This window comes from Lampetra fluviatilis, chromosome 25, assembly GCF_964198595.1.
Source record: "Lampetra fluviatilis chromosome 25, kcLamFluv1.1, whole genome shotgun sequence".
Classification (NCBI taxonomy): Eukaryota; Metazoa; Chordata; class Hyperoartia; order Petromyzontiformes; family Petromyzontidae; genus Lampetra; species Lampetra fluviatilis.
In genome coordinates, this window is record NC_136299.1 from 13,509,479 (window position 1) to 13,581,567 (window position 72,089).

The 72,089-nt window shown below is 43.6% G+C and overlaps 2 protein-coding genes and 1 long non-coding RNA gene across 8 annotated transcripts; 2 read left to right on the forward strand and 1 right to left on the reverse strand.

The window, feature by feature from the left end:
• Positions 1–3,455: 3,455 nt before the first annotated feature.
• LOC144941627 (uncharacterized) lies at positions 3,456–15,517 on the forward strand. Its single transcript, XM_078867946.1, has 5 exons — positions 3,456–7,069; positions 10,333–10,390; positions 10,631–10,702; positions 10,993–11,059; positions 11,926–15,517. Exons 1-5 carry the CDS (start codon positions 5,495–5,497, stop codon positions 12,740–12,742), a joined length of 2,589 nt encoding a protein of 862 aa, XP_078724072.1. The 5' UTR covers positions 3,456–5,494; the 3' UTR covers positions 12,743–15,517.
• A 753-nt stretch (positions 15,518–16,270) lies between these two features.
• Positions 16,271–21,125, reverse strand: LOC144941845 (uncharacterized). 3 transcript variants are annotated; one of them, XR_013639276.1, is made up of 3 exons: positions 20,927–21,125; positions 20,332–20,444; positions 16,271–18,376 (listed from the first exon to the last, which is right to left on the reverse strand). It is a non-coding gene; the product is annotated as an uncharacterized LOC144941845 (long non-coding RNA). The 3 variants fall into 3 exon arrangements; XR_013639274.1 differs by having other exon boundaries at positions 17,391–18,376; positions 20,332–20,484; positions 20,927–21,123; XR_013639275.1 differs by lacking the exon at positions 20,927–21,125 and having other exon boundaries at positions 17,390–18,376; positions 20,332–20,920.
• A 4,800-nt stretch (positions 21,126–25,925) lies between these two features.
• Positions 25,926–58,172, forward strand: LOC144941846 (protein transport protein Sec23A). 4 transcript variants are annotated; one of them, XM_078868336.1, is made up of 22 exons: positions 25,926–26,219; positions 27,618–27,874; positions 29,107–29,164; positions 30,723–30,809; positions 32,272–32,427; positions 33,304–33,384; positions 34,419–34,504; positions 35,598–35,742; positions 40,969–41,127; positions 42,126–42,241; positions 43,272–43,395; positions 44,641–44,721; positions 45,484–45,573; positions 45,924–46,030; positions 47,592–47,745; positions 48,777–48,854; positions 49,462–49,623; positions 54,199–54,285; positions 54,956–55,111; positions 56,588–56,653; positions 56,917–56,940; positions 57,400–58,172. In XM_078868336.1, exons 2-22 carry the CDS (start codon positions 27,654–27,656, stop codon positions 57,487–57,489), a joined length of 2,328 nt encoding a protein of 775 aa, XP_078724462.1. In that variant the 5' UTR covers positions 25,926–26,219; positions 27,618–27,653; the 3' UTR covers positions 57,490–58,172. The 4 variants fall into 4 exon arrangements, with proteins under 4 accessions (XP_078724462.1, XP_078724463.1, XP_078724464.1 ...); XM_078868337.1 differs by having other exon boundaries at positions 25,926–26,201; XM_078868338.1 differs by lacking the exon at positions 56,917–56,940.
• Positions 58,173–72,089: the final 13,917 nt, after the last annotated feature.

The window sequence follows — 72,089 nt, forward strand, 5'->3', positions numbered from 1 at the left end:
GTTATCTCGAAGCCAGACACCCTTCAAACGTATTTGTAATGGGTTCCCGAGACACTTGTAGAGGTAACTTCTTTATTACAATACAACACCTCAACAGTCCTGATACTCTGTTACAGCCTAGGTACACAGCCTAGGTAGACAGCCTACTCTTAGCGTACCTGACTCTAGCTACGCTCTGTCGTCCTCCGGCTACAATTATCCTAGGGGAGGCTACCTGACCCGTGTTGTATATGTTGGTTATCAAAATTTGTAATGTTGTATGCGTGCGTGGGTGAAATTATTATGTTGTATACGTGGGTTATGAATATTCAGTGAAAATAATAATAATCAAATGAAATTTGGCCAAATGTGTAATTATCCGGAAATATGTTAATTTATGTAATTATGCACATTTAATTATGCCAATTCGAGAGGTAATCGTAGTAATTATGCGAGTGGGTGTAATTATGATGCCAGTCGTTATGATAACCAGACCCCGCCTCGGTGACGAGGGTGGGTTATCGATCGGAATAAGGCAATTAATCGTATGCAGTTATGCAGGTGTGGTGTAAGTATGCAAGATTAACTTAGATTAACTCGGCATCGTTGTCTAGGTTCGTCTCATTCTCGCTTATATTTTAGATCCCCGGTTCACCCCGTTATCGCTTTAACATTTACTGAGTATGTATTAGTGTGTTTATTAAGGTCACCAAGTTCAGATCTCAACGCAGAAGCAGATCTTATGCATAGATTTCAGGAAAGAATCACACAACCACTTCTGTATTAATCAATTTATTACTAATTCAACCTCAACTATGATATAGTATGCGAACTCTCAATCCCGGAACGTCAACACGGCATCAATACAGCATCATCAACGATTGTCTGATTTCACTTTGACAACGGCACATGGATCCCGCATAACGCGATGGTTGTTAGTGAGAGAGAGAGTCGTTAAAATATGCAAATACTATGCTAAGAAAAACCTTAACGTTAATGAATGATTATACTCAATATTGTTCACGCAGTACCGCACTCCTTATTGATCATACGCAACCCTTATCACGTTGTTAGCACCTTGGGTCACGGGACAGTTGAATATTCTGTAGAGGATGCGAGTACGTGCGGCGATTATGACTGAAAGATACTTGAAAGATTATACGGCGATAAAAAAAAAACACAATCAAAAACAGTTATTATTCTTAAAGGCACCAATCTCAACAGATACATCGGCAGGTTATCTGACAACAGAATGGCTTGGAGTAAGGGCCTGCGACGGTGCTCCTTTTCCGAAGATCGTTATCTTATACCAAGTTTACTAATTGGGGACCAGATCACCTGATAAGGATCTGGTGGGCCACCACTCCCCACGTGAGCGTGGCTCGGCGGAAGGAGGTGCCAAGAATCAATTCGTATTGATGGATCTGTTGGGAATTTATGCGATTAAGAGTACAGCCCACTAAATATTAAAGATAAAAATCACGAATACACTTATAAACGACGGATGGCCATCACTCGGTCTCGTTGTGATGCCTTCACAGCCACGGATGGCTTATGGGTTCGAGTGTGTTTGAGTGGTAAGAGTTGTCTTGAATAGTCAGTGTTCGGAGTCGGTTCTTTATGTCAAACAGACGCCTGGTGGTCGTGTGGTGAGGGGGCGGTGCGCGTCATACGTATCAGTCGCTCCCCTGTCACCGTGGTGAACTGGTGGATGCCCGTTGATACGCTGTCGCAGTTCGGAACCCGGTCGGTAGGTGGCGCCCACAGCTCGCTCGCAGCGTGCAGTGTTGGGTCGTCGACCAGGGTGAGCACGAGCCTCGTCGCCAAACCGCGATCCTCACCACTCCGGCGGCAGCAGAGACCTCCGACTCGGCAGAGGTTGACCCACGCAGGCCGGGTTGAGCTGTCAAGCGGGTCTTGCCCGCCTGCAGAGGAGATGGGGAGCCGCTTGAGTCGAGCCCCGAGAGCCAGCTCCGGTGAGCCGATCGAACTCGGCTGAGTCCCAGACGAGCTGAAGAGTCGAGCCGACCCGCTGGTCGCAGCTCGCTCCTGAGTCGACCCTCCCGGTCGAGCTCCTGAGTCGACCCTCCCGGTCGAGCTGAAGATGAGCCCGAGCCGACCCGCTGGTCGCAGCTCGCTCCTGAGTCGACCCTCCCGGTCGAGCTCCTGAGTCGACCCTCCCGGTCGAGCTCCTGAGTCGACCCTCCCGGTCGAGCTGGTTTCCAATGCTCAGGGTCCTTTCTTTTATGCCGAAAAATCCCCTTGGACCCTGCCCACAAGGCGGGGTTTCTTTCGATTTTTGCTGTGTCAGGATCTGTCCGTAGGCAGGTGTGTCCATGTGTGTGTCCGTACGTCCGTATGTCCTTGTGTGCATCACCCACGGTATATTCCGTTGTCATACTCCCTCCATAAAATCCACGAGCAAACAATCAGATGTTACAAATTGCCTCGAAGTCGTCTCTCTGTCTGGGTGCAATATTATCTCTTGTCTGGCCTTCTTCATGAACCAAAACACAGACGTTACAAATCGTCCCATAGGCGTCTTTGTCCGTGTTGCACGACCTGGAGGGAGGGGCAACACTCCCTCCGACCCCCACCGACGCACAAAGAAATGGTTAAAAAGTTTTAACATTTGTCCCTTACCATTTCACAGTTATGATTCGGTATGTAACCCAAGGTCTGTCGTTTCCCATCGTGGTGCTTGACTCAAGTGGAGGTGTCTCCCCGAGCGTATACACACTCCTATCCCGCGCTGCGGGGATACAAAGACGGCCGGGATCTCCCTTTCTCTCCGACCCTGGGTTTAACATCGCTCTTTTATTATGTATTTTATATTCGACCTGGTGGTGATTCATCCCGCTATCCGGCCTTTCCATAAGTTTTACTTTTGTTTTTTCATGCATATGCTTATTACCATTAATTTATTTCCGATATCTTAGGTCAAGGGGTAAGTTTCTTGATCCTAGGAATTCGTATTCCTTGGTGTCTGCATGGTTATATAAGCGGAATATAGTTTACGGTGAATAGCGTTAACATTGATGTTATGTACGATATTATGTATTGTGATGTCTTTAACTTAACTTGTTTGTCAGGCTTTACTGACATGAAGTTGCATTCCATAGCCCCGCAGTCTTTGCCCCACTCTATCTCTGCTCGCCGTTGTTGTTGCTGTCCAGCTGACGCCGTTAACTCAAGGCCTCATTAATTTCCGTCACTCCTTGTAGGTGAGGGCGGTTGAACCTTGGAGTCAGTTCTGGTTTTTGTCTGCCTGCTTCTTCTTGTGTCCCCTGACCCCGGGAGTTATTATTTCTACTTTTATGGCCTGTCGAAGCCCGACTCGCTGTTGCTGGGCTGGTGGGTCGCTGGGTCGTTCCTGGCTTTTTGCTTACGTTTGCAGTTCGCCGTGCTCTTAATTTCCTTCCCTCTTCAACCTTATATCGACTATTCGCTCCTGTCTGGGTGCGATTCAATTTTGACTTAGGAAGGTTCTGATTGTCATATGCTTCGGGTCGAGTTGTATAAAAAGTATTAAAGTATGGAAATAACATTTCATATTGACTTAATGATGGTGATGGTTCAGTAGGCGTAACTTGTGGCCTGGTTTAATTGGAGTGGGTGTGAATATCAATAACTTTAGCCTACCCTGTTGTTAAATTCCGACTTTAACGTTACTTTAATAGCAATACAGAATAATTGAGCTTTTTGTCTTAACTAGGCGAACGCGAACTTCTGGTGACCCCCGCAGCCTTGTTGTTGCTGAGTCTGCATCCTTGAGAGATATACAACACTCTTATTCGTCTCACTGTGGCCACCCAACCTTCTGCTCTGGGAGTGTTATTCTTAATTTCAGGTCAAAGGCCCCCTCACGTTCAGACGTGCAGGGTTGTTTAAATCAGCTCCCTCCCCTGTGCACACAGCCTTGAGCTGACCCACTTATTTAATAATTTAATTCCTTGGCCTTTTTGGGTATCTTTGCTCCCTCCAGTTCATTACTTAACAACCCCTGGTGTTTTGCAGTTTGCTGCGCTTTGGTGTGTTTTCATTCATTATATATCAATTTTGGAAGAAGGGATAGTATACAACACCCGACCCAGCCAAGGTGCGGGTCTAGACTCTGGCTTCCTCGGAACTCGCCCTTACAAGGACGTAGAGCCTGGAGTCCCAGAGTCCCACCACTGGCCCGCACAGCGTCCCGGCCCTTACAAGGACAAGCGGGACGAGGGGGTCCAGGGTCCTAAGCTGGCTGGTCTTGGAGCTTGAGCTGCGACTGGCCCCGATCGGCCAGTGAGCGGCCCTTTTATGCCTCTCGCCCATCGAGGGGTGGGGTTGTGTGTACCCCCAGATAGCCCACAGAGCACACACAGCCCCCCGTTGGTTGCGCCAAGGGGCTTAGCTGTCTGGGTTGCCTGGAATCCTAGGGCCTGGTGCCGAGGGCTTAGCTGTCTAGGATCCTAGAGCCCCCGCAGCCACTCCCTTCTTGGGCTGGCACAGTGGCCCCTCCCCTGGGGGTCCGAGCTACCTGCTGGTAAGTGTGGCTCATCTATGGCACTACATATTTATGGCTACCATGTGTTTGTATCAAATTGTTGGAAGACAAAAGTGGCCGGGGGAGGCTTTGATTCCATGGAATACATATGATCTGGTCTTGTGTGTGTTGGACCTATTTCTTGTATTTCTTATGAGTTACCCCCGGTCTAATACTCGTGGTTATTATTTGGTTCATGTTTAACCAAGATTCGTAATGCCCCTCGTTGTTACCATTATTCCGAGGGTTTTGCCAAGCTTTGTTATAAGTCTGTGTCACCAGGGATCGGTGTTTTATTTAGAGTTATATTTTGATATCCCGAGGCTGGAGATATAACCAAGCCCTCACTTTCTTGACTGCCAGAATTCACATTCCTTGCTTCTCTTGGTGAAGTTTCATGGATAGAAAGATACAATACAAAATGATATATGAGTTGAATAAGGGTGAAATAAAATAAGTAATAATAAAGCCACAAATATAGACTGCAGTCTATAACGTCGATTTGTTCTTTTTGCTGAGTTTCAAACTTTTACCGTTAAAGAAAATGCGAGTTCATCTTCTTGGTTCTTTCGGTAAAGTCACGTAGAAGGGAAGTAATAAAATAATAAAAATAAAACATAATAAAATAATTCTCACGACGTTTCGGCCACAACGCAAGCAGCCGTCTTCAGGTGAAAACCAGATGCTGTCGCCTCGACAGACCTCTAATTTGCGATTGAACATGAATTTATGCATTTCTGCATAACACAAATAGTATTATTTTCAACACCTTTTGCTATGTCAACTGAATTTAGCTTTCATAAATATGCCTTTTGTAGCCAAACAGCTGAAATTTGTGACCATTTGCCCTCTCATTGTGTGCCATAACAGCCCTTGTGATGAATTTGGGAAACTTTTTCACTATATCATGAATATATAAATAAGTATAGACTTGTAAGTCATGTGTGACTGTGTATATGCATTCCTCTGTGCCTCGATACTGACGTGTAGATGGTGTGGATATTTTTTTTTTCTGTCTGTAGCTGTCGCTTCCTCTGCAGAATTGGTCTGATGGAGCAAAGGCACTCGGCGCAGCTCGGTGCGACAAGGCAACAATGCGACCAGTGTGCATACAGCACGGATCGTCCTGGACATTTGAAACAGCACCAGAGAACTCACATGCGAGAGAAACCCTTCAAGTGCAGTGTGTGTGGGAAGGCGTTTGCACTTTCATCTACTCTTGTAGAACACCAGAGAACCCACACGGGAGATAAACCCTTCAAGTGCAGAGTGTGTGGGAAGGCGTTTGCACAGTCATCTACTCTTGTAGCACACCAGAGAACACACACGGGAGAGAAACCCTTCAAGTGCAGTGTGTGTGGGATGGCGTTTGCACAGTCATGTGCTCTTGTAATACACCAGAGAACACACACGGGAGATAAACCTTTTAAGTGCAGTGTGTGTGGGAAGGCATTTGCACAGTCATCTGCTCTTGTAATACACCAGAGAACACACACGGGAGAGAAACCCTTCAAGTGCAGTGTGTGTGGGAAGGCGTTTGCACATTCATCTACTCTTGTAGAACACCAGAGAACACACACGGGAGAGAAACCCTTCAAGTGCAGTGTGTGTGGGAAGGCGTTTGCACTTTCATCTACTCTTGTAATACACCAGAGAACACACACGGGAGAGAAAGCCTTCAAGTGCAGTGTGTGTGGGAAGGCGTTTGCACAGTCATCTCCTCTTGTAAAACACCAGAGAACACACACGGGGGAGAAACCCTTCAAGTGCAGTGTGTGTGGGAAGGCATTTGCACAGTCATCTCCTCTTGTAGCACACCAGAGAACACACACGGGAGAGAAACCCTTCAAGTGCAGTGTGTGTGGGAAGGCGTTTGCACATTCATCTACTCTTGTAACACACCAGAGAACACACACGGGAGAGAAACCCTTCAAGTGCAGTGTGTGTGAGGAGGCGTTTGCACAGTTATATGCTCTTGTAATACACCAGAGAACCCACACGGGAGAGAAACCCTTTAAGTGCAGTGTGTGTGGGAAGGCGTTTGCACAGTCATCTGCTCTTGTAGAACACCAGAGAACACACACGGGAGAGAAACCCTTCAAGTGCAGTGTGTGTGGGAAGGCCTTTGCAAAGTCATCTACTCTTGTAGAACACCAGAGAACACACACGGGAGAGAAACCCTTCAAGTGCCGTATGTGTGGGAAGGCGTTTGCACAGTCATCTACTCTTGTAACACATCAGAGAACACACACGTGTGGGAAGGCGTTTACACTTTCACCAAATCTTCAAAGACATCAGAGAACACATAAGCATCAGAAGATCCACAAGGTGTGGCATCTGAAATCGGCTTGTGAAAGTCAAAGTGCTGCAATGTGCCCATCCCTCATCAAACAAGAACCGGAAGAAAATCCCAGCTTGGACACTTTTAAATGTATCGAGGTGAAATATGAAGAGGTGATGGTGAAGAGCGAAGAAGTGAAGATAAAATGTGAAGATGAAGATTCAACTCCAAAATCGGACTTTCGCATTGATGGAGGCAACGTGAAGCAGGAGGAGAATTCTGACTGAGCAGAGCGAGGCAACTTCCAGCAGTTTGTGGAAGTGGAGGTGTGGGTGGACTTCCTCCGAGACAATACAAAGTCAAATGGAGACCCGGTAGATGTGTAAGAGTGGCCAGTCTTTGTGAACCTGTAGGCTGCGTATATCTCTAACCAGGAGCGAGAGTCAATAAGCTCCCAAGCATTTGCTATGTTATCATAATTGCATTTATATGGTGTTTGCTTAATCGCCTGGGCAATTCGGAGTTTTGTATCGTATCTCGTCTCAAACACTCGAAAAGCATCCCCAAGTAGCAGCTGCCCCTGTGTGGCACAAGGTGTTGGCTCTGCACTGGCCTGCATGAGGACAAGAGCCTGTCGGTAGGGGGCGATGGTTGATGTGGCATCTTAGTTGTGGAGTTTGTAGGTAATGTTTAGAATTTGATCAATTTTGACCCCAACGTCAACATGCAATGGCCTACTCGTTTTGAATGGCGCAATAGTATGTTGTACATACACTGTTAAGCAGACAGTATTTTTTTTATATCTTAATACGATGTAACCTGATGCAGCATATTTCAGTGCTGTAATTTAACTTAGTTAAAATGATTGTCAATAATTTAGAATGAATACTTGTAAGATTGTGTGCGTACATGTAACATTTTGTCTATGAGGGTCAAACATTGAATAAGTGATGTTAGGACAAAGTGTGTTTTGGAAGTAACCTGTACAGATAACTCGGGTGAGACTCATTGTTCTTGTGATACAGGTCAAAGGGTATTTTTGTGTTTTCAGGAAGCATCTCCCTCTAGAGCAACTCATTGTCTTTTAAATAGGGAGCACACTCGGATCATTCATCAGTTACAAGGCATACCACTCAAAAGTTACACGTGTAGAGGAGTAAAATGGGGACGTGACGTCAGGTGTGCCGTTCAGTGCGATGACGTCACGTCTCCTAGGGTATTTAAGGGATACCCCGTGATGTAAGCGGGGTCACTATAGGAACGGGGATAGTAAACAGGGTGAAGAGGGAACCAGGGATAGTGAGAGGGATCGAATAGGGAGTCTGGGGAGAAGCCGGTGGTAGCCGTAGAGGTGCTTCTCTCTCCGGTCGGTGGAGTCGGTAGACTCCACGATCCGACACGAGAGAGAGAGACCGGAGCTAGCCGGCAGGGACCCGGACTCAGAGTTGGACCCCTAGCCCCTGGGAGTTGTGTACCCTGTGTAGGATTGATAAGTGTTAATAAACCCTGGCGGAAGCCCCTAACTTACCTCCGTCTCCGAGTACGTCCGTCGGAACTTCTCTACACACGTATAGGAGGTACATTCTCTACAACACGAATTATAATTTTGTATTACGTGTTGACGTAGATTTTGTCGACCTAGGACTAGGAATACTCCTTGTTGATTAACGTCTGGATGTTTGTAACCATCGGTTGAAGCAAGCCCGGCTGCTGTTGAGACGCTATGTACCTGTAATAAAGGTCGTGGAACCGACTTCTGGAATCCGGTCTTTATTTGTCTTTCGTTCACAACACTCCTATCTTACTCCTTCATGCTGCTGACAGACAGCATGAGAGAGAGACACGCGCGGCCACGTGGCAGCCTGGACCCCGCTCCAGCGTGGCCTCACCCTCCGTTCGTTCCAGATCTGACCACGTGTTGTCCATCTCCACCCCTTTTAATACCCGGGTCACGTGGTACCTTTCCACCAATCCTGCACCAATCCTGGTTAACCTCTATGGAATCTTCTAGACTCCATCGTACGTTCCCAGGACCGCGCCCCTGACTCGTCCCCCTATTGGCTGTGGCTAAAGCCAGCAGATCCAATCCTCTACTTACAGATGTCACCTTCCTATTACGTGAGGGCCACGCCCCTAGACTCCCCCCCCCCATTGGCTATGGGCCAGGACCGGTAGAGCCAATCGTAACGAGGTGTGATCCATCAGCAACCCGGATATATCCTCACATTACACACCAATAAGGGTCCACAGGTGGCTTGCACTGAATCAATGATGCTCTCCCAGAAGGCTGTGCTAGTTATAGTGTGTTAAACATTCCTTTGTGTCGTGGAGAGATCGATAAATGAAAGCCGTATTGTCTGCTGATCTTATTCATATCTGTGTACATCGATATCCCACATTGCTTACACGTACACACCACACACAATGAAATAAATAGAAACTAGAACGACTTCCAGGGATAGGCAAAGATTTGAGGAATCTCTTTCAATGGAGCGAGTTCAGTGTGTTCGATTCAACATCTCTCTGTCCGTCTGTGTCTCTGTTTGCATCTGTGTTTCTCTCTGCCTGTCTCTATGTCTGTCGTCTCTGTCTCTGTGTTCCTCTTGTCTGTCTGTCCGCCTGTCTTGTCTGTCTGTCTGCCTATCAGCGTCTGTCCAACGGTAGTCAACGACTGTCAGTAGCAGCAGGCGCCCGTTCAACTCCCACGACTACACGCCACTCAAACTTGCTCCCAACACAAAGACAAAGATCCCCCGTATAGCCTGGACAGACTGTAGGGGCAAGTGCTGTTAGCGAGCACCTATTAAGGGTGGGACGGCACACGAGGGGATGTGTGGCCAGCATCACGCCCGGCCGCCTTTGTCTCCCTAGTGGCGATGTTGACACACCGCACCGGGTACTCGTTTGAGGCTGAGTCGACGTAGGGGAGGCTCAGGACCGGTTCAGAAAATCGTCACTGGCGGTGTTGGCCACGAGCGGGAATGGAACTCGGCTGGACGGGTGCGGAGCGCAGCGCTCACCACGACCCTGCCGCTCCCCTTCTGCCCTGCTGTCGTGGAGTGACTCATGTAGCCAGCTATGGCTGCAGGGTTTGGTGGTACAGTACATGTTTATGTCGTTTATTGGGAAAATTCGGTCACAGTTCTTATGATCCCCGTTACATTGCTTTTATGGCTTTATTTTGGTGATCTCGAAAAGTTTTTTGGTTTGCCATGTTTGTTTGTTATAGTATGGAGTTAAACTTATGGCCTGAATCTAAGTTGTCTTGTGGTTGTTGTTGTTTGACTTGCATCCCACTGGGATTTTTGCACACAGCATTGGTGTACGGAGCATTTTCTGGAATATTTTGCTATTTTTTCCTGGATTTTCTGTTTGCACAGTCACATAGTCACTTTAAGATGTTTTCTTGTTCATGTTTTTTGTTTGTTGCGGTTGCACCCGATTCAAGAGCCAAATAGCTCACAGGGCTAAACCAAATAAATGAAAACTGAAGAAAAAAACTGTCAACAAACTTGAACTCTGACCCTGCTCTGACGTCACCTTTCAGCGTGACCTCATCGGCATCAAACGCCAGGGGGAGGTGGTAGTGACGACATGTCACCAAGGTATTCGCTCCACCCCCTATATCTGTTCAGTGCCAATCCTTATTTGGGCAAAGCTACGCCTGGTGGCTGGCGGCTCATTAACATGATGTATTCGTGAAAACCGTCGCGAGTTTTTGCGACGGGTTCCGCACCCACGCCCCATCCCTCCACGTATGGGCTGGGCTCATTAACATAATTTATTTAAGTTACAGAGCCGTTCGTTGTGGGAGGGGAGTGTTATCGTACCCAGCAAGTGACGTCATGTCACCTGCTGCCACGTGATGTCACGAGGTAACAGGAAGTTGCCGCTCCGCGCTTGCACTGAAATCCGAGGTGAGAAATTACCATCGCGTTTGTGGTGGTTGTTGTGTACCGAGGTAGAGCCTCGCTCTCTCTCTCTCGTAGGGATGTCAATTGAGTAGCAGCGAACATGGAAGCGATGTCCAGGTTGGAACTTTAGAACGCGGGGCCTAGCCACGCGGGGCCTTGCCTCCTGCCCTCGCCTGATCGCGTTTGCTTCAATTGTCTCGCTTAAGTTTAATTTGTCTTCACACGGCTCACTACTTTGTAACTTTGTTTTACTTTTAATATTCTCACAGTTTTTATTTAATTTTTTATACCAGGCCAAGCCCGCTTGAGCTGCTATACCGCGCTTGTTTTCAGAAGCGACCTTCCCACAACAACAACAAGGTGAGGCTTGTCCACAGCGTGACGGTGTTCACTCTCTGCATGTGGAGTGGGGACAACCGGGGGACACAGAGGGAAATCAACGCGACCACGGGGAGAGAGAGAGGCACGCAAACTCCAAATATACAGCCGGCGTCAGGGTTGGGATCGAACCCACGACTTCCTGTATGTCAGGAGAGGTAGTTAACATCTCACCACGGAGTGAGAGAGAGACACGCAGCCTCGGCGATGTTGATTGATCATCAATGAATTACTTGGTGGAGTGAGGAAGCATTAATACTGAGCGGATGAAGGTGGCCAGGCATGGGTCTGGACACACCATCACCTGTGAACCATGCCAGTGTGTGACAGTGTAAAGTTTGTGTTTGCAGTAAAATCTATTAACTCTATGGAACACGGAGGTTATATAAAAGCTGTAGATTATTTTAGTTTTCCTCTGGAACTCTGTGTAAGAATGGAAACAGTCAAGAAGTTAACACAGCACACACATGCAGCTGAAGTCAGATCTGTTCATCCCAGCATTCAAGGACATCGTGAGCCTGGCTGGCTTCACACCTCTAAGTTGCGATTGAACATTAATTTATGCATTTCTGCATAACACAAAGAGTTATTTTCAACACCTTTTGCTATGTCAACTGAATTTACTGAAAATTTGTGACCATTTGCCCTCATTGTGTGTCATAACAGCCCGTGTGATGAGTTTGGGAAACTTTTTCACTATATCATGAATATATGAATAGGTTTAAACGTGTAAGTCACTGTGACTGTGTATATAGGCATTCCTCTGTGCCTCGATACTGACGTGTAGATGGTGTGGATATTTTTTTTTCTGTCTGCAGCTGACGCTTCCTCTGTCGCTTCCTCTGCAGAATTGGTCTGATGGAGCAAAGGCACTCGGCGCAGCTCGGTGCGACAAGGCAACAATGCGACCAGTGTTCATACAGCACGGATCGTCCTGGACATTTGACACAGCACCAGAGAACTCACACAGGAGAGAAACCCTTCAAGTGCAGTGTGTGTGGGAAGGCGTTTGCAAAGTCATCTCTTGTAGAACACCAGAGAACACACACGGGAGAGAAACCCTTCAAGTGCAGAATGTGTGGGAAGGCATTTGCACAGTCATCTACCCTTGTAGCACACCAGAGAACACACACGGGAGAGAAACCCTTCAGGTGCAGTGTGTGTGGGAAGGCGTTTTCACAGTCCTCTAGTCTTGTAACACACCAGATAACACACACGGGAGAGAAACCCTTCAAGTGCAGTGTGTGTGGGAAGGCGTTTGCACGGTCACAGGCTCTTGTAAAACACCAGAGAACACACACGGCAGAGAAACCCTTCAGGTGCACTCCGTGCGGGAAGGCGTTTGCACTTTCATCAAATCTTCATGTACACCAGAGAACAAACAGGCATCAGAAGATGCACAAGGAGTGGAGTCTGAAATCAGCTTGTGAAAGTCAAAGTGCTGCAATGAGCCCATCCCTCATTAAACAAGAACCGGAAGAAAATCCCAGCTTGGACACTTTTAAAGGTATCGAGGTGAAATATGACGCGGTGAAGGTGAAATATGAAGAGGTGATGGTGAAGAGCGAAGAAGTGAAGGTAAAATGTGAAGATGAAGATTCAATTCTAAAATCGGACCTTCACATCGATGGAGGCAACGTGATGCAGGAGGATAATTCTGACTGAGTCAGAGCGTGGCAACTCCCAGCAGTTTGTGGAAGTGGAGGCGTGGGTGGACTTCCTCCGAGACAATACAAAGTCAAATGGAGACCCGGTAGATGTGTAAGCTTGAGACGATGTCGCTCCAATAGATGCACTTTTGTCACAGGCCTTTAATGACAAGAATGTGAAGTTGAATACTCAATTCCTAGTTGCAACCTGCAGGGTAAGAGCGGCCAGTCTTTGTGGACCTGTGGGTTGCGTAGATCTCTAACCGGGAACGAGAGCCAATAAGTTCCCAAGCATTCACTATGTTATAATTGCATTTATATTGGCTTGCTTAATCGCCTCTGGCAATTCGGGTATTTGTATCGTATCTTGTCTCAAACACTCGAGCATCCCCAAGTAGCAGCTACCCCTGTGTTGCACAAGGTGGTGGCCCTGCACCTGTGACCCAAAAAAGATCTCCAAAATCCTGAATAAACACAAGATCCAGGTCCGATTCAACACAGTACATAACATTCGTGATCTGGTCCCGTCTGTAAACGATGTGGTTCCAGACATACAGTACCCGGGCGTCTACAAACTAAGTTGCCTCCGTGGTAGCAGTTACATTGGAGAAACCAAACGACATGTCTCTGACCGAATCCGTGAACATAAACAGACCTGAAATACGGTAGGACGAACACCTCAGCCTTGGCAGATCACTTATAATTCAGTGGGTTCACATAACATTCACTTCTCCAAGACGGAGGTTCTCTGCAAGCCATCCGGCTACTATGAGAGATGCGTTCACGAGGCAATCCACATTCAAACACAGAGACAATTTCAACCGAGAAGATGGATTCTGGCTCGGCAATCATTGGAAGGACGTGATGAACAATTTCGGGTCTTGATTGATTTTATTTTACGGTGACTTTCAGACTGCAGTCCATTCGCTGGCATTGCCTCTTGGTACCTTTTACGTGACGGTCAATGGTATGGTTTATAGCAGATTGTATAATAATAAATAGTATAACAGTGTAATGTTTAATATAATTCATGAGGTAATATATAGTATCGTAATTGCATAGTGAGTATACAGCAGTGTGGTATACAGTAGGGTTGGTAGAATAATACATAGTGTAATATTACAAGTTTAATATTATAGTCTATGCCAGGCGAGGTAGTTAACATCTTGGCACCACGGCGCCCCCCTATCCTGGTTATCCCAGGATCATGCACGTGTTGATATAGCTGTTGTCCTGGGAAATCTTTAATTCTCCCTGGGACATGAAATGTTCTGTAATGTGGTGGTTGTGTAATGATACACCACTCAACATTGCATTTACGTGTAGTTCGCCCCTTTTCCAGCATTATGAGAGGATGTCTACCAAGGATCGACAGAATCGGCTGGGATGCTTGTGCTAGCTTCACTATTGCATTGTAGAGTAGTGGGAGATATCACTGCAGCTTGGGGAGGATTTCATCCAGCTGTTGATTGATAATGGCTGATTATGGTAATTTACTATGGTTGGTTTATTTATCCTGAAGTTTTATGTAACGTTTTGATAAATTTGGCTCGTTTTTTAATAGCATAAATTCCTCATTAAAAACGTACCAAGAGATGTCTGCACAGTTGCTCTCTTCTTCTCTTCATAAATCAACTTGTCACAGGCAATAACATCGTGAACAGCTGATGACACCATAGTAAACCGTTCAGTGGTTGGGTTATAAGACTCAAAATAAGCCAGTGCCTTCTCAATCGTGCTGAAACCTTCCGTCAGCTGCTCGGTGTTGAACCATTTTGGTTGCTCAGCCTCCTGTTCCTCCTCAGTGACCTCATCAGCCACCCTTCATGACTCCAGCTCCATCGAATCCTCAATCAACTCTTGAGTGTGGCATTCCAACAATTCCTGGAAATATTCTTTCTCCAGATCCAAGTGCAGTTCCCTGCTCATATTCACCAGGTTAAATAATAATATAATGCGACGTTTCGATTGCAACACAAGCAACCATTTGTACCTGATGATGGTTGCTTGTGTTGCAATAGAAACGTCGTATTCTATTATTTTATTTATTTCTACGTGACTTTACTGCAAGAACCAAAGAGTAATCGTATAACGATAAATATTTACTATTGAGGACATTCCCTGGAAATTGTGACAGGTGTGCAAATATGCATAAAAATATTCTTGTAAATGAAAGTTCTAAAACGGGAAAAACATTTTTTTTACAAGTCACTGCTCATGTCCACCCCCAGCTTTGTGCTCGGCCTGTTGACGGGAAAACTCGCGATTGTGCCTTAAACACACACAATGCGCCATAGTTGAGGTTAAATTGTGCCTGTTGTGGTTATGTTGGTTGTGATTCTATTGTGTTTTTGTGGGTCGAATTTAGTTGCGGTTAGTGTGGTGATTATGGTTATGTCTTTCGTAAACAATATCGTTATAATGTTGCTATGATTGTGGTTACGATTTTGTTGTCCTTCCCCCACAATCTCCAATTAGCGCGGTTGGCTACGTACGGTGCGAAAGAAGTTACATACGACGTGGCTATATTGTGGTTACGGTTGTCATAATGTGGTTATGGTTACGTTGTATTTGTCAATGTAGCTATGGTTATAGTTATGGTTGCAAGACGTAAACTCTGCTCGTAACAAACTTAATTTGGAGCTCTGCTCGTATTCACAGCGTTATTAAACTTTGACTTTCAAATGCATTTTATATAATAGTTGGTCACTGCAGCTTAAACAATGCTGGAATAAAATGTCTTTTTATAGCAAGGACATCCACTCGGAATGAAGAGGCGGAAGACAACATTTACTGGGATGTGGTTTTTCAGGGTTCTAAAACTTGAATCCAGTATTCAGACACGGGCATGGGAAGAGGGGGCAAGGAGTCTATATACTATGTACCATTTTTACTGTATAGTTCTTTCTCAGAAGCGACCTGGTCACAAATGATAGTTCAAGGAAGTGACTTATCACGTGAAAATGTATGGCAGCCAAATACTCTAAACGTGTGATGTTGATTCACAATGTGTAGGGTAAAACCGGAAACCCCGGAGAAAAATCCACGCGACCACGGCGAGAGGGACGCAAAGCTCCAAATTTACAACAGGCGTCAGGGTCGAACCCACGACCTGCTGCATGCCAGGCGAGGCAGACAATAACATCACGCCAGCGCGGCATGCAGCCTCCTGTGCAACTGACGGGATGACAAAGCCACATCCAAGGCTCGTCTGCCTTGGAGGCTCAGCCATTCCACTTGGCAGCCCTCTGTAAACATCCACTGGCAATTGGACATGGGCACCTCCTTGGCTACTTGCCTCTTCAGCTGCCTGAATGCAAAGTTTCCCCCCCAAAACAAATTACAACCGTGCAACTTAGGAAAACCATGAATTTCCTTCGATGTGTATATATTCTACAATATATCATAGTATTGCCATGTCGCAGTAACCTTAGTAGCTATGGGATGCAAGAAGAATATGCGTTATTTGATGCCTCCAGTATTGATGCAAATCCTCAGGAATTCATACTCTTTGGTTCTTTCGGTAAAGTCACGTAGGTAGAAAAATAAAACAAAATAATATATCACGACGTTTCGATCGCTTGTATTGAGATCGAAACGTGATATATTATTTTTCTAGCTACGTGACTTTACCGAAAGAATCAAAGAGTACAGTCACGAAAGCTTCATGCAACCTCGCATATGCGCTTAGTAGAGGTGTTGCATTGATTTGTACTGATTTATTATAAGCAGTAAGCCATTAAACATAATTTTTTTAAAATATCATTGCTTAACAGTTTTGTGAACCAACTTCTCTGTTTGCATGTTTTTCAATGTGTATGTAAATAAGTTCTGCTTTTATGGATTAATTTTAAGACTAGTTGAAAACCGACGGGTCAATGCAAAAACAAGTAGCAGAACTTTATCTTTTTTTTGTCGGTCAAAGTGCTTTAGAGTGTAAAGTACAGTACCTATTTGGAAATGATGTTACTGTGGTGTAATGTTTGGTACACTGCACTTCCATTTGAGAGGTCGTCAGTTCAATTCGATCGGCTGGCACAGTAGTTGAAACAATGGGGAAATATTATTCCCCATCGCCTCTGTTCACCCAGCAGTATGAGTACAGCACAGTTGATTGGCAGGTCGTATTTGGTGCTAGATGTTTGGCAGCGTAGAAGAGTAGGCCAAATTTCCTTCAGGGCTCTTGTGGACACCCGCCAGCAGTGGCGTGAGGAAGCATTTGCAAGGGTTGTACCTTACACTAGACATTTACGTTGAAAAGGTTAATTGCATAATTACATTTCATTGATCATATCAATAAATTAACATTGAAGTTGTACCACCAAATGTGCTTTCAACATGAAATATATTTTCAGATCCCATGAATATGAAAAGTTGATTGGCTTGAATCAACAATGGTGGTGGTCCAAGTGACTAAGTGTTCGTGAGTTCAAATCCTGGTTGGGATTTGACTCATCCCTCCGGAGAAGATAACATTGCCACATTGTGAGGAAGTGAACGGTGGTTATCTTATGGATAGACTAGCCCCCACCATAGGAAAGTGACATTCCCACCACTGGTAACAGGGCTGTGAACTGGAAATAAGCATAGCCTCAATGCTTGAGCAACAAATTGCTCTCACTTTGACACGTAGAAATGAGACTTCAACAGAAATTTGGTCACAGTTCTGTGAACAGCTGACGGCGTACAAGATTCATGCTGCTTATTTAGTCTATGTGTGAACATATTGGGAATGCATATTTAGCTTTTTTTTCATGAAGTTAATTTATCGTTATTCATCTCATGTCTATCATGCCAACTGATGATCATTTGTGGGTTGCGCTATGAATCCGGTGAATCGAGTTCGATTCCCGCTCATGACCAACACCAGTGACGATTATCTGAACTGGTCCTGGGCCTCCCGTGACGTTGACTCCATCTCAAATAAGTATTGGAAAAGAGAACATTAGCAAATGTCAGTGAAATTACTGTATTATTACCATTCATAGATATGTTTCTAAAAATATTCATTATACATTTTGTATATAAGAACATACAGTATTACAACCAACAATGTGTTGCAGGCATATATCTCCCATTATCTTACTGTAATGTCAGATACAAAATAGAGCATTCAATAACATCGCAAACTCAATGAATCTTGTGGTAAAAAAGTCCAGAAGAGAGCATGGCGGGTAAGTTTTCTCGATATAATTAGGCAAAAAGGATGCACTGGGTGGGAGGTGTGCAGCGTGGGGGAAGGCTGGTTTCCAAGACAGGCATTGGAATGGTCTCCTTGAGTATAGCGACCAAGGGGAAGGCTGAAGACCATATGACAGGAGACTGAGGGCAGATCTTGGAGGTCGCATGTCTATTGTGCAGCAGTTGGAGGATCTGGAGGAGGGTAGAACATATGGTGGCATAATGGCTTTGGCCATAATGACATCTTAATCTTGCCCCAAGGGGTGTATAAGAATGAGGACTTTACAGTCCTGTGCTGTCTCGTGTCATGGATGAATGGCAGAGCAGGCTGTTACTCCTTGGAAGGTCTGATGGGATCTCTGGCCACGTTGCGATTGGTATAGGCGGCTGCCTGAATGGCCTCCATCATCTTGGCATCTTGTTGCTTTTTTTCTTCTCTGCTTTGCAGGCCTGGATTGCACTGGATTTTCTGTTTGTAAATGCACATCCAGCACACACCAGCATGAATTAGATCATGGTAATACTTATAATGCAGTACAATCATAATTGGATTCATATAGTTTCTGAATGCAACTGGATCTCAAGTCATAATAATTTTAACTAGTAACTCGTGCAGTATTCACTCTCTCATAGAGAACGACTAAAGAGTCGTAAAGAACCACAGACAAGGAGGAAGGCAGCTGGGTGATGAGTTGGCGCCAACAATTGCCCAAACTTTGCGGTCTTTTATATATTAAGGTGTTATTGACCCAAGAATGAGTGTTTGTATGTTGGAGGGAACCTGAGAGCACAGAGAAAACCAACACGTGCGAGGGGGAAACACTCTATCCCATACAGGCGGCATAGGTGGAGTCCACATTTTTGCTGTACTGTCTTCTGGCAAGCCAGGATATGACACCTCGACACCCACTGGAAGGGAGTTTCACAACATTTGTGAGATCCACCAACCCTCACCTCCATAGTGCTGGATTACACCTCCGTCCAGCCACATGAGTAAATTAATTATTAATTGAACTTTGCAAGTAGTTTTTACATCTATGTTCAACCTAATTGGTATACTATAATACGTGACTTCACATATTTGTTAACTCATTGGGCCATACACTTTAGTATGATTTGACCGATGTAAACTTTAATGCAGGACAATGCAGGATAGTGCGTTGCGGGTGTGCATAACACAGTGTTATTTGTAGCTTGGAAGTTTCGGAGAACATTAATGCATAGCCTTTGTTCACTGTCAGATGAAGGTCTCCGCACATCTTGTGAGTCACGGGAGTTGTTTGACCATATTTCACCAAGCTGGTTTGCACCGTTGGTGAACGGTGGCCCAGGGATAGTTCAGATATCACCACTGATATTTGCCACACTTATCTACAAGTCTTAACATCTGGCTTTTCTGTAGGTCACAACGAACAGGACTGGGTCAAATTCTAGGATGCTAATTATTGTAGAGGAAATAGGAATTTTAAGGAGTGATATAACCTGCTACCTCTTTGGATGCTTGTATTAAACATTAAGTGGGATTTCCTTAATTTGCTGTTGAAAGCAGTTTAAGGTAGAAGAAATACATTCAGATATGGCAAGGTGTCAAATCAATGAGCCTGCACCGCCGAGATCTTGAGATCCTGGGTTGGAAATTGGTTTCAGTTGGTTTTCATTAAACATGCTTCTCAGGTGTAATGTATTGATGGTCTTAAACCAAGAAATACAATTACTGTACAAAACAACTCCTAATACTTTTGATGCTGCAATTAATTTGCCCAAAATGGTTTCCGATAGCAACACACATTGGCCAATACGAATGATAGATATCTCGAGTTACTACTTCCCGTAACATACATATTCATGAGCTATTCAAGCTATTGATACGATTCTTTTATCAGTTTTACAGCCTGATACTTGACAAATTGTGACATTTTGATTTTCGAATGTCTATAGCGACTGTTAAGGACTTGGCACAATAAATATCCACAATTCAGACATTGCATAAGCACGTTAATGTGTTAATTCTCGAACGCACGTCACTTTGCGTATCGTAGCATGAATTAAATCGCAGCATGCCTAATCGTAAGCCACACCACAAACACACACGCTAGTGGATGTATGGCTGTAACAAAGTTTAAAGCTGGCTTGGAGCGGTGGTACAGCGGTTAGCGCATTTCCCTCAGAACCTGGCTGAGTTTGATTCCCGAACACGGCTATCATCAGCGGCGAACGATGTATAAAGTCCTTGATATATATAACCTGTCAACCCCCCCAACAACAAACCCTCGCCAACCCTGTGGCATGCGCGGTGAAGTGTGGGCAAGCAAGGCACATTCATGAGTGACGGCGGAGAGGCCTTCCTGCAATGGTGGCCTGGCAGGAGGGCCGAAAGGTAAAACTCATGAAGAAGAAGAAGACGAGGCGGAGTGGCGGCGGCACCTTCTCGATGTCCCGGCTACGCTCCGGGGAAGGGCCGAGCAGCATCCACGAGGCCCATGCGCCCACGGCCACCAGGCCCATGCCCATGAGACCTCGGCTCCTGTAGGACATCACTGCCCCCAGAGAACGTTCTTCACTTGGCCTCGTCCTTGACTGACCACCAGCAGCAGCAGCACAGGACACAGTTGAACCCAACACCAGCAGCAGCACAGGACACAGTTGAACCCAACACCAGCAGCAGCAGCACAGGACACAGTTGAACCCAACACCAGCAGCAGCACAGGACACAGTTGAACCCAACACCAGCAGCAGCACAGGACACAGTTGAACCCAACACCAGCAGCAGCAGCAGCACAGGACACAGTTGAACCCAACACCAGCAGCAGCAGCAGCAGCACAGGACACAGTTGAACCCAACACCAGCAGCAGCAGCAGCACAGGACACAGTTGAACCCAACACCAGCAGCAGCAGCACAGGACACAGTTGAACCCAACACCAGCAGCAGCAGCAGCACAGGACACAGTTGAACCCAACACCAGCAGCAGCAGCACAGGACACAGTTGAACCCAACACCAGCAGAACCCAGTCACGAACCCTCCAACAGCCGCCACACGCGCCGTGTGCTCCTGGCCGCCAGTCGGTGGCCTCGGACGCAAGACAACCCGAACCGGCGGGGCTGCTTCACTCAGCAAGTATTCGCTATTAATCGTGGATTATCTGTTGTGGACGATGACCTTCGTGATGATGGACTGTATATTGTGTAAGCACACACGACAGAACAGAGCCTTAACTGTACAAGCTTCAGATCAAGATTGTACAGTTGCTTCTGTGGCGCCATCCAGTGGCTTGAGTGTGCGGGAGATGTGTTCCTGTTGTCGCGCCATCCGATTTTAGGTGCAAAATAAATACGATCAGCAAACAAGACGCCTTCACATTCTGTCGGCCTCTTCACAAAACCGATAAGGGTATGTTCTACACATTTAATCTGTCACACAGCTATCTGGGAGTGCATAACTTCAATAGAATTGGGACCTCCTTTGCCAGTACCAAAATATGAGATTAGGTTTTCTCCTTTTATCTGGAAACAAAACAGGTGTTAAGATGTTAAAACACCACACTGAAACCTTTTACATATTTTGGTACTGGCAACGGAGGTCCCATGATGGATCTGCTCACCCCGAGCTCTCATTACTCTGATAGTGGCGTTGTCTTTGAGCTGTTCGCCTTTTGGCGTCCTCTGGTCTAACAGCGTTTGAGACGAGGCTCAAAAGAAAGCTGTCTCTGGTGTGGACCAGCTTCAAGGACAATGCATATATTATAAGAGTGTTTTTGTTTGCATTCTGACCACAAGCATTGTGGTTAATGCAGACATGATTCCTTGTAAAAGGTTTCAGTTTGGTGTTTTAACATCTTAACATCTGTTTTGTTGCCAGATAAAATGGGAAAACCTAATCTTATACTTCAACAGAATTGGTTCAATACAAGCAACTTCTGGATCGGTTTCGACATTCAGTGCCTGATCGTCAGCAGGCAGTTTTTTTTTATTTCACCAGGCAAAGCTCACTGAGCTATAAAGCTTTCTTCAGAAGCAACCTCGCCACAAAGGCTAGCTCAACGAAGTGGCTTATATTGTGGAAATGCATAGCAGCCAAATACTCTAAACGCGTGATGTTGATTATAAATGTGGAGTGGAAAAAACGGAGGACCCGGGGAAAAATCCACGCGACCGCGGGGAGAGAGACGCAAACTCCAAATATACAGCAGCAGCAGGCGTCAGGGTCACCCACGACCCCCTGTGACCTCCTGTGTACCAGGAGGCCGTGTATAACATCTCCTAGCCACCGTGGCGCGCCCAGGTTAGGATGCGACTGCAGCTATTCACTTTTAAATCTCGATTGAAAATTAATTTCTTTAGAATAGCTTTTTTTGTTTAGTTTATTGTCCTTTCCCCACACCTCTGATTAGCACGGTTGGCTACGTACAGAGCGAAATAATTTCAACATACACAAGAAGTTCAACGTACACGATACATAAGCAAGGACTCTTCTCTGAGACAAGGGTCCTCCTGTGATGCAAAACTACATCACGCGACATTGTTACTCGAGCTTCATTGTGCCCTCCGAGCAGGGGAATTGTCTATTTATTGTTACTTATATTCTTATTGTTACTTATAATTTTTTGTTACTTATATTCTACACCTAGCCCATAATTGGGAACATGCCGCAATCAAGGATTATAAATAATTTATACATAAAAAAGCGTGACATACTTAATCTTTCCTTACCAATGGTTGCTTTAGACATTAATGTAAAACTACATTTAGTAAATGAATTACAGCCCATGTGTGCCTTTTTAAAGCAGTGCGATTAACACATGTGTAACTTTATATATACGTTTTATATATCAAATTAAAATAAAATTAAGTTTTATATACTCTTTGGTTCTTTCGGTAAAGTCACGTAGGTATAAAATAAATTAAATCACGTTTCGGGCGCAACACAAGCGTCCGTCATCAAGTGGGAAAGCATGATCTGCTGCTGAGGCAGACTGTTTTAAAAGGTTTGAAATGTGTGTAGCCCAAGGGTCATAAAGAAGTGGCCGGGGCTAGTGATGTTAATGTGAGAAATTAGCATGTAACTGTAAGATAGGAGGAGAGCGGCCTCCTCGACGAGGGAGTGCAACCCAACGGGTGCAATCCAAAGGGCACGTAAGTATGAGAATGCAATCCATAGGCATGAGAGTGCAATGCTATTTCCGACTCTCTGAGAGTCTCGTAGGAGAGAGGCATAGCGAGAGAGACGGAGAGTCGGAAATAGCAAAAATAGCAGCTGACATCGGCAGGTAGGATGGAAACATCAGTCAGTTAAGACTTCATCTGGTTAATAACGTCCTTCCAATGATTGCTCAGTTTGTACCCATCCTCTTGGTTGAAGTTGTGTCTGTGTTTATATATCGGGATGGCTTCATGAACAAACCTACGTGACTTTACTGAAAGAACCAAAGAGTATGGATTCCTGCAGTCACGAAGGCTTCAAATAACAAAAAAAACGAGTGCTCTGAACTCGCAAATTTGAAAAATAGGGATAACATAGTCATCCTCTCGGCCGACAAGGGCAATGCCACTGTCATCATGGATAAAACCACATACAACAAAATCCAGGACCTGCTAAATGATGGCAGCTACTCCAAAATCAATAAAGATCCTACTAACAGCCTAACTACAAAAACCAACAAGATCATTACCAGTTCGACTTCTCTAATCGAACCAGTCAAACGGCTCTCCCTAAAACCTTCGGCTGCTAGACCGCCCAGATTCTATGGTCTTCCCAAGAACCACAAAGAAGGTACCCCACTGCGGCCCATCGTGTCCACGATCAACTCACCTACCTACAAACTAGCCCCTTTTCTGTCGGATACTTTGCTTCCCTTTACTGGCAAGACCACTTCAGCAGTACTTAATTCAACTCACTTTATCTCTCTAATCAAGGACATTTCACTGTCCCCTGATGATGTCCTCGTCAGCTTTGATGTGGTTTCTCTATTCATCAAGGTTCCAGTGCATGCCTGACACCATAGCAATAATTGAAGACTTAGTCCAACATGGACTGAACTCTGATGTCCCTGCACTGGTTAGGCACTGCCTTACCAACACTTACCTTACCTGGAATTGTACTTTCTACAACCAAAATGAGGGTACCTCCATGGGTTCCCCCTTGTCACCAGTGATAGCCAATGTTTTCATGGGAAAATTTGAAACAGACGCCATCCAGACATCCACCTTGCGTCCTTCCCTGTGGTAGAGATATGTAGATGACACTTTCGTCATTTGGCCACATGGCCTGCCAGCATTGAACCAATTTCTCGACCACATTAACTCCATACACCCATCCATCAAATTCACCATGGAAGTGGAGAAGGATGGCAAGCTACCATTCTTGGATATTCTGTTTGAGAGGAGGCCCAATGGCTCTTTGGGACATTCTGTCTACAGGAAGGCCACCCACACAGATTCCTATCTGAAACCTGATTCCCACCACCATCCTGCACAGAAGAATTCCCTCATCAAAACACTACACCATAGGGCCCACTGCATTTCTGACCAACACCACCTGGCCAGTGAATTAGAACATGTACACCGGGCCCTAAAGATGAATGGATATTCGGCACAGATTATCCACAAAGCTGTGTCTCCAACCATAGAGAGACAACCCCCTGAGACTCCGATCAAAATCATCACGTTGCCATACATAGCAGGCGTTACCAAAAGTATTTCCAAAATCTTTAACAAACACAAGATCCAGGTCCGATTCAGTACAGTACACAACATCCGTGATCTGATCCCATCCGTAAAGGATGTTATTCCTGACTTGCAGTACCCTAGAGTCTACAAACTGAGTTGCATTTGTGGTGATTGTTACATTGGGGAAACTAAACGACATATATAAGACCATATTCGCGAGCACAAGGCAGATTTGAAACACGGCAGGACGAATTCTTCCGCCGTGACTGATCACTGCTACAACGCGGTGAACTCTCATGATATTGTTTTCTCCAATACCAAGGTGCTCCGCAAGCCGTCTGGATACCACCAGAGATTTATCCATGAAGCCATCCAGATATACAAACATAGACATAACTTCAACCGAGAAGATGGATTCAAATTGAGCAATCATTGGAAGGATGTTATTAACCAAGTTAAACCTTAGCTGCCTTATAGTTTATATTCATATCCGCATCTCCAGTCTTTTACTCCCAGCCCTGCTCACTCCCATCACTTGGAAATTTGCCATGCAGTGTTTCGAGCTTGCAGAGTTCACTCCCCCCCCCCCAACGGTTCACAGCTTTAGTTTGAACTCTCGGATCCTCCAGGCCACGCCCCGCCCCCACACTCACCCTGGCTCCTCCCCCCTCAGCTCTATAACCCTCGTCACAGGCTCACAGCCGTCTCTTTGGCAAACTTCAGCGATGGTTTTGTCGCTGTGGTTGTCGCCACCTGAGGACGGACGCTTGTGTTACGCCCGAAACGTCGTGATTTTTATTTTTTACCTACGTGACTTTACCGAAAGAACCAAAGAGTATGGATCCTTGCAGTCACAGAAACTTCAAATCTATAATTACTTCAAATCAAGTTTTAAAGATCAAATGAATGGTATTTTTCTAAGTAAATCTATACTGCCAATTAGCAGCAAGTACATTCGCGTGGAATGGGCACCAATTATTAAATTAAAACCAAAACGCACATAAACTAAATCGGGCAAAATACTTTTTAGGATAGCTAATCCGACGTAGCTCACGTGCATATTTTTTTAAAAGTCACAATTGCGCGAATAGATCATTAAATTTATGGCTCCTTTATAATCTCCTGACGTGGCAGAGCCCTTTGGAATGCGAGCGCTGTCACCGTGTTCGCAGACGCCGCGATACGCGAGATCGCATTCCCTAATGCACACGCGCACCATCTCTCACCCCATTGGGTAAAACATTTCAGCGGGACAAGACCCACAAACGCGTTCTATTGGTCAATGCACGTAGCACGTGACAAGCCGCTACCAATCACGTGGAGCAAGCGGGGCGTCGTATACTTATGCGCTGTAGGGAATTCGAATCGGGTTCAAGCGGCCGTGGCTGGTAACGCGTCTTCATTTCTCTCTCAAGCGATGGAAATGTTCAGTTTCGTACCAAAAGAGAATTTGTTCGTCGTTATTTAAACACCGAGAGTCGGTACATTTTTACTACATCCCCTCCGCTGTGTTCTGTAGTCCTGAGGCCCGTCCGCTTTAGCTGCTCTTCTACTTTCGTGGTGGATTTTTAACGGCGTCTAAGTTGGGAGCGGAGAAAATCCGCGCAACCCCCCAGAGGAATCACCGAGGTAACGTTCTTCACAGAGGTAACGATCTACACTGGGGTAACGATCTACACAGGGGTAACGATCTACACTGGGGTAACGATCTACACAGGGGTAACGTTCTTCACAGAGGTAACGATCTACACTGGGGTAACGATCTACACAGGGGTAACGATCTACACTGGGGTAACGATCTACACAGGTAACGATCTACACTGTGGTAACGATGTACACAAGGGTAACGATCTACACTGGGGTAACGATCTACACTGGGGTAACGATCTACACTGGGGTAACGATCTACACTGGGGTAACGATCTACACTGGGGTAACGATGTACACAGGGGTAGCGATCTACACAGGGGTAACGATCTACACAGGGGTAACGATCTACACAGGGGTAACGATCTACACAGGGGTAACGATCTACACAGGGGTAACGATCTACACTGGGGTAACGATGTACACAGGGGTAACGATGTACACAGGGGTAACGATCTACACTGAGGTAACGATCTACACAGAGGTAACGATCTACACTGGGGTAACGATGTACACAGGGGTAACGATCTACACGGGTAAAGATCTACACTGGGGTAGCGAACTACACAGAGGTAACGATCTACACTGGGGTAACGATCTACACGGGGTAACGATCTACATAGAGGTAACGATCTACATTGGGGTAACTGCTGATTTTGGCCTCGTCACACTTCCCCGATGCATTGTGTTTGTATGACCTTAATTTTCGCGCGGTCAGTGCTGGTTGGTTAAGAAGGTGGCCCAGGGCCATTTCAGGTACATTTTACTCGCCACTGATGTTATTCGTGGCCGATAATTAATCGAACTTAGCCCGCCAGTTTCATAGCGTAGTACAGTACACAAACCACTTCACGACCGCTCCACTGTGATAGAAATCTGTACGATTAAGAAATCGAAAGACGTAAATCACGTGCCCTATGTCCAGTGCTGGGTTGCATACAACACCTACGTTGCGCCTTGTTTCCCCAAACAAGTCGGTTTTACATCGTATGCAGCGACGAGTATGGCCTTAAGTTAGATGCATGTTTTATAAGAGATGTACGGTACAGATCTTTTATAAATCCACTGCTGGACGAGGGCTCCCCCACACCTTACGGGTAGCGGGCTTATTTGGCCATACTTCAAGCTGTTCAGTTTTGGGTTGGCAAAAGCTTGAATGGATTCTGGAGGTACCTCTTCTATATCTGCTTCTGTAGGTCGCTCTCTAACACCCGCTGTCTAATATCGAGATATCTGAATGGATATTTTTCATTATGTGACGCCGATTGCACAATTGGGATAAATGTGTGTGAAGATTACAAGAACAACATGATCGAAAAAAATACGACAACTTATCAAAAATATGCCCTGTCAAGATTATCGTGTGATTGTTCGCCTATGTTTGTTTCTTTTTTTTAGTGCTCGCAGGCTGGTATCGTGTTACAACACATTGTCATGACGACATTTGGAGAGTACATCCAGCAGAACGAGGAGCGGGATGGCGTGCGGTTCAGCTGGAACGTGTGGCCTTCAAGCCGGCTGGAAGCCACGCGCATGGTGGTGCCGCTTGCTTGCCTGTTCACGCCTCTGCGTGAGCGACCCGACCTGCCGCCCTTGCAGTATGAGCCCGTGCTGTGCAGCCGTGCCACCTGCCGTGCCGTCCTCAACCCGCTCTGGTGGGGCCCACCACCATTACCTGTGTGTGGCACGTAGCACGCGATCCACACCTACCAACCTCACCGCATTGCGCTAAAGAGGGTTCTTCAAATAGCGGCCTATGGGCCAGATGTAACCCACGAAGGCTGTTGGGAGTGGTCTAACAAGCTATAGCCTACTCTTAGGTTTTTTCGGTAAAGTCACGTAGTTACGTAGTGACTTTACCGAAAAAACCTAAGAGTATGAATCCTTGCAGTCACGAAAGCTTCAAATCTAGAAGCTATAGCCTATTGAGAAATATGGTTAACCAAAGCTTAAAGAGGTATCATGAGTGAGATGAAAGAGAGAAAAACTATAGCTGGAGAATATACAGCTGTATACAAGAGATAAAGGTGGTCAGTTAAAGCTAGATGAATGAGAGATGAGAAAGCTGTTGGATCGAGATGAAGATGAGTGAGATGAAAGGAGGATTATCAAGAGAGAGATCTGCAGACCAGTGGTATTCATTAGTGGTCACATTTACAAATACGATTCAGGAGGTCACGCTATGTCATCATAACCGGCACATCCAGTTTCCTTTCCCGCACCTCCGATTAGCACAGTTGGTTACGTACGGTGCGAAAGAAGTTCAACATACATACTGTTACTATGTAGCCAATGGAAAATATAGTTGAAGTACTCTGTGCAAAAGCATGTATTGATCAGGTGTTTAACTAATGCACAGTACATGGATCAGGCAAGAGTACATTTTAGATTTGAAGCTTTCGTGACTGCAAGGAATCATATTCTTAGGTTTTTTCGGTAAAGTGACATAGGTAAAACATCAAAATTAATGAAAATAAAATAAAACAAAAATCACGACGTTTCGGAGGCAACACAAGTCTCCGTCATCAGGTGGGACCGTCACAGCCGAATTAGCTGCATCAAGTGAGGCAATCTTGAATCATTGCCTCACTTGATGCAGCTAATTCGGCTGTGACGGTCCCACCTGATGACGGAGACTTGTGTTGCCTCCTAAACGTCGTGATTTTTGTTTTATTTTATTTTCATTAATTTTGATGTTTTACCTATGTGACTTTACCGAAAAAACTTAAGAATAAGAGTACATTTGTTATAGGCTGTAATTTTTTTGAGACGCAAGGATCCCTTGAATTTATTTCATTGACTTTGTTCAAAATATTATTTGAACATTATTTGTCAGTGTGTTGAAGCTGGTGTTGTATAAAACGTCGTTTTTTGTTTGTTATTTCAGCCAAGTTGACTACAGAGCCAAACTTTGGGCATGTAATTTTTGTTACCAGAGAAACCCGGTGAGTTTTTGTTATTGTTGTAAATTATTATCTTAACATACACGATTTGTTTTTATAAAATGTTTCAATCTAACGTAAATGTTCGTACAACTTGTCAATCTTAATAGATGTATAAGCGATGATGGCTTTTATTATGAGATTAATATGAGATTCTGTCAAGTTAGTTAAAGGAATTGAGTTGCATTGCTACCTAGCACAGGGATAGATAATGGCTGATGATGATACTAGTTACCTGTGAGGTTTTAATGTAGGTTATCTTCAAAATGCCTTCTTCCATGCGAACACATCCATGTCAATGTTAGCATATCTTCTGGAAACAGTGGTTGGAGGTCCTCGGCTAAAATGTTTTTCACTTGCTTCATCACATTTGCCTTAATGTTTTAATTGTCTTCAAAATACTGTTGTAACTGTAGCTTTTACGAATTAATACAACATGTAAATTGGCATTGCTGTTTCTTATTTGACAACCCACAAGACAAACCTGGAGCTAATTACAATTCTGATTGTAGTTTATTCATGAATTCCAATAACAAAGTATGATTTTCATCTAACAATTCTATAGTGATTGTAATTGACCCGACCAAACTCGTACTGACAGGGTTTGCTTGTTTGACTACATGCACACAATTTGTTAATGCATTATAATTATCTAATGTCAAATTTGGCAAAGCAGATTTAGATTTATATTGCCCCCTTCATTTGTAATAAATTATTTTACAAAGCTTTTGAAATTACTTCTTACATTTGTTGCGCCATAACAAGTCGCTTTACCTGCCACCACGGTCACGGGGTAAAAACCCCCCTCGGGTGGCCCGTGACCGGAGGTTGACACCCCAGACCCTCAAGGGTTGGGGCTGGGGGGGATAGAGACCGCCCACCGATTTTAAGACCCTTTAGGATTTAAGGCCCTTTAAGACCTTCCAGAAGGTTCTGGAGGGGGGGGTCATTAGGGGAGGGTTAAGCCCCGACCTGGGGATAAAAAGCCGGCCCTCTGAACGGGTCCGGCAGTGTTCACCAACTCAAGCCTGAAGACCTCCAAGACCTGAAGAATGGACCAGCACCCCGGGACCCTCACCCGAGGCTCTTGTCAGAGCCAGGTTGTAGCAGACCAGTGGTGGGACCTGTACCCTGGCAGGGTCGGGTCGGTCTAGCCTCCCTTAGCGGCCGTGGCAAGGGACCTGGGTGTAGAGTATCCTGGAGTGTGTAGGGCACACTAGAAGGGAGGCTGTACCTCCCTTAGGTTATCGGGTTGAAGGGTTCGTGTTACAGTCGCTGTTCGTAGAGTTGTTGAAATAAACGCGTTGCCTCCAGAAGTCGTCTCCGTGTAGTTAGTTAGACACTCAACACATCAATTACAGTTATTAGTTGTCCTCGCTGCCTTCTATTCTTAGTGTATTGTCAAATCTATGATTAAAATTAATATTTTTATATTATATAGAAATCCAGAAATATGATGATATCTACATTTACAATGCATTTGAATGTCAGTGTTTGCTTTTAAGTTTAAGTCAAATGTGAATGCTCATAAATCAAGTTTGATTGACATTTTATGTTTCAGTTTCCACCGACTTACGCTGGAATTTCTGAAATGAACATGCCGGCTGAACTCGTCCCCCAGTTCTCTACCATTGATTATGTTGTCCAGGTGAGGTTCCCGAGCACACAGTAATTTGAATAGCAATCTGTTTTATCTAAATAAATGGAAAGATGCATCCCTGCAATTTCTTGCTCAAGCCGCTTCTGGTGGAAAGGCTTCCACGAGAGGGAGTTCTAGAAACCGCCGCTCTCGAGGGTATTTTAGCCTGTGCTTCAATGGTGGCCGGATGTCACCTCTGCTTGGCACGGTTGGCTACATACCGTGCAACACAAGTTCAACATACAGATGTCTTGGAATAGGTGGGAGTACCCAAACTTTATCCCACCACATGCAACTTGCAATCTACGAACTGGTGTACCCATTTATACCCCTGCATGGAGAGCGGAGGGGGGATTTAAGAGACTTGTGTCATTTCAATTGCTGTGCCAGGAGAACCATCCGCAGACCTTTGGATTGCAAGTCCAGTGTGTTAACCATTACACCCACGGTAGCATCCCTTATTTATTTTGATGTTGTAAAATGAATACATTTGAGGATAGAAATATTGTGGGACAAGGAATAAAAATCACCATTACAACTCAGAACTCTGATTAAATCCAAATTTAATGGATCTTTAAAAAAATACCTGTCATGTTAACACAGGCACTTGTGTTTACCTAAAACAAAGCACCTGCAGAAAAATATATCAAACTAGAATTTTGCCGGCCTATGGCCACCTTATTCTAATTCTTGCAGCGCTACGTGCCTAGCCCGTCACCCCCACCTCTTCTTCCTCCCCGCCCCCCAATATGTGCAGATACTACTGACTTGTATGTAGGGTGTGTAGGCATATATTACTACACACCCTACAGATACTACTGGCTCTTGTATATAGGGTGTCTCGGCATATATGCCTACAAAATACATTTATTTTTATAGGGGGGGGGGGTGAGTGAGTAAACATTTAGGGGCATCGATAATTTTTGCAAACCTGTTGGATCAGCTTTTTACCCCCAGAACTGGGGGTGTCCAGTTTCTCTAACTTTTTGATTCAGGCCTTCTGAAAGCCTCTTATAAGTTAATTGACGGACAAATTGAATGCCAGGCTTTATAATCGATCTTAAAAGGACCGAAAACAAAACTATATCTGAAGAGGCAGATTAGAGGACAATTTATTTAATCTGTGTAAATATGTGGGACTTACCTAAGCATGTTATTTGTCATTATTTGTAATTGATTAAATTGTATGAAAATGTCATGCATTACATTTTAGCAATTTAATGAAAAAGACCGAATATAAAATAGACTATAAATGCAAAACTTCAGAAATTAGGCAAAAATAATAGTTATTTGCATTGAATTGTTCCCCCAATTTATAAGAATGTATCAAATTTCTGGTGGGAAGTAAAGGGGTGAATTAGAGTCAGCAAACATGTTTTTACGTCTGAAAAATCACATAATTTACAACATAGCCATCTTAATGTATATAAGTTCGCTCTCTGTTAACCTTTCCATTGTGCTGTTCTCACAGCGAGGGATACAGATGCCACTCATCTTCTTGTATGTGGTGGACACGTGTCTGGAAGAGGATGACCTTCAGGCCCTCAAGGAGTCACTGCAAATGTCACTCAGTCTGCTGCCACCCACTGCACTTATTGGGCTCATCACTTTTGGCCGCATGGTGCAGGTCAGGAGACTAATTAACACTGTACTTTCTGAAGGTGAAAATGGCCAAATAGCGCCATAAACATTCAACATCAGACCATAAAACATATAAACGGCGCGATGCCCAATCCACAAATACGAAGGAGACGTCACAGCGATACACTCCGCTGCTCCTAACGTGTTTATCTCGCTTGACCACCTGAATGCCAAATTGTAGTTGTTGCTCTGAATCTACATCAGCCATGTGAAATAGGATTAATTGTATGTCCACTGCTTGATGAAGGCCTTCACTCACATTCACCATCTCATGTTCCTGCGATCCCACAGTCAATCTCAATTTGAACATGATCTAATCTCATCGCTCCATCTCACTATCCTTTTTGGCTGCCATTTTGTCATCAATACTTTCTAGCCAATCAGTCATCTGTTCTAGCCATGATGTGTCCTTCTCCAGTCCACTTTTCCTCATAGTCAATATGATGTCTAAGTTTTGTTCGTTCACTGACCCATGTATTTGTTTCTCCTGTCCATAATTCCAAAACCGCATCTCTCAATTGAAGTGATTTGCTAAAACGCGATAAGTGCTTATTATTATTCTTGGTTCTTTCGGTAAAGTCGCGTAGAAGGGAAATAATAAAATAACAATAACATAATAAGATATTGTGTTTTTTTATCATATAATAAGATATTATTGTGGTTTATTTTTATTCTTTTATTATGAATCCGTGCAGTCACGAAAGCTTTAAATCGAAAAGTGCTTATTGTTGAAATAATTTTGCTTTAATTTCTCGCTGTATATTTACACGGCATGTACAGTGGTTGTGTTCTTCAACAGACTGGTCATATCTATAAAAACAAAGTACCGGTGATGATGTGAGTTCTGGATCCATTCTGACAGGTTCACGAGCTGGGCTGTGAGGGCATTGCTAAGAGTTACGTGTTCCGTGGCACCAAGGACCTCACAGCCAAACAGCTGCAGGTGAGTGTGACCTTTGGATCAAGAATGGTGAAATAAGACATGCCCGATTATACGCCCTAACAGATTTGGCTTCCACACATGTTGTGTAAAATGATTACGAGACGTTCGTGGTAGCACAGCATCTGATAACGAGTTCAGAAACCCCAACATGATATGATGAAATTGTGGTAATGTTTTGTTTGCATCATCATATTATGAACTAGCTTTACTACCCAGCTTCGCCCGAGACTTGGATTTTTGTCTTTGATTAATACACGACCTACGCGGAGGGTGGGGGGGGATGCGTGACGTCAGCAGGCACTGCGTAACGCTGTTGCATGCGGGTGACATCACAGATGTGACGTCACCACTCACTTGCCGTGCAAAATATATCCATTATTGCGCCCCCCCCCCAAAATACAAAAGTCTATTTTTAGACTTTTTGTGTACAGTCTGGAAGCTACCCACATGCCGAATTTCAAGTTTGTTGCATGTTGCGAAGAATGCTAAACATTTTGAACAGACACACTCACAAATTTCCCTTTTATATATATATGACTAATACACCATTTTTATTGCTTTACTGTGACCAGTCAGAATTGGCAAGGAAAATAGTCTGTTTTGGGGAACACCAGTGCTATGGTGTCTCAATGGATATGTGGCTTTTATTGAAGTGTGTGAAAAGGCACTTTCTTTAGTCAGTGCCAGCTCAGCACTATATGTAGATGACTAGGTGGCATCACTAGCATCCTAAAATTTCATCCTTGCTGAGTGAATAGCCTAGTGTTTGGCTTGTCCAACTGATAATACCAAAGAATGCATTGGGTCAGCAGTTTTATTTTTTGTAGCTTTTGTATTATTTCCAGTTTGAAAACACGCTTGGTTGCCTGTTTTTGATGGTTGTAGATAATGATGAAATCTCCATGGAAATACACCTCTGTTCCAATTCACACGTACATTTTTGTTGTAATGAATGATACACTGATACGCAATATTGGCCATTTTTTAAACATCTATTCACAGTTGATTACTATTTTCTATCTTTTTTTATTAAGGAAATGTTGGGGTTGACTAAGCCACCAGCATCTGGTCAGCAACAACGTCCTGGTCCACAAGGCCAGCAGCTCCCACCATTTAACAGGTAACAAAAGGAGTACCTTTAAAAATTATAATTTGATATTGAAAACCAAAATATTAACGTGCCTTAACATATGCCATCGGTACTAATTAGTTGAACATACAAAGAAAATGTAACAATCTGAAAAATAAATCTGCACATATGGATAGATGCATGTGTAGTGACATAAGAAGGGAGGGGCTGCTGGGGGCTCTGGGACCCTGGGCGGGCCAGGCGCTTAAGCCTTTTGACGCCAGGCGTGGGTTCCCAGGCGGGTCAGATGCTTAAGCCTCTTGGCGTCAGGCGTTGGGTTCCCGGGTGGGCCAGGCGCTTAAGCCTTGGCGCCGCCAAAGGGGGGGGCTGTGTGTGCTCTGTGGGAGATCTGGGGGCGCACATGGCCCCACCCCTCGTTGGGGACTAGTTATAAAAGGGGAGCTCCCTGGACGATCAGGGCCAGTTGTAGCTCAAGACCCAATACCCAAGACCAGCCATCCGAGGACCCTGGGATGCTGTGAGAGCGAGTGGTGGGACTCTGGAACTCCTGGCTCTACGACCTTGTGAGGGCGAGTTCCAGAGCGTAGCCAGAGTAGTGTATCTAGGCTGTGTACCTAGGCTGTGTACCTGGGAGTTGTTACAGAGTATCAGGACTGTTGGACTGTTGGTTGGATTGTAATAAAGAAGTTACCTCTACAAGTGTCTCCGGAACCCGTTACACATGTTAGGCATTACACCGAGACAAAAATAAGGACAAGTTGATGAGAGATCATATGCCAGCTGTTAAGAAAAGTAAGTAGGCTTCTGAATGACAGACCCCGAGAAGGATTGATAGCCAGTGTACAAAAATGGTGATGGATTTCGTGGCCAAAATAGGTAACACCCAAAAAACTTTCACCAGATGTAACAACGAGATCAATTCATGTCCGGGAGAGAGATTGAATGTCGCATTGCAAATTCATGAAGGCTGGTGACGATGTGTGGAAGACATTCATCACCGCTGGATTTAACAAAGGTGATAATTATAATGGTTGATGACCGATGAAACCCTGCTATGGCCCAAGTGCTTTCCAGGAATGTGCTAACCACTCTGCTTGTTTGGTTTCATGGCCCACACCCCCAGGTTTCTCCAGCCCGTGCAAAAAGTCGACATGAACTTAACGGATCTCTTAGGAGAGCTGCAGCGTGACCCGTGGCCTGTGCCGCAGGGCAAGCGGCCCCTGCGCTCCACAGGGGTGGCCCTCTCTATCGCTGTAGGACTCGTTGAGGTGACAACTTACAAAGCTGCACACCGTCATCCCATGTTGAGCTCCTTATTGCTACTCATTGAATGCCTGGAATCAATTTAACAGCGCATGGTAAATACATGCCCAAATCGTCAGTTGACTACAATAAATAAACTACAGAAATCTAGACCTACCACTGAAAGCAAAATAATTTCTAATTATGGAATGTCCTCTCACATTACTGACCATTTTGTTTTTGCTTCCTGCGTGTATTTTCAATACGCCAGACGTGGACACATTCTAAAGAGATTACCTGCATTTTTGTTCATAACACGCATTCCATGTATTCAAGCTGGTTAGAGTTTCGCTTGGTTAACAGCATGGTGTGGCTGTGTGAAATGTTAATACATATTAAATCACTTGATTTCAATATCTTATATCTCGTAAAGTGAATTTCATGATTGACCTGTAACTAAAATAACTGGTATCCTGTCTGTAGCTCACCTACAGATGTGCGCGTTTTCCTTGCTCATTAAATCATAAACATTATTTCATTTTTCAGATCCCAACTATGCACAGTTGTAATTAATTTACCCAACAATGTAGGTCTCAAAGAAAACAAGCTGCTTTTATATCCATAATTTATGCACACGTTATTAAGTGTTTATTGCTCTGCTTATTAGCTTCACTATATTAATTGCACTGTTTTAATTACACCACCATTACCTAACTTCTGTTCAGGCTTCAGCATCACTTCCATAGAGTTACTGTGCATGCAATTCACATTTCTTTGCTTGGTTTGGCTTGAGATGCTTTGTTCTGTTGAGTGCCCTGCTGTGTCTTTGTTGTTTTGAGCTGCTTGTGTTTTTGTATCACATCCCTGTTCAGATGTGCATCCCAAATTTTGGAAAGTCGGTAAGTACTGTAGCAGTGTCCACCGCCTCGTCTGCCCTTTTAGCGCCGATTGTTGAATGATTTTTACATCCTGAATAATTCACAAAACCTCTCCTGCAAACCATGTAACTTTAATTGTTTTACAATCAGTGCAAAATGAAATGCTACGATTTAGCTTAATTGCAGCCTTAGCATTATGTAGTTTTAAAGCCAAACCACTCCGAAAACATACGATCACATTTCTTAATAAGCAATGTATTAAATGGTCTAAAATACCCATGTGATCAATCTAATAGGATATAGCAAACAATACAATAGTGACTAATGAACAGTGATTTATCTTCACACTTTTAGTTTTTATGTTTTTTGCCATCCATAGCAAAGACTGGAATCGCATAATAATACCTTTTTTCTTTGAAAGTTACCCTGTCATTTACCTAAATTGTTGAATGAAGTTGAAAGTTCTCCAGTAAAAAATATGTGGTTGTATTTTGCAATGCATTTCATAAGCCACATTTATATTTTTGTCAAGTTCATGAATGATCAAAGGCCACATTTTGGCATTAAAAAAATAATGCTGTTAAATTACATTTTGGACAAAAGCAGTCATTGTCATTTTACTGCAACGAGATTCGTAAATCAAATCCGCTTACATGTTTCGTCTTGAACAGCAATGCTTGTAATTTCTGCTAATTTCGGGGTAAAAAATCGTGATGCCTAATGCAATATTTTCAATGAGTGTTATGAATACATAAAGAACATAAAAAATTCTGTAGAGTATGTAACTGTAAGTATACGAATATGGAGGGACCATTGTTGGAATGTTTATGCATGGTAATGGTCTTATATTCATGCTATTTTATTCATATTACGAACAGCTGTGCAAACTTTTTCTGCACAAGTACTGTATATGCATTCCAACCAAATTGCAAATTTATTGAAAGTTTTTTACATGCATCAGAGTTTTCCATATAATAGACACTTAATAAAGAACCAAAACATTAGATTTCTTAGTGGTATATGAAGGCTGAACATGTTTCACTTTTGAATATATAAATTGATAAAGCTACATTTTTAAAGCAAATGTTTATTAATAGGATTATTTTTTTACATTTAAAAGTGTTAAAACAAATATATATTAAAGGAGTTTTAAAGAGGACCATTGTAAATATGATTTGGTCTTTTTCTTGAAAACATAATTCCCACAGGTAAATATTTATTTGGTCGGAAATTATTATTAGATGCGCAGTATAATCCGGGACCGTAATACCCCAATATACATCTCTCCCTTTTACATCGTTTTGAAAATACGTCGTCACATTATTAACACTGATACTACTACCTGATATGCCTCTCCCCACACTTACGTCGTTGACAGCATCATCCTGTCCTCTCTCGTATCCCTCGCTTCGGCCTTTGCCTCCACCTACCCTGTAAATCGCTTTGATTTGCGTCATTATGATATTCGTCGTCGCATCTTTCAGGGTATTTTTCGTCGGTAAACACATGCTTATAAAAGCAAAATATTAAAATTCTGTACTTTTTTTATATATTTCTCTTTGGCATTTTTAGCAAATATTGGCATGCTAACATGTGTGTATAACTTCAATGCAATTTGCATGGATCGTAAATAAATTTTACTTAATTCGAGACAATTATTGTATTTAAAAACATCTATTTTAATAAATCACTTGATTAATCTTTGTATGTGTAAAATGTAATTTATTTCTAAGAGCCTTGCTTAGTCTCAAGATTCCTTTTTAGGAGGGCCAACATTTGGATATTTGACCCATTATGTGTTTTGTGGGTCGAAAGAAACCAGAATACATTGCATTGACAGCCAGCTATTGTAGTACTGAGCATAAACAGGATCAGCATCATAGTGATCATCATGAGCAGCAGTGTGGTCGTCATCAGCGATATCAATTTAACACCTAGGCTATCGCGACCAATATCCATAATGAAGGTTTTTTGGGTTAGATTGCGTAAATATATAAATGTGTCATTAAAACCCGCCACCACCCGACACAGCCAACTAGTAGGGGTTGTCACGTAAACAGAACAAGCCAATTCGTCACTAGTACAGCACACCGGTGTGTTGGAGAGCCAAGCCATAACATTTACAAACTGAGTACGACGTTTCGCCAGTAATTACAACTAGCTTCATCAAGCGACAGCCAGATTTGTGGAGAAGTCTTCCTTTTTCGTTCCTTATATAGAGGCGTAGATGTGTTGACCACCCTTCTCCGCTCTTGCACAATTTTAGGGGGGGATTACTGAGGCAACTTACATTATGCATGTGTGTTATGCGAGCCCTTTGAACTTGTCCTTCCTGTTTATAATGTTTATTAAAATAGCCCTACCAACGGTAATCCCTATTGAAGTACGCTAACCCTAACCCTTTTTTAGGCATGCATTTAAATAATGTATTATGTGATGATTCGCTTCCACGCAGCACTAAGACGGTAGCTATCCGAACGGTTAGCCCAAGTGTGTCAGCAGCATGGGTGGGGTAGCTAAGGAAGCAACGACAACGCAGTGGATCTACAATCAAAGGGCTGCCAGGCAATCATTGTACCTAGTTCCATACACCCACACTGCTGACGGTGGAGGTTGACAAGAAAACACAAATCAAGTCATGACCCAAAGTGGTTGATGACATCTTTCCAATGATTGCTGGGTTTGTAACCATCCTCTCGGTTGAAATTGTGTCTGTATATATGGATGGCTTTATGAATGAATCTTTGTTGATAGCCAGAATTTCCTCATCAAAACTCTACATAGAGCCTGATGTATTTCCGACCATCATCACCTAGCCAGTGAACTAGAGCATGTACACCAAGCTCTCAAGATGAATGGATATTCAGACTACACAATCCGTAAAGCTATCACCCCAACCGTTGGGAAAGAACCATCTGAAGACGCAATCAAAACCATCACCGTGCCATACATAGCAGGGGTCACCAAAAAGTATTCCAAAATCATGAACAAACACAAGATCCAGGTTTGATGCAATACAGTACGTAAAATTCGTGATCTGATCCCATCTGTGAAGGATGTGATCCCTGACATGCAATACCCCGGCATCTACAAACTAAGCTATGTCTGCGGCAGCAGTTACATTGGGGAAACTATTCGACATGTCTTGGACCGTGTTCGGGAGCATAAGGAAGATTTGAAACACGGTAGGACCAATACTTCTGCCGTGGCCAATCATTATTTTAATGCAGCTGGCTCACACGAAATTTATTTCTCTAAGACGATGGTACTTTGCAAGCCTACTGTCTATCAACAAAGATTCATTCATAAAGCCATCCATATATACAGACACAATTTCAACCGAGAGGATGGTTACAAACCCAGCAATCATTGGAAAGATGTCATCAACCACTTTGGGTCATGACTTGATTTGTGTTTTCTTGTCAACCTCCACCGTCAGCAGTGTGGGTGTATGGAGCGAGGTGCAATGATTGCCTGGCGGCCCATGCTGCTGACACACTTGGTCTACACCCATCTCTAAACCTTTATAAACAGTTTGCCTTTAGAGGCTAACCCCCCTTTTCCTGATGACGACCGCTTGTGTTGCGATCAAAACGTCTTGGTTTATTGTTTTTATTTTATTCAGGTTAAGAACCAGGCTACAGTCTACATTATAGACTGCCAGTACGCTCACTCAGTTTACTAACCATTGCTACAGTCTACATCATAAACTGCCAATAAGCTCACCAGCTTAAAAACCAGGCTACAGTCTACATTCTCGACTGCCAGTACACTCACCCAGGTTAAGAACCAGGCTACAGTCTACATTAGTGGTTTTTAGTTTTTTATTATTTCTATTTTATTTTTATTATTTTTATTCACTTTATTTTTATTTTTCTATCTACGTGACATAACCGAAAGAACCAAAGAATAAGATGAAGCATGTCTCGTGGGTTGTTTTAGATGAAGTAATGTCACTTAGTATTGAGTTATGAGCAGCTAATAACAGTACCATCACACATACAAGGGTGGAATTCTATCTTGTTATTAATTTTCCTCTATTTTTCACAAGTCTGATTAATCAGTCCTGAATAACCAAAAAATAATTGTTGTTGAAAAAATACTTAAGAAAACAACCTTAAACATTAAAATTACAGAGAATTGTGGTAATGTGACTTTAAATCGTTTTTTGCAGATTTCTAAACACTACAGTTGTGGATCATCATTCAAAGTTCCTTACTTTCTTACCGATTATCTAACAGTCCGTTACTGGTGGTTAACTCATATATTCCTTGTCTTTCGCACCTGTCTACCCTACTTTTTTTACCCGACTGCTCCCCCCCCAACCATACCCCCCATCCCCTGCTCCCGTTTGTTTCTCAATGTTTCCTCTAGGGTACGTTTCCCAACACGGGTGCCCGCATCATGCTGTTCACGGGAGGGCCGCCCACGCAGGGCCCTGGTATGGTGGTGGGCGAGGAGCTCAAAGTCCCCATTCGCTCATGGCACGACATAGAGAAAGACAATGCCAAGTTTGTCAAGAAAGCCACCAAGGTACCCTAAGCCTCCCTACCAATACCATCTTAACCCACACCATACACATGCTTTCATCTGCCTGTTGGGAAATACTTAAGACTAATATCATTCTATGGGTGGAGGCGACAATGTACAACTCTTTATCAATCCATTGCTGGATGAAGGTCCATCTCACGCCACGTCAGTCCTGGGGATTATTTTACCATTTTTCATCACCCTGGTCATTGTGGATTGGTGAAGAGAGACGTACTCAGAACTGGTTTAGATATCACTCGCCAATGATATTAGCGGTGGTTGAGAATTGAACTGAAATCGCTGGGTTCATAGCGCAAGTGCACAAACCCACTGCGTAACGGCTCCCTCCTCCCAGACTATGTCATAAAAACTATACTGGACATTTTTATTAATGTTTAATTTTCAACAAATTTTGGGGAATTCATTATTTTACATGTTGGGAGACAGGCCTCCATTGTATAAATGTTGAATATCCACTACTGACCCAGGGCCACCAATGGAGATGAGCACTGCCTATAACATATGAGCAATGGTGACACTGACCAATTTACAATTGCCCATAGTTCTTAATTTATGGTTCATATTCTCAGGTTTTTTCGGTAAAGTCACGTAGGTAAAAACATTAAAATTAATGAAAGTAAAATAAAACAAAACAAAAATAAAATTCAAAAAAACAAAAATAGAATTTTATTTTTGTTTTGTTTTATTTTACTTTCATTAATTTTAATGTTTTTACCTACGTGACTTTACCGAAAAAACCTGAGAATATGAATCATTGCAGTCACGAAAGCTTCAAATCTAGAATTAATTTATGGTATCACTGGCTGTGCACTGCATACGATTCTGTTAGCCTTGGTCTTGTTGGAATTCACAAATCAAGAAAAGGACCCAAAGGGAAATGGTGCCGTATTTTTCATTTATGCATTAGTTCACATATATTGTTGAAAGATGTAATCATATTTTAAGTAATGTATATATATTTTTTTACTATGTTTTATCAGCACTACGAAGCACTCGCAAGTCGCACAGCTGCCAATGGGCACATAGTGGACATCTACGCGTGTGCTTTGGACCAAACTGGCCTGCTGGAGATGAAATGTTGTGCCAATCTCACTGGGTATGCTAACATTTCCTCCCTAGTCCTTGATTTTCAGCAAACTGCAAATGTAATTTTACATAATATAGGTTTTTTGGGTTAAATCGCATAAATATGTGCCGTTAAACCCGCCACCACCCGACACAGCCAACTAGTAAGGTTTGTCACGTAAGCAGAACGTGCCAATTCGTTACAAATACAGCACACTGGTGTGTTGGAGAGCAAATTCAAAACATTTACAATCTGAGCATGATGTTTCGCCAGTAATTACCACTAGCTTCATCAGGCGACAGCCAGATTTGTGGATAAATCCTCCTGTTTCGTTCCTTAGATTGTAAATGTTGTGCATTTGCTCTCCAACACACCGATGTGCTGCACTAGTAACAAATTGCCATATTGTGTTTACCTGGCAAACCTTACTATTTGGCTGTGGCGGGTTTAACGACACATTTATATTTACACGATCTAATCCAAAAAACTTCTGAAAGCCTACGTGTAAATATTACAACCATTATTTACACGTACATGATGCACATGTTGATACATAATTGAATTATTAGAATGTACTTGGCGACAAATTTGTATTTATATTTAAGGTTTAAATCGATTAACACTTTGTTTTGTGTTTTAAATATGCTGTTATCACGCGGTGGCGAGATGTTAACTACCTGGCCTGGTATACAGGAGAACGTAGGTTCGATCCTGACCCTTGACGCATGTATATTTGGAATTTGTATGGCTCTCTCCCCCTAGTTGCGTGGATTTTTCTCCGCGCCCTTCGGTTTTTCCCTCCACATTTAGAAACATGCGTTAGAGTATTTGGCTGATATAAATGTCCATGTGATAAGGCACTTAGTTGAGCTATCACTTTTTGCCAGGTCATTTATGAAAAAGAGCTCTGTTGGCCTTACCTGGTAAAACAAAAATATTTTAGCGAGATTTAGAAGCTTGGTATGTCTGCTCTTAAGCATTTAGTGAAAAGTTTACTGGAGAGTTTTGTTTAAAAAATCGACAGTGATCATATGTAGATGTGCATGCCATGTGTGCGCAGTGGTTACATTGTGATGGGAGACTCCTTCAACACGTCACTGTTCAAGCAGACATTCCAGCGAGTCTTTGGCAAGGACAACCAGGATCAGTTCAAGATGGCATTTGCAAGCACAATCGAAGCAAAGGTTTGTTTAGACATTCACCATGTTTTGTGGGGCTATGCGGGGTGTCACAGTGACGAGATGTTAACTACCTCGCCTGGTATGCAGGAGGCTGTGCATTCGATCCAGACCCAGACGACTGTATATTTTGGAGTTTGCATTTTTATGTCCCTGTAGTCGCGTGGATTTTTCTCCAGGTCCACCAGTTTTTTGCTCCACATTTAGAAACAGTATTTAGATGATATAATTTCCACATGATGAGCTACTTTGCTTGGGCTATCATTTTTGGCCAGGTCACTTCTGAAAAAGAGCTATATTGCTCAGTGGGCCTTATCTGATAAAATAAAACATTGTTTGGTTTATATTCACCACCACCTCAGATTTCCCTGGTGCAATTTGCTACAAATCTCATACTTTACAGTATTTTAAAAACAATTATCCTGATGACGATTGCTTGTGTTGCGATCGAAACGTAGTTTTTTGTAAAAAGAAAATTGTGCTACGTGACTTTACCGAAAGACCCAAAGAACATTTTAAAAAGTTTTTGACTTGGTGATTCGTTCGTTTCTCAATTCGCTTGGTCTGGTGAGGGTTGCGGCGGCAGCATGACTTGGTATTCCATGATTTGTGTAGTCATAAGGTAATAATGTGTGTATCAGTGTGTAACTTGTGTGTTTTGAACCAAATTCTCTGGATATCGAGGGAGATAAAAAAAAAATGCTTAATTTGATCTGTTATTTGTGGGTTAAGCTTGTTCATATGTTGAAATGCAGGCAGTCATGATTAGGACTGGAAGGAATTGTGGAGTGCATTGACACATGAAAATTTCCCATCTTGTCTGAAATTTCATACAGAATGAAATTTAAAATCTGTCTGTTTTATTAAGGTGAAACGTGAGGGGTTTTTTTGGAATTAGACATGAATAAGAAATGGAAAATGACAATCTTATTAATCAAATCACGTTGTGGTAATTTTTGGAAACAACACAATTTAAATACCGGCTTTAGATATCCAAATTGGGAACGGTCAACCAGAGTCAGTTTTCACGAGTTATTTTTTTCTCTCAAAATACTCCAAATCTGCTTGAAAAATGATACACATTACATGTCATTGAGTTTAAACTTCTCGTAATAGCCCAAATGATTATGGCATTCAGGTGGAGCAGCTTCATGATATTTTACATGAAAACGATAGCACTGTAGAGTTTTTCTTTCTCTCTGATCACTTTTGGGAATTGCTACCCAATTGCTGTGTTGTTTAACTGTACAGACATCACGGGAGCTGAAGATTTCAGGAGCAATCGGACCATGCATTTCTCTCAATGCCAAGGGTCCCAGTGTGTCTGAAAACGTATGTGTTTTGCTCTTAATTGTCATATCATCAGCCATTGTAATTTCCTAAGTAATAAATGCCTTGTGATAAAACATTTAAGTTACCCTATATTGTGTTTTAGCTATCGGCAAAAATTAATTAATTTAAATAGCATCATATCTTGTGACAGACCCAGATTTAAAAACATGTATTTGCTTGTTTGGGAAAGATGTCTAAGTCCCATTTTGGCCACTTGCGTGTCCAGTGATATTCCTATTTGTTTCTTTATGTTTATTACTTGAACAAAATAGCTCAGCACTGATGGTGACTGTATTTTAATAGTTTATATGAAACACTTTTTGAAAATTTGCAGTTATGACAATATAAATGTTTTCTTAAAACAAAAAATACTTAAATATATATGGTATGAGCAAATAGAAACATCGTGGCTAATGCAGACATGATTAGCCGAGGTATACCTAGCTCTGCGATCTTACATTTACTTGCAAATTCCATCTCTAGCCCTGCCCACTTACCCTTGGTTTGTACCCATCTCAAACATTTCACCTTCGGCTGCAGTAGCTCTCTCGCTATATTTCTTCCTGCCTCAGCAGTCCGCCTGCTGTATTTTTTTCACCTGAAGACGGTTGCTTGTGTTGCGATCAAAACGTCGCGATTTTTTTTATTTTATTCTTTTTGCTATCTACGTGACTTTTACCGAAAGACCCAAAGAGTATAGAAACATAACAGTCCAAAATGTAGATGTATCGTTGTGGTCAATTAATTGTGATTTTTTTTCAGGAAATTGGGGTTGGCGGCACTAGCCAGTGGAAGGTGTGTGGCCTGGACCCTAATACCACCTTGGCACTTTATTTTGAGGTTGTCAATCAGGTGAGTAAATACGCATTTTTCTTTTACACCAGCTCCAGTGAAATCCTTTATTTTATCATCAGCCATGTTCTATCCACTGCTTCCCAAGCATTGGCATTCCACACGGTCCCATGGTGCCACAAACCATCTCGCTCGTGCACACGAGTTGAACCCAATCCGTCATCTTGGTAATGGTCACTTTTTACAGTGAGAAAAGCAGTAAAAAAAGTATGTGTGCTAGTTTCCATTACCACCATTCGTAAAGCTTTTTAACTACGTCTCATACATTAAACATAACATAATAATGCTTTTTACGTGTTTTTATTTATATTGGTATTGCAGTGCATGTGTGTGTGTGTTTCTTTCCACAGCACAACGCCCCGATTCCACAGGGTGGCCGGGGGGCTGTGCAATTTGTGACTCAGTACCAGCATTCAGGTGGCCAGCGACGCATCCGCGTCACCACCATCGCCCGGAAGTAAGTTCCGTGCATCATTCCACACGTGATATTTTATACTGCACCCTCCAGTTGCTCAGGAAACCCCTTTTCCAGTATGCCCCCACTCCATTATTTATACCCTACCACGCACAGAGCCTTGTTGTCACCCTTGGCACCTTATTCTTGGGGTTTTTTTGGAAAAGTCAAGTAGGTAAAAAATTCAAATTAATTAAAGTCAAATAAAAATAAAATACAAATCACGACGTTTCGGAGGCAACACAAGCTACCGTCTTCAGGTGGAACTGTCACAGCACGATAGCTGTATCAAGTAAGAGAAATTCCAAGAAAACAGTCCTTGTATATATACTGGTTGAGGGTGGGAGGAGCCAAGGTAGGCCCTGAATATTATTTTTGTGAGGTTCGGTGCGGCTGAAGCACGCTGTTAGGAATGAGCCTTTGTTGTGTAAACTATGTGCGGCTGATGTAAAGGTGCGTGTAAATGGGACTGAGCCTTTTGTTATGTAGAGGTGGTGCGGCTGAAACCGCTGCCAGGAATGAGTCTTTGTTGTGTAGAATGGTTGAACTGGGAGGTTCTAAGAGTTGTAAAGGTGCGGCTGCTGTGAATGGGACTAAGCCTTTGTTATGTAGATGAAACAGCACTTTGTTACGTTGCTGGGATTAATTCTAGATTTGCTAAATATGTGTGGTAAAACTTAAAGTAGGAAAACCAGTGTGTGAAAAATGAAAGAAGAAACTATACGGTAACCGGTAGAATAGCGCCTGTCAAATAAGATGGTCCAAATATGTGTAGTTAAATCTTTTTTTTTGCATGGTTAATAACATCTTTCCAATGATTACTAAGTTTATACCCATCATCACGGTTGAAATTATGTCTGTGTTTGTATATTTGGATGGCTTCATGTACAAACCTTTGATGGTAGCCAGGAGGTTTGCAGAGCACCTTTGTCTCGGAAAAGACAATTTCATGAGAGCCCACAGCGTTGTAGCAATGATCGGCAAAGGCGGAAGAATCAGTTTTTGTTTATTTTATTTTATTTTTATTTTACTTTTATTAATTTTAATTTTTTACCTACGTGACTTTACCGAAAAAACCCAAGAATATGAATCCTTGCAGTCACAAAAGTTTCAAATCTACCCTTGGCACCTGTCTGTCCTCGCCACAACCCTGGTATCACCTGCACAACTCTGTCATGCAAAGTTGTTGCAAACTTCATGTTGTCACGCATGACACCTTGTTGCACATCGCGCACCCAATCGTACCTTGGCAACTTCCCCTTTGGTTGCTTTGGCCAATTAGAAGATGTTGACCACATATCTGTAGGCTGCAGCCATTTGCAAGAGCTGCTTGGTCCCCCTCAGACGTATACAATGCCCTTGAATACACATCAGAGAGCTAGACTACTGACATATTCTAAATTGTGCTTATAGCACTCATTTGGGAAAGTGTTTGTTATGAATAAGCCTCATGCAGACACGGCGTGCTTTGTGAACGCATTTGTGTCTGCACTGACCGACTACCTTGATGGAATTGACTGCGCGTCCTTGATTCCTGCTGCTGTCTCCGTGTTACTGCGTGCAGCTGGGTGGACGCTCAGACCCAGATCCAGCACATTGCAGCGTCATTCGACCAGGAGGCGGCGGCCGTGTTGCTGGCGCGCCTCGCCATGTTCCGCGCCGACACAGAGGAAGGGCCCGACGTACTGCGCTGGCTCGACCGCCAGCTGATCCGCCTGGTTCGCCTTGTTTTACACCACCCCCCGCCCCTACACGCGAGCATTTGTCCTTTTGTCGTTGTGTTCCTTTTGGTGGGAGAAAGGTAATGGTGAATAAATTGGTAAATTCGAACTCCGTTGCGCTTGACCGGCAAAGGGGTTGTGAAGCGGCCTCCGTTCCAGCCCGTCACTCGCAGCAGTCCTATGCCTTTGGAATAGGAAAACCTGTGTCCATCTCGATCTGGCACAGCCAGGTGTGGACGTGGCTAGCAAGCTGTATGCTTCCTATAGCCACTTGGTCTTGCTGCACCCCTTGACTTAACACGTAGCTGTAGAGTGGCACGGACCGGGGTGTTTTCCAACATTGGTCTGATTTGACTGAACAATGATAAAGTAATCCCCTATTGGCGGTCATAAGGTTAATGTAGGCTGGTACTTGCTGCTGTTGTTTGTCTTTAGTGAGTCAATTGATAAATGTATATGCATGTTGGACTTCTTTCGCAACGTACGTAGTCAACCGTGCTAATCGGAGGTTCGGGTGTGGGATGACCCAAATTAAACTTGACTATATTTCATAACTGACTCACGGTTGATACGAAGAAAGTCCAAAGTCAATGGCCACTTAGGTAAACAAGAGCAATGAGCGGTTCTCATCTCCACTGATCACCGTGAGTCCGGTGATGGACATTTGACATTTGTATTGGGAGAACCACTATTGTCTACAAAGTGGTATTAATTATTCGGTCCCAGAGGTATACAATAATAATAAACCTAAAAAGCATCTGTGACAATACCACAAAGATATTTAAGGTTGAACGCAATTCCATCAATTTTGATTGAGTTCAGGATTTTAAATATGAAAGGTTTTAAACTCGATTAGTAGGAAGTGGCATTGATGAGGTATTTATTGTGTTCAATCTTGGGTGAAAAATGCATTTCAGATTCAGCATTGAAACCAACACAAATAAATATATCACTTACCAAGGTTTGTTTGCCGTGTATTAAAATATTTGAATAAATAAAATCAGTTATCGTGTTCATTGTCCCAACAGTGCCAGAAGTTTGGAGACTATCACAAGGACGACCCCACCTCATTCCGCTTCTCAGAGACATTCTCTCTTTACCCACAGGTATTTGCAAAAAGTTGCACTTATTACGTCATTAATATACACCAATTTAAACAAGATCCCTGCATGTTCTGAAGAATTGTTTACCTTGAAGATACAATTTATACAATATAGATGAAAACTGTACCTTATGCCCATAGGCTTTTATACAGCATTGCTGTATTCCACAAGCATTGTCTTACGTCGTTTTATAAATAGTTGTCTTTCAGAAGTGTGCCAATTACAATCTGAAGTGAAAAGAGGAAAGTAAAACATGGGTAATTGAACATTTCTAAAACAAGATAACTTTTAAATATTTATATTAAGGCCAAAAAAGCAATATTATTGAACCTGTTCTGGGCTATCCCCAGGTCAGCTTATCCTTAAATGAGTACCTGGTATGATTTTTAAATATCAATCGTGGGTAAGATGAGTGTCGCCGGGCATGGCGTTGCCAATACTTATCCCCTTATGTGCTGTGCTGGCCTTAGTCGTACCTCCGTTTAGCATGGTTTGCCACGTACAGTGCGAAAATAAATTCTACATACATACGTAGTCGGTGTTTATTAACAACACACGCTTCGATGAAATGGGAAATGTTTGGTGTGTAACCTGGTTCCCTCTCTCCCAGTTCATGTTCCACCTGCGCCGCTCGCCCTTCCTGCAAGTGTTCAACAACAGTCCTGATGAGTCGTCCTATTATCGTCACAACTTCATGCGCCAGGACCTCACACAGTCCCTAATCATGATCCAGCCTATCCTCTACTCCTACTCCTTCAGTGGCCCACCCGAGGTGACGTGTACTTACCGTGACTTCGACAACACAACAACTGTCCGCATTAAGTTATTGTGGAACATCATAATTTTATGTATCCACGTATCAGACCATGTATAAAAATGCTCGTCACATTTTCAACAGTGCTTAATAGAAGCTGTTGTAAATTCGCTTTTGCATATTTGTTCAATTGTATCCTTCTTCTTCCTAGCGTTGTTCCCGCTGTGGCACAGGGTCCGCTTTTCCGCATTGTCTTCTCCATTTGGCTCGGTCCAGGGCATCTTCAGGGGATCCGTTGACCGTCTTCATGTCTTCTCCTTTATTCGATCCATCATCCATCGCTTCTTCGGACGTCCGCGTGGACGGCGGCCCTCTGGCTTAATACGCATGGCAGTCTTGGCCACTGATGACTCTTCACTTCGCATCACGTGGCCGTACCACCGAAGCCATGCCTCAAGCATCTTGTCCGCAATGGGGGCCACACCTAGTCGCTTCCGAACGTCTTCGTTCATGACACGATCCCATCGAGTCAGTCCAAGGCTCCATCTGAGCGTCCTCATCTCCATGGTATGGAGGGCTTGTTCGTGTACAGTTGTGGCTGGCCAGCACTCGGATCCATAGAGTGCCACCGGTCGGACGATGGTCTTGTAAATTTTTCCCTTCAGCCTATCCGGCATTTTCCGATCACAGAGGACTCCGGTGACTTGCCTCCACTTCATCCATGCCGCATTGACTCGTGACCTCACATCAGTCGTGATGCTTCCATCTGAGCTGATGGTCACTTTCTTCAGATCTTCTCCGTCAATGCTGATGGTGCCGTCGGTTTGGGGGCCACACTCCATATACTCCGTCTTTATGATGTTGAACCTCATCCCGTTTTCGTCCAAATGTTCCTTCCACAGGCGCGTTTATCTTTCCACATCTCCTCTCTCTTCATCTGAGAGTAGGACGTCATCCGCATAGAGAATTGACCAGTGCAGGGGCGTGTGCAGGTCAGCAGTGATCGTGTCCATGCACAGGATAAACAGGAGTGGTGACAGGGCCGATCCTTGGTGCACTCCAACGATGATGGGAAATGGCGGTGATATGCCCACTGCGCACCTGACTGCACTGGTGACGTTCTTGTATAGGAGTTGCACCCAATGCACGTAGGTTTCAGGGACTCCATGGGATCGAAGCGAGTGCCAGATGAGGTTGTGGGGGACCCTGTCAAATGCCTTTTCAAGGTCTAGGAACGACACGTGCACAGCTTTGTTCTTCTCTCTGTGCCTCTCCAGCAGGAGCCTCGCCGCGAATATGGCGTCCGTAGTGCCACATCCTATGACGAAGCCGCATTGGTTGGGTGATAGGGTGATGATGTTTCTAATCCTCGTGTCCAAAACTCGCTCAAAGATCTTCATCGCATGACACAGGAGCTGGATTGGCCTGTAATTCGAGCATTCTGCCACGTCCCCTTTACCCTTCCAAATTGGAACCGTCTTGCTGGTCGACCAGGCTTTTGGGACCTCACCGGTGCTCGTGATGGTGCTGAAGAGCTGGGTAAGGAGGGCAGCACCCTGCCTGCCAAGGATCTTCCAGGCCTCAGCAGGGATATCGTCCGGGCCAGTCGCTTTCCCATTCTTCATTCTCTTGTTAGCTTGTTCCACTTCAATGATGGTGATAGGCAAAACGGGACCGAGGACGTGTTCAGCGCTAAGAATCGGTGGGTGGGGAAATTCCTGGTTGCAGATTCCAGAGAAGTAGTCTCTCCAGCGTTGAAGGATGGCGGGCGGGTCTCTGAGAGCGCTGTGATTCTCATCCTTTATGCATTTAACCTGACCAATATCCTGAGTCGAACGATGGCACGCCTCTGCCGGTCGATAGATCTTATTGGCACCTTCTGGGGTGTCCAGTTCGACATGCAGTTGGTCGTATTGAGCTAATTTCACCGCTGCTACTACTCGCTTCGCTGCCGATTTGCAGTTTCTGTAGTGTTGGTAATCCAGATCTGCGAGCGTTTGGCGCCACTTCTTGAAAGCTAGCTTCTTCTCTTTCACTGCTAGCTGCACTTCTTCGTTCCACCACCATATTTGCTTGTCAATGAAGCGTTTTCCCGGCTTAGTTAGCCCCAGTGCTTCCGTTGCTGCTGTGCACAGTTCGCTGGCGAGATCTTCCCAAATCGCATTCGCTGGTCGGTTGGTGTTCACGTCAATCTGATTGAGGGCGACTCTCAGCTGATCCTTGCATTCCTTCATCCGACACCGCTTAATTCGCTGCTGTCCCATTGTTGGTGGGCGATGTCGCTGGCCAATGTCCATTTTCATGTCCATGACCAGGATGCGATGTTGTGGGGCGATGTTGTCCGATGGTATGACTTTAGTGCTTGTCACCGTTTTCAGCTTATCCCGCTTGACAAGCCAGTAATCAATTTGAGTTGATCTCCCACCACTGGCGTACGTAATGAGATGGGACGGTCTCTTCTTGAAGAAGGTGTTGGCGAGGACAAGATCATGGGCTTCCGCAAAGTCCAAGGCTCGGTTTCCCTCATCGTTCCGGGTACCATATCCTTGGCCACCATGGTTTCGAGGGTATCCATCCCGGGCGTTTCCAACGTGTCCATTTAGGTCTCCACCAATTACTAACTGCTCTTCTCCGTTTATCGATTGCATGTATCCATCAAATTGTTCCCAAAATTCCTCCTTGGTATCTGCTGGGCAGCCAGACTGCGGCGCATAACAAGATACCACCCGGAGGCCTTGGTCGTTTGAGTCGATTTCGATGGACATGAGGCGATCGGAAACACGGTGGACGGCCACGACGTTGTCTCGTAGATTTTGGCTGACTGCGATTCCAACGCCGTTCTTGGTGTTTCTTTCACCGTTGTAGAACATCTTCTTCTTAATTCGTTGTAGAACAGTTTGTATCCTTCTCCAATCTCCCTGGCCTTTGCTCCACTCCACTTCGTTTCTTGGATGCATACGATGTCGATACGACGGGCCTTTAGGGCAGCTGACAATTCTCGACTTCTCCCTGTCAATGTTCCGATGTTGAGTGTTCCCAGTCGTAGTCGGACTAACTTTTTTAGCCTGCCCCGTCCATGAGCAGATAGCCCTCGTCCACTTCTCGCGTCGTTTGGGCGAGGACGGCACGCGTTTCCCCCGGGGGGCGCCCTAGCTTGTTCCAAGTTGATTTGACGTTGCCATAGATGCGACACAGAAATACTTTGGCCGGTGGGTTGCTCCATCTGACGCCAAAGACTTTCACCGTTGGTTGGAATCCAGCCGGCACCGCTTGGAGGTGGTGATGGGATTTTGCCGGCCGTTCAGTTGTATCCCTACATTCATTTCATTCATTTGCATGTCCATTTTTACACACTTTTATTGAACTTCCCGTGTTGTCTGTTTGTATTCTTTCAAATCTTTGACGCTTAATATCTTCGGATCTACAAAGCCCAACGAGCTGAAATTTTCTACAGACTCATGTCACGTGACAGTTTAAGATTTATACTCTTTGGTTTTTTCGGTAAATTCACGTAGATATAAAACAAAATAATTAAATTAAATCAAGAGTATGGATCCCTGCAGTCACGAAAACTTCAAATATAGAAGTTTAAGATTTAATTTAAAAAAAACGGTCCAGGTCCTGCCGATCCTGCGACTGTTCGTGTTTTTGACTTAATTTTAATGATTAATATTCCTACGTTCTCCCCCCCCCCATTTTCAAATCACAAATGGTCGCAAGGGGAAGTGTCTTGTCCAATCAGAGCGACTGCTTGTGTTGGGGAGCCTATGAATACATATATTACCATGGATTTGTAAAACATCTGCTTCTTAAATCAATATCAAACCAGATTAATGGGCTTAAGCAATTGATAGGATACTCAATTTCCATGTGTGAAAATGTATTGAGGCTATTAGACTAATTGCAAATACAGTAAATATGTTCTGTATGTTCAAATCTGTGCTCTACATTTGACATTATTTTTTGTACTGTTATGAATTTTGAACATCAGACAGTGTAATTATTTTAGACAGGAAGATGCAAACCTGTGGTATTTTTATTGGATTTAAAGTAATTTTTGGCCGATTTTCCTGTTCCAGGTTATAATTATAGTGGACTGCACATATCAGTAATTTGTGGCAAGCACATTTCATTGTGCCAAGCCTTTGAAAAAATCATACATACATATGGAACCTTATCAAGGAACCTTGATATTTTAAAGCCGAGGCTATAACTCTGCAAGTGTGCTATACCAAATGATACATTGAAACTGATCACAACAACAGTTTTTACTACAAAAGTAATTCTAAGGACCGTCAAAGAATTGTTAATCGTATCTCCAGTTATTCTTGATTTTACTCTCTTCTGTGGCCTTTTCTCTGTATTCCAGTTTATTGCCTGCCTTGTAATGCTATTCTAAGAATATATTGAAGCAGATGTCCTAACCATTGTAATTGTCCCTGAGATAAAGCACTAGTTGAAAAAATTACGAGTGCATTGTAGATCTGTGTATGGCAATGTTACGTGTTTTGTGAGTGTTAGGGGTTACCATCGTTTAACTGAATTGTGTGCTTTTTGTTTTGTTGACGAACGTGTGTGGTGTCTCTCACATAGCCGGTGCTACTGGACAGCAGCAGCATTCTGGCTGATCGAATCCTGCTTATGGACACTTTCTTCCAAATTCTCATTTACCATGGCGAGGTCAGTAGGGACTGTGGGGGTATCGAGCAATAATGTCAATAGGTATCTGAGGTTGGTTGTCAGGACATTAAAATGGTCTGGATTTAGAGGGAGGTTATAATATTGCAATAATTCTGGTTCATGGAAAGGTGTTTACCAACTGATATTTGGTGAGATAAAGACCAAATTGGCAAAACGTGTCCTTAGGTTTATAGACTTGTGCCAATGCAAGTAGTAAAGCTGATAATATGTAGTGGAAAAATGTATATTTATAAAATACACTTATAAGAGTTTACCTTTATGTACTTGTGGTGTTCCAGCAAAATGTTTTCCAAGGTTAATTTAACTGCCCCGACATGAAACTAGTTACTCAGGGACATCAGGCCTTATAAGAGATATACAGCATCTTATTGGACACAATTAGATGAATGTCGGATGATCGCAATTGGTGTTTAATGCTCTATGGATTTAAGCAGGTGGCTGTCGATTTCTAACTATTTGACCACCCACCGATGTACAAAGCAAAAATTGTCTCATTTTTTTCAAAAATATTTATCGTAAGTGGCACGATTAGCTTTGCCAAAATCGGTTTAATGGTTTGAAAAGTGGCAGCCTGCCTCTTTAATGAGTATGATAGACGAGTTATGCTAATTGGTGCTGTTGTAATCTGTGCTTGCCATAACCTGCTTAGACGGTGGCACAGTGGTGCAAGTCTGGCTACCAGGAGTTGCCCGAGTACGATAACTTCCGGCAGCTGCTGCAGGCCCCCGTGGACGACGCGCAGGAGATTCTACAGACACGCTTCCCCATGCCGCGTTACATCGTCACCGAGCACAACGGCAGCCAGGTGGGAATGCTGGCCACACAACACGCTCGCGCACAACGGCCGACATTCGCCTGTGCCAAGCCAGGTGCACTTTCAGGCCACGTCAAGTGTTGAAGGCTCACTGACAGAAGGTCACTGGACAAACCCTGAAGTACCTCCTACTGTGCCAACCTGCTGCAATTTAGCCCCCTGATGACCCGCTTGTTGTGAGAGTTTCTTCGCTGCCCTCCGTTGTTGCTGGAGGACGACTGCCCCTAACTGCCCAGTAGCGTCCTTAACGCGCCTCCTCCACATACACACGCTCACCCACGCTTGGCTGCTACAAATGTACAGGTGATAAGCCGCTTCGTTGAGCAATCATTTGCGGCCAGTTTGCTTCTGAAAAATAATTGCTTAGTGGGCTATACCTGGTTCAAAAAAGTTTAATTGTAGTTTCTTTTTTAGTGACTTGCTTACCTTTCCTATACTTTCCACTCCTTTCGTTTTTTTGTCTTGTTTGTTATAAGTCTCTGACCCACTTCTACTGGACATCTGTGAAAAAGAGCTTCATAGCCCATCGGATTTCCCAAATATAAATAAAGATTCTGATTCTGAATTTGAATCAACGAATCGGTATTTGCCCATCAATTACATGTAATTTATGCCAATTCCCTAGCCCAAGGCACTGAACAGTTAAGTTTTTTTTTCCTTATTAAATTTATTTTTCAAATGCAAAAAGTATTCTAATCAATTGGCCTGATGTAATATATGCATTATCTGTAATATAATTAAGGGTCCATCTTCCCACATTGACTAAACCTGTGCAAATCATTAGCTTGCTTTAGATTTTAAAAGAGTGATTTAAGATGGACCTATTTTTATATGTGTGCCATGGTACATGACCAGACTTGAGTCCATCAAACTTAAGTATGAAGATTCCACGTAATTTTCTGGTGGATGTCTAAAATACACACGGATTGTCAGAAGAGCAGATTAAATTATTTTTTTATTTTTAAGTAAAATATTTCATGGGACCTTTTTGGAAATATCAAAGTATGAAAAATAAGACTAGGTTTTACCCTTTCTGGAAATGAAATAGGTGTTAGAATGTTCAAACACTGAATATAAACCTTTTACAAGGAATCAAGTCTGCATTAACCACACGTACTTGTGGTGAACATGCAAACAAACATGCTCTGATAATATATGTATTGTCTTTGAAAGTGATTGGCCTACACCAGAAACAGCCTTCTTGATGGCCTTGTTTAACCAGTGTTGGACCAGAGAATGCTAAAAGGTGAGCAGTATTGCCAGAAAGAGTAAAACTATGCTTAGTTTTCAATCTTTGATACTGGCAAAATGGTCCCATGATATATCTGCTTACCCTGAGCTATAAATGCTCTGATACATGCATTGTCCTTGTACTGTTTGACTTTTGGCGTATTCATCTCACCAGTTGTCACAACTACACAGCAGTAAGACGTAATTTCACCTGATATGTATCTCTTCTGTTTACAGGCCCGATTCCTTCTCTCCAAAGTGAATCCATCACAGACTCACAACAACATGTATGCTTGGGGCCAGGTACGTGACATTTTGTGAGGATCAGCTTTCACATCTGCACTTTGCCTTGATAATTTCATTTCCAGGTTTGAAACCTGGTATGTAGAAGCACACTTATAAAAAAACTAAAATAATTCCAATTATTACATGACACTAACTTTGGACTTGGCCAAACAAAACTGCAAGTAAAATTAAATTCATACATTTTAACTTGAAAATCTGTTGAATGTAAGCGTGATTTGCTTTCTTCCATGCTATTTCGGTGCCGCCTGGTGACACGACAGCGTCAAGGAGGTGGTACTGCTGGAGTAAGATTTAACATTACGTATTTTTTTCCTTCCCCCTCCTGCACTGTCTTCTATCCGCTCACCATGTGTTTTTCTTTGGCGATGAAGCGGCTGCTGCTGTGCACACAGCTTGTCAATTCGTTTCCTGTGGATTGTGATGTGCATTGTCTTTCACACATTAAAACGTAAAATTTGTTTGTAGTTATTGATCACTGGCTCTTGTGAGTGATCCAGGGATGCATAAGTTGCAATGTAATACCTCCTGTTTCCTTTCTAACCATGTCTCTTTCTTTCCATGTTCAGCCCAGAATCCAGTAATGGCTTTGATCGACACATTTTTAGAATCCATTTTCTATGTTTAAATGGACAATATACCGCCTTTAGAATTAATGAGTCATTCAGTATGTATCGATATTGAATGCCTTTTTTTGCCCATGTTTTTTTGCGATGGCATTTGTCTTTGTACATGGTGGTGTGCAGGAGTCTGGAGCACCCATTCTGACAGACGACGTGAGTCTGCAGGTGTTCATGGATCATTTAAAGAAACTGGCCGTATCCAGTGCAACCTGAAATCTACATAGTCTGCCTTTCGTCCCACTCACGGCATGATTTACTCTACTGCATCGGTACAAAGAAGTGGCAGTTTAAAGTATTTTTTTTTAAGATGTTAAAGGCATTTTCTTCATTTCCTTCAAGTTATTATTCAAACATGTTACGATTTAACACAATTTTGCATGAGGTTGAATTTGTTTGGTGCATGCCTTTTAAATGCAGAAGTTGAAGTGGTAGTGCACTTCTATGCAGTACTGCGGATGGCTGAGTAATTGGTATTTTTTACAGTTGTGTATATATTAAATACATATATGGAACCATTTCCGTTGTACAATGCGCAACTGTTAACTAATAATGCAATTGTGATCAAAATTACACTTTATAAAGAATTATGGTGAGGTAGGAAATAATTTCACATTTGAATTTGTTTTAGGAACTTTAATAGTTAATTATAATGACGCTAATGCTGTCCTCACTTATTTTTGTAATCAGTGTTGAAGGAATTTTCTCTGGCAACTATTTAGCCCTGTGGCTCTTTGCATGACTGACTAAAATTTCCATTGGAGCAGTATTCTAAGAGAAAAAAATATATTGCAAATGCTTGAATTCTTTATTATTCTTTATTGAGCTTTATCAGTATGTTATTTCGTTCAATGCAGTAAGTTCTGTTTTTGCATTGCCCGATATTAAAAATAAGCATGTTGATTGTGTTGCTGTGGTGTTTATTGCTTGCATAATTATGAAAGACATGGAAGCACAAATGTTCCTAGCATAGTCTGGAAGGCGATGTTAGCACAAGCCCATGCCAATACAATATATACAGAGTAAGCATACCCATATAATATAGTTTTTTTTGGGTTGGATCGCGTAAATATAAATGTCATTAAATCTGCCACCACCCGACAGCCAATTAGTAAGGGTTGTCACGCAAGCCTGAACATGCAATTCATCACTATTACACCACACTGGTATGTTGGAGATAAAATCTACACCATTTATGATCTGAGTATGACGTCTCGCCAGTAATTACAACTAGCTTAATCAGGCGACAGCCAGATTTGTGGAGAAATCCTGTTTCGTTCCTTAAATAGAGGGGTATATGTGATGACGTCACTTGTGGGAAGGGGGGGGGAATTATCCTATACATAAAAGTCTCCGTGTGCTTGCGAGGGATTTGGCTCGCGAATAGTGGGGGTTTTTGTAGAAAAAAAATTTCCAGCCGGCACGCCCCATGCCCCGCGGGAATCTGTTGCCTGCTTCTTTACCTCACTCGGTGTACTGCCAGCCTTTCATGTCGACTGTATTCTGCTTTTTCAGCTGCTGCCCGTATTGACAGCGAGTCGGCGTACTGGCAGTCTATAATCTAGACTGTAGCCTGCTTCTCAACTTACCTGTGCGTACTGCTGCTCTTTAATTTACACTTTCTGCTTATTTCTTCAATGCATTTCTATTTCGATTGCTCATGTCACGCTTTTTACTCATACGTAGTACTGCGATACTCAGCTGTGCCATCATCGTAGATTGCTGTGCACGTCAACGTGTGTGTGAGTCGATGTGTGGGAAGCTGTAAGCCCCAGGCTACTTTGGGCTCGCCTTCCCATCAACTGGAGGCGAGGAGTGGTGGTCGTGGTTACTTATGCCCCCACCGAAGACGAACATCCGTGGAGGGATGCAGGCAAAACCGATGAGTCATGCCTTCTATAACCTGTCACAGGTGCTGACTAAAGTGGCCACTCGGGACAGAGTCATCTTGTTGGGTGATTTCAATGCCCGAGTTGGTCATGATGCTGGCACCTGGTCTGGAGTGATTGGAAGGCATGGGCCAGATCAGCTCAATAACAACGGTAGGAGGCTGCTAGATTTTTGTGCAGCCCATGGGCTTGTAATTATCAACACGCTCTTCCGGCATCGGCGCATCCACATAACATCATGGATGCATGCCGGGTCCAAGCAAGAACATCTGCTGGACTACATAGTGACGGACCAGCGGATGCGAGCCCATATCCTTGACACCAGGACCTGCCGTGGAGCTGATCTGCCCTCTGACCATCGACTAGTCATCTGTAAGATGCGCCTGCCATTCTTCCACTCCGGTGGTGGGTGTACACCCAGGACCCCATTCCAACCTAAAGTGGCCTGGTCTCAGCTGATGAAAGTTGCAAGCGAGAATTTCATCATCGCTTGCAGTTGGGGTTGGCATCGTCCCCCACTCCTGATGTTGAGGGTAAATGGGCGAGGTTTAGTACTGTGACTCATGCAGCTGCAAATGCTGCTTTGAGTACGCGGTCCAGACCTCTTCAGAGACCCTGGCTGACAGAGGAGGTGTTCAGGATAGTTGAGAAAAAGCGACAGGCCCACTTTCATCGGCTACAGCATCCCACAGAGAATGAGGAGGCTTACCGCAGCCTTCGCTCGGAGGTTCGGAGAGCCATAAGGCGCTGCAAGGATGGGTGGTGGTTGCGGGTTGCTGAGGAGATGGAGTCTGCCTCAGTGGCCCGTGATCACAAATCACTATTTAACTCCATCAAAAAAGTAACCTGCAGCACCACACCTATTACCATCATCAGGGGAAAAAAACAGTGATCCAATCTCCGACCCCCAGGAACAGGTTTGCAGATTTGCTGAGCATTTCTGTGAGGTCCTGGGGGAGTGGAAATCCCTCAGCCAGGAAAACATCATGGCACAAAGTGGGGATAACCCTGCTGAGGCTGCGGTGCCTCAAATATTGGAAGAGGTCACCCCCTATGAGTGGCTGGCTGAGGTGCCATCTGTTGAGGAAGTTCTGAAGGCGGTCCGAAGTGTGAGACCAGGAAAGGCACCGGGCAGAGATGATCTCCCAAGCGAAATGCTGAGGGAGGGTAGCGTTTGTGCACAGACTGTCCTATATGACATCATAACAACAGTCTGGACCGCTGGACGGGTTCAGCAGGATTGGAAGGATGCCCTGGTGGTCCCCCTCTTTAAGAAGGGGGACCGCACAGACTAACAACTACAGGGGCATCTCACTCCTCAGTGTGCCGTGGAAAGGTCCTGGCAAGGATTATTCAACACCGCCTTGCTAGGCACGCTGAGGAGAGGCTTGCGGAGCCCCAATGCGGTTTCAGGAAAGGGCGGTCCTGCACAGATTCCATATTTTCTATCCGTCTGCTACAGCAGAAGTGTAGGGAATTTCAACAAGACCTACATCTCTGCTTTATTGACCTGGTCAAGGCCTATGATACCATCAGTAGGCCTGGGCTCTGGGTTGTTCTCCATGCTAACCTAACCCAAACCCTATCTCGAACCCCTGATCTAACCCCTAACCTAACCCCAATCCCTAAACCTTACCCTAACCCTAAACCGAAACCTAACCCCTAACCCTCACGCTAACTCTAACCCCTAACCCTTAACACTAACCTAACCCTAACCCCTAAGCATAACGTTTACCTCTAACCCCTATACCCTAACCCCTAACGCTAACCCCTAACATGTAACCCCTAATCTTAACCCCTCACCCTAACCCCTAACCTTAACCCCTAACCATAACCCTGACCCTAAACATAACTCTAACCTCTAACCCCTAACCATAATGCTAACCATAACTCCTAACCCCATCGCTAACGCCTAACCCCTAACCCTAAACCTAACTCTAAACCTAACCCTTAACCATATCCTTATCCATAACCCCTAACCTAAGCCTTAAACCCAACCCCTAACCAAAACCCTATGCCCAACCCCTAACCCCTAACCCAAAGCCTATCCCTAACCCCTAACCTAAGCACTAACCCCAACCCCTAACCCAACCCTATGCCCAACCCCAAACCCAATCCTTATCCTTAACCTAACCCCGAACCCCAACCCCTAACCCAAACCCTAAACCCTAACCCCTAACATCCAACCCTGAACCCCTAACCATAAGCCCTAACCCTAACCTTAAAACCTAACCAAAACCCTATATCTAACCCCTGATCTAACCCCGAACCTAACCCCAATCCCTAAACCTTACCCTAACTAACCCTAACAAACGAACTCCTAATCCTACCCCAAATCCTAAGCCCTAACCCTAACCCCTTACCCAAACCCTATCCCCAACCTAACCCCTAACCAAAACTCAGACCCTAAACCCTAACACCCAACCCTGAACCCCTAACCCCACAACTAAAGCAAACCCCTAACCCAAACCCTAAAACCTAACCCAAACTATATCCCCTGACCTAACCCCTGACCTAACCCCAACCCCTAACCCCAACCCCACACCCAAACCCAAACCCAACCCCTAAACCCTATCCCATAACCCCTAACCCTGAACCCTTAACCCTAACCCCTAACCCTAAAACCTAACCCTAACAAACCAGCCCCTAACCCAAACCCTAAGCCCTACCCTTAACGCTATCCCTAACCCCTAACCCTCAACCCTAACCTAACCCCTAAGGCTAACCCTTACCCCCTAACCCGTAACCCCTAACTTTAACCCCTAATCCTAAACCCTAACCTTAACCTCAAATGCTAACCCCAAACCCTAACCTCTAACCCTAACCCCTAACCATAACCCTGACCCTAACCATAACTCTAACCTCTAACCCTAAGCCCTAATATTCTTAGGTTTTTTCGGTAAAGTCACGTAGGTAAAACATCACGACGTTTTGGAGGCAACACAAGTCTCCGTCATCAGGTGGGACCGTCACAGCCGAATTAGCTGCATCACTTGATGCATTCCTCGGTGTTGTTTAGCCTTATATATCCTATATATTACGTAAAAAAGTTGGAAATTTCACCATGAAATTTTCAACTAAAAAAACAGAAAATCGGCATACTAACCTATGCCGTTTTTGGCCACAATTGGCCACATTTTTACAGCTTTATTTTTGGACGTAAGTTAATTCCTCTATTGTATTCACCCTTAGTATGCTATGTATTAGATTAAAAGGGGAAAATTTCACGATGAAATTTTTACGTCCCACAAAAATAAAATCGCCATGCTAACCTATGCCGTTTTTGGCCACAATTGGCCACATTTTTACAGCTTTATTTTTGGAAAAAAGTGAATTCATCCATTGTATTTACCCTTAGTATTCTATGTATTAGGTTAAAAGTGGAAAATTTTGCGATTAAATGTTCACGTCCCAAAAAAAACCCCGACATACTAACCTCTGCTGTTTATGGCCAAAATGAGCCAAATTCCCATAGCTTTATTTTTCATCAACAAGTGCATTCCCCCATTGTGTTTGCTGTAGTATTCTACATATTACGTACAAAATTTAACATTTCACGATACATTTTCAACTCACAGAAAATTGGCACACCTTTTTTTAGCCAAAAAGCAAATTAGCATACTAATCTATGCCGTTTTTGGACAAAATTGTGTTAGGGTTTGGGTGAAGGTTAGGGGTTAAGGTAAGAGGTTAGAGGAAGAGGTTGGGGGTTAGGGCAAGGGGTTAGGGTGAATGTTGGGGGTTGGAAGTAGGGGTTAGGGTTTAGGGTTAGGGTCATTTAGGGTTAGGGCTTAGGGTTAGCATTAGAGTTTAGGGTTAGGGGTTAGAGTTAGAGGTTAGGGTTAGGGCTAGGGGATGAGGTTCAGGGTTTAGGGTTAGAGGTTAGGGGTTATGGTTAGGGTAGGATTTGGGGAGGATTAGGGTCAATGTTAGGTTTAGTGTTAGGGGTTACGGGTTATGGTTAGAGGTTATGGGTTAGGGGTTAGGGGATGTACGGTATGTACGGTGTGAAGGAAGTTCAACATACACACAAACATGGACACTCGCTAACTAACCTAACCATCATGGACACTCGCTAAATAACCTAACCATCATGGACACTCGCTAAATAACCTAACCAACATGGACACTCGCTAAATAACCTAACCATCATGGACACTCGCTAAATAACCTAACCAACATAGACACTCGCTAAATACCAGAGGTGTGGACTCGAGTCATGTGACTTGGACTCGAGTCAGACTCGAGTCATGAATTTGATGACTTGCGACTCGACTTGGACTTGCATAACAATGACTTTGTCCCACCTATGAGATGTGGACTCGAGTCATGTGACTTGGACTCGAGTCAGACTCGAGTCATGAATTTGATGACTTGCGACTCGACTTGGACTTGCATAACAATGACTTTGTCCCACCTCTGCTAAATACCCTAACCATCATGGACACTTGCTAAATAACCTAACCAACATGCACACTCGCTAAATAACCTAACCAACAAGGACACTCGCTAAATAACCTAACCATCATGGACACTCGCTAAATACCCTAACCATGATGGACACTCGCTAAATAACCTAACCAACATAGACACTCGCTAAATACCCTAACCATCATGGACACTTGCTAAATAACCTAACCAACATGCACACTCGCTAAATAACCTAACCAACAAGGACACTCGCTAAATAACCTAACCATCATGGACACTCGCTAAATACCCTAACCATGATGAACACTCGCTAAACAACCTAACCAACATGGACACTCGCTAAATAACCTAACCAACAAGGACACTCGCTAAATAACCTAACCAACAAGGACACTCGCTAAATAACCTAACCATCATGGACACTCGCTAAATACCCTACCCATCATGGACACTCGCTAAATAACCTAACCATCATGGACACTCGCTAAATAACCTAACCAACATGGACACTCGCTAAATAACCTAACCAACAAGGACACTCGCTAAATAACCTAACTATCATGGACACTCTCTAAATAACCTAACCATCATGGACACGCGCTCAACAACTTAACCAACTAGGCGCTTTTTCTTGGTTCTTTCGGTAAAGTCACGTAGAAGGGAAGTAATAAAATAATAAAAATAAAACATAATAAAATAATTCTCACGGCGACGCTGTCGCATCGACAGACCTGGTTTCACCTGAGGACGGCTGCTTGCGTTGTGGCCGAAACGTCGTGAGAATTATTTAATTATGTTTTATTTTTATTATTTCATTACTTCCCTTCTACGTGACTTTACCGAAAGAACCAAGAAGATGAATCCCTGCAGTCACGAAAGCTTAAAATCGAAATTCAACTAGGTGCTGTAACGCCACCGTGTGGTCACGTGGTACAACTGCAGTGCCTGGCGAGGTGACAGCAGGCAGTGTCACTGTGCGGTGTCTTCACGGCTTCAGCGCAACCAACCGCGCTTGGGACGAACGCCAGGACGCCGCAGCAGCAGCGACTCACAACTGCGGGGAACGCGCGGGGTGACGTCTGACAGCGGCAACTGCTGGCGAACTGTGTTGGCCTACACTGCACATGTCCACCATATAGCAGACTTCACCACCAATTGAATGCTTGTGGTACTGCAAGTGTCTACCAGAGGGCACACGTAACACGTCAAGCGCCGGAAATAAAAACGAAAATATCTGGCCGATTTGCATTTCAATTCTTTATTTCTTCACGGATTTTCAAGTAACAAACTACTGCATTGACATCACAAGCTGTCCCATATGTTTACACCGTTGCATATTTGGTGAACATCGGTGCTGAAATGGTGAAACGCACTGCATTCCCAAACAGTGGGCTTCAAATCGGCAACAATCACAGCCATCATTGACTTCAATGCAAAATGCCGCCCCGGTTCCACAAGTCACACAAGCAAGTGGTGTATGCCCTTCGACTCTACTCGACAGAGTCGCGCCATATCAATTAGGGTTTGGGATTAGGAATTAGGTTTAGGGTTAGGGGTTAGGATTAGGGGTTCGGGTTAGGGTGCGGGTTAGAGTTATGGTTAGCGGTTTAGGTTAGGGTTAGGGGTTAAGTTTAGGGGCTAGGGTTTAGGTTAAAGGATTAGGGTTATGGCTGAGGGTTAGGGTTGGAGTCGTTAGGATTAGGGCACCTATGCAGTTTTATGCCAAAATCATCCAAATTTTCACAGCTACATTTTCCAAAAAAAGTGAATTCCTCCCTTTTGTTTAGCATTAGTATGCTATATATATTGCATTAAAAGTAGGATATTTCACCATGAACATTTCATGTAAAAAAGAAGCAAATCGGCATACTAACCTATGCCGTTTTTGGCCAATATTGGCCAAATTTTTACAGCTTTCTTTTTCAACAAAAGTGCATTCCTCGGTGTTGTTTAGCCTTATATATCCTATATATTACGTAAAAAAGTTGGAAATTTCACCATGAAATTTTCAACTAAAAAAACCAGAAAATCGGCATACTAACCTATGCCGTTTTTGGCCACAATTGGCCAAATTTTTACAGCTTTATTTTTGGACGTAAGTTAATTCCTCTATTGTATTTACCCTTAGTATGCTATGTATTAGATTAAAAGGGGAAAATTTCACGATGAAATTTTTACGTTCCAAAAAAAAACCCGACATACTAACCTCTGCTGTTTATGGCCAAAATGAGCCAAATTCCCATAGCTTTATTTTTCAACAACAAGTGCATTCCTCCATTGTGTTTGCTGTAGTATTCTACATATTACGTACAAAATTAAACATTTCACGATACATTTTCAACTCACAGAAAATCGGCACACCTTTTTTAGCCAAAAAGCAAATTGGCATACTAATCTATGCCATTTTTGGACAAAATTGTGTTAGGGTTTGGGTGAAGGTTAGGGGTTTAGGTAAGAGGTTAGAGGAAGAGGTTGGGGGTTAGGGCAAGGGGTTTGGGGTTAGGAGTTAGGGTGAATGTTAGGGGTTGGGGGTAGGGATTAGGGTTTAGGGTTAGGGTCATTTAGGGTTAGGGCATCGGGTTAGCGTTAGAGTTTAGGGTTAGGGGTTAGGGTTAGAGGTTAGGGTTAGGGCTAGGGGATGAGGTTCAGGGTTTAGGGTTAGAGGTTAGGGGTTATGGTTAGGGTAGGATTTGGGGAGGATTAGGGTCAATGTTAGGTTTAGTGTTAGGGGTTACGGGTTATGGTTAGAGGTTATGGTTATGGGTTAGGGTTAGGGGTTAGGGGATGTACGGTATGTACGGTGTGAAGGAAGTTCAACATACACACAAACATGGACACTCGCTAACTAACCTAACCATCATGGACACTCGCTAAATAACCTAACCATCATGGACACTCGCTAAATAACCTAACCAACATGGACACTCGCTAAATAACCTAACCATCCTGGACACTCGCTAAATACCCTAACCATCATGAACACTCGCTAAATACCCTAACCATCATGGACACTCGCTAAATAACCTAACCAACATGGACACTCGCTAAATTACCTAACCATCATGGACACTCGCTAAATAAGCTAACCAACATGGACACTCGCTAAATAACCTAACCATCACGGACACTCGCTAAATAACCTAACCAACATGGACACTCGCTAAATAACCTAACCATCATGGACACTCGCTAAATAACCTAACCATCATGGACACTCGCTCAACAACTTAACCAACTAGGTGCTGTAGCGCCACCGTGTGGTCACGTGGTACAACTGCAGTGCCTGGCGCGGTGACAGCTGCAGTGTCACTGTGCGGCGTCTTCACGGCTTCATCGCAGCCAACCGCGCTTGGGACTAACGCCAGGACGCCGCAGCAGCAGCGACTCACAACTGCGGGGAACGCGCGGGGTGACGTCTGACAGCGGCAACTGCTGGCGAACTGTGTTGGCCTACACTGCACATGTCCACCACATAGCAGACTTCACCACCAATTTAATGCTTGTGGTACTGCAAGTGTCCACCAGAGGGCACACGTAACACGTCAAGCGCCGGAAAAAAAAACGAAAGTATCTGGCCGATTTGCATTTCAATTCTTTATTTCTTCACGGATTTTCAAGTAACAAACTACTGCATTGACATCACAAGCTGTCCCATACGTTTACACCGTTGCATATTTGGTGAACATCGGTGCTGAAATGGTGAAACGCACTGCATTCCCAAACAGTGTGCTTCAAATCGGCAACAATCACAGCCATCATTGACTTCAATGCAAAATGCCGCCCCGGTTCCACAAGTCACACAAGCAAGTGGTGTATGCCCTTCGACTCTACTCGACAGAGTCGCGCCATATACAATTCAACTCATCTCGCTGAGACGCGTTTAAAGGCATATCAATTAGGGTTTGGGATTAGGGTTAGGAATTAGGTTTAGGGTTAGGATTAGGGGTTCGGGTTAGGGTTAGGGTGCGGGTTAGAGTTATGGTTAGCGGTTTAGGTTAGGGTTAGGGGTTAAGTTTAGGGGCTAGGGTTTAGGTTAAAGGATTAGGGTTATGGCTGAGGGTTAGGGTTGGGGTCGTTAGGATTAGGGCACCTATGCAGTTTTATGCCAAAATCATCCAAATTTTCATAGCTATATTTTCCAAAAAAAGTGAATTCCTCCCTTTTGTTTAGCATTAGTATGCTATATATTGCATTAAAAGTAGGATATTTCACCATGAACATTTCATGTAAAAAAGAAGCAAATCGGCAGACTAACCTATGCCGTTTTTGGCCAATATTGGCCAAATTTTTAGAGCTTTCTTTTTCAACAAACGTGCATTCCTCGGTGTTGTTTAGCCTTATATATCCTATATATTACGTAAAAAAGTTGGAAATTTCACCATGAAATTTTCAACTAAAAAAACAGAAAATCGGCATACTAACCTATGCCGTTTTTGGCCACAATTGGCCAAATTTTTACAGCTTTATTTTTGGACGTAAGTTAATTCCTCTATTGTATTCACCCTTAGTATGCTATGTATTAGATTAAAAGGGGAAAATTTCACGATGAAATTTTTACGTCCCACAAAAATAAAATCGCCATGCTAACCTATGCCGTTTTTGGCCACAATTGGCCACATTTTCACAGCTTTATTTTTGGATAAAAGTGAATTCATCCATTGTATTTACCCTTAGTATTCTATGTATTAGGTTAAAAGTGGAAAATTTTGCGATTAAATGTTCACGTCCCAAAAAAAACCCCGACATACTAACCTCTGCTGTTTATGGCCAAAATGAGCCAAATTCCCATAGCTTTATTTTTCATCAACAAGTGCATTCCCCCATTGTGTTTGCTGTAGTATTCTACATATTACGTACAAAATTTAACATTTCACGATACATTTTCAACTCACAGAAAATCGGCACACCTTTTTTTAGCCAAAAAGCAAATTAGCATACTAATCTATGCCGTTTTTGGACAAAATTGTGTTAGGGTTTGGGTGAAGGTTAGGGGTTAAGGTAAGAGGTTAGAGGAAGATGTTGGGGGTTAGGGCAAGGGGTTAGGGGTTAGGGTGAATGTTGGGGGTTGGAAGTAGGGGTTAGGGTTTAGGGTTAGGGTCATTTAGGGTTAGGGCTTAGGGTTAGCATTAGAGTTTAGGGTTAGGGGTTAGGGGTTAGAGTTAAAGGTTAGGGTTAGGGCTAGGGGATGAGGTTCAGGGTTTAGGGTTAGAGGTTAGGGGTTATGGTTAGGGTAGGATTTGGGGAGGATTAGGGTCAATGTTAGGTTTAGTGTTAGGGGTTACGGGTTATGGTTAGAGGTTATGGTTATGGTTTAGGGTTAGGGGTTAGGGGATGTACGGTATGTACGGTGTGAAGGAAGTTCAACATACACACAAACATGGACACTCGCTAACTAACCTAACCATCATGGACACTCGCTAAATAACCTAACCATCATGGACACTCGCTAAATAACCTAACCAACATGGACACTCGCTAAATAACCTAACCATCCTGGACACTCGCTAAATACCCTAACCATCATGAACACTCGCTAAATAACCTAACCAACATGGACACTCGCTAAATAACCTAACCAACAAGGACACTCGCTAAATAACCTAACCATCATGGACACTTGCTAAATAACCTAACCATCATGGACACTCGCTAAATAACCTAACCATCATGAACAATCGCTAAATAACCTAACCAACATGGACACTCACTAAATAACCCAACCAACATGAACACTCGCTAAATAACCTAACCAACATGGACACTCGCTAAATAACCTAACCAGCATGGACACTCACTAAAATAACTTAACCAACATGGACACTCGCTAAATAAGCTAACCATCATGGACACTCGCTAAATAACCTAACCATCATGGACACTCGCTAAATAACCTAACCAACATGGACACTCGCTAAATAACCTAACCATCATGGACACTCGCAAAATAACCTAACCAACATGGACACTCGCTAAATAACCTAACCATCATGGACACTCGCTAAATAACTTAACCAACATGGACACTCGCTAAATATACTAACCAACATGGACACTCGCTAAATAACCTAACCATCATGGACACTCGCTAAATGACCTAACCAACATGGACACTCGCTAAATAACCTAACCAACATGGACACTCGCTAAACAACGTAACCAACATGGTGCTGTAGCGCCACCGTGTGGTCACGTTGTACCACTGCAGCGCCTGGCGCGGTGACAGCAGCAGTGGCACTGTGCGGCGTCTTCACGGCTTCATTGCAGCCAACCCGCTTGGGACTAACGCCAGGACGCAGCAGCAGCAGCGACTCACAACTGCGGGAACGCGCGGGGTGACGCCTGACAGCGGCAACTGCTGGCGAACTGTGTTGGCCTGTACTGCACATGTCCACCAAGATGGCAGACGTAACCACGAATTAAATACCAGCCAAGTTTGGTGGCGATTGCTTTCACGGTGTGGATTTGTATTTGGAACATACTTTCATTTTCATACATGGAAGTGTCGGAGATTGAATAACAAAAATACACGTTACATGAGGTTACTATTTCTTTAATATGAAGAACACAGGTGCTGAGAGAAATTAGAAAGGGGAAGAGATAATTAAGGAAGTGGCACTGTCGATGTAATGAACGAGGGCGCAGCGAGCAGTAGAGGCCAGGTGGTGAACGAGAGTCGTGACAGGCGGCTAGAGGATGATTGATGGGAAGGCGCGTGCGGAGCGAGGCGTCACGTGGGCGGGGCGGGGCGGGGCGGGGCGGGGCGGGGCGGGGCGGGGCGGGGCGGGGCGGGGCGGGGCGGGGCGGGGCGGGGATTCCCCACGCAGGGCGCCATCTCGGCTGGGCACCGCGTGGAGGACGCGTGGTTCTTGTGGCGTCGTTGAATTCGTCTTCAACTACCGATCACAGCTGCTCCATGTGGCTTAGCAGCTCCTCAAGGTGGATCACCAGCTCGACCATATGGCTTACCAGCTCGTCAAGGTGGATTCCCAGCTCCTCAAGGTGAGTTGCCAGCTCATTAAGTGGAATTTTTTTGTCAAACACAGTTACGAGGCCTGTCTTGTGTTTAGAGTTAGTAATAGCCTAGATTCGTAGACCGTCGCTTTTTTAAGTGTAACATTTAAGCTATTTAAGTGCAAAATCCTCTCATTGTTTTTCATTGTAATGAGGCGAGGAGACTGTAACACGTTCCCAAGAGGGATGAAGTTTTAAATCGTGCGTCAACACGTGTTTAGATTGCGGCCTGCGTGGTGATTATCGGCAGCCTGTATGTAATTCAGGCGAGTCCGTGCTCTGAATATTGAGTTTTTGCGAGGTTTTTTCAAATATACTTCCCTACGATCGATTTCGTTTATTTTGTGTAATCTGACAGTGATTGTCAACTCCCCCCCCCCCCCCGCAATCATTTCCCGAAATATATTTCAGAACAAACGTTAAGGTGCAAAGTTGACAATTTGTCAATACAAAAGAGGGTTGGGTTTGTTTAGGGTTAGCGGTTAAGGGTTAGGGTCAGGGGGGTTAGGGTTTAGGGATAGGGTTAGTATGATATATGTAGATTAAAAGTCAGACATTTCACGATGAAATGTTCAAGTAAATATTAAAATTGGCATACTAACTCATGCCGTTTTTAGCCAAAATTAGCAAAATTTTTACATCTTTATTTTTCAACAAAAGTTCATTCCTCTTTTGTATTTAGCCGTAGTATGCTATATATTACATTAAAAGTGACAAATTTAACGATTGCATTTTCACATCTCTAAAAGATATCAGCATACTAACCTATGCAGTTTATTTGCTAAAATGAGCCAAATTTTCACATCTTAATTTTCCAAGAAAAAGTTAATTCCTCCTTTATGTTTAGCATTAGTATGCTATATATTACATTAAAAGTGAGACATTTCACGATTACATTTTCACGTCTCAAAAAGAAAATCAGCATACTATCTTACACAGTTTTTTTAGCCAAAATAAGCCAAATTTCCACAGCTTTATTTTTCAACAAATTCAGTTGGGTCAGCCTTAGTATGCCATATGTTTAATTAAAAGTCAGAAATTTCACTATGCAATTTTCACGTCCATAAAAAATAAGCATGCTAAACTATGTCGTTTTAGCCAAAATTAGCTAAATTTTTACATCTTTATTTTTAAACAAAACGTTCATTCATCTTTTGTATTTAGCCGTAGTATGCTATATATTACACTAGCGGAAGTACCCGGCATTGCCCGGGTGAAAAAAATATTCCTTTACAACCTTACATTTATATACACAGATACGAAGGTATTGTCAAAGCCCGGTTGGCCGTTTGTACATTTCTCCACCAACAAATATATGAGGCTTGCACAAGCCCAAAAATTTGTAGAAAGTGTGGGGTAAATAGTTTATGTAAAAGGTTTCTGAAAATTGTGGACCCCCCCATCCCGCTCAAAAAAAATATTTACCCCTCGTAGGTATATATACCTACACACCACTCACTAATCACCACTCACAACCGCCACTCA

Coding starts and splice junctions, on each gene's coding strand:
- LOC144941627 (XM_078867946.1), top strand. CDS start 5,495: ATGGTGTGGATATTTTTTTTTTCTGTCTGTAGCTGTCGCTTCCTCTGC. Junction 7,070..10,332: donor AGCAGGAGGAGAATTCTGAC/TGAGCAGAGCGA, acceptor GTCACCTTTCAG/CGTGACCTCATCGGCATCAA. Junction 11,060..11,925: donor CTTCCCACAACAACAACAAG/GTGAGGCTTGTC, acceptor CTTCCTCTGCAG/AATTGGTCTGATGGAGCAAA.
- LOC144941846 (XM_078868336.1), top strand. CDS start 27,654: ATGACGACATTTGGAGAGTACATCCAGCAGAACGAGGAGCGGGATGGC. Junction 29,165..30,722: donor TTTGTTACCAGAGAAACCCG/GTGAGTTTTTGT, acceptor TTTATGTTTCAG/TTTCCACCGACTTACGCTGG. Junction 32,428..33,303: donor CTTTTGGCCGCATGGTGCAG/GTCAGGAGACTA, acceptor CCATTCTGACAG/GTTCACGAGCTGGGCTGTGA.